The sequence below is a fragment of the Papaver somniferum genome, chromosome 5, assembly GCF_003573695.1.
Source record: "Papaver somniferum cultivar HN1 chromosome 5, ASM357369v1, whole genome shotgun sequence".
In the NCBI taxonomy this organism is placed as follows: Eukaryota; Viridiplantae; Streptophyta; class Magnoliopsida; order Ranunculales; family Papaveraceae; genus Papaver; species Papaver somniferum.
Window position 1 is genome coordinate 128,416,788 of NC_039362.1, and position 72,089 is coordinate 128,488,876.

Genomic DNA, 72,089 nt, shown 5'->3' on the forward strand with positions numbered 1-72,089 from the left:
GACTTTAATCAAAGGATGACTTGATGTAAAAAAGAACAAAAAAAGAACAAAAAAAAGCCTCCAAGTCTACACTTTTCCGTGCATACAGCAGAGGGCACCATTATGATTGTCTTCATCTGGGTTGTTGTGTAAGTAAACAATACACTTGATTTGATCTAGATGAATGTTGTGCGGTTGTTTTGATGAAACAGTTTACTTAGCCATGTGTGTTTGTTTTGATGAAACATGATAAATTCTTTTTTTGGTGGTCTATTGATGCTGTGGGCAACAATCTCTGAAAGCCTTCACCACATGAACAATGTGCATTACTCAATGCAATGCTGTTTTGGTTAATTTGCCAAATGTTGACACACAATGCTAGAGAGGACTACCTCGAAGTGGATAACAAGGGTGATTATGGACAGGTTCTTCCTACCACCTATTATGAAGCCAAGGTATAGAGAGTGATGATGAAGTTATGAAAAAAACAAGCAAAACCATTCATTAGCTATATTATTACATCTTCTTAGTTGCTGTATATATAAACTTCTAATAAGAAAAGAGTCTAGCAAAGTGAAACCGAGTGTTTTTTTTTTCCTTTCGTAAATTGCAACACTATTTGCAAGCATGTTAAAAGATGGATGCTTTGTCTTCTTATTTTTTCTTTCGTACACCTTTAAAGTTATGGGCGTCTGTTAATTATTTGTTTAAAAGTCAGTTCAGTTTTCTGTAATTTATATGAAAGTTAGAATCTTGATGCATTGTAACTAAAGTTACACAGTCGAGATTGTGATGTCCAACGAGAAGTTGCTACTGGCATTATCGATTACGAGGTTCATCAAGTACATTGGGACAATGTGAGGCGAAGCCGAGCCACACCAAATCAAATTGGAGCAGGGCGAGGTGAAGCTGAGCCTTACCAAATCAAATTGGGACGGGACGAGACGAGGCGAAGCTGAAGCCGACTTTACCAAATCGGGACGGGGCAAGGCGAAACCGAGTTTTATCAAATCAAATCGGGACGGGGCAAGGCGAGGCGAAACCACTCCTAATCAAAAAGGATCGCTACGGACGGGACAAAACCGTGCAACACCAAATCAAAAATGTATCGGGATGGGACGAGGCGAAGCCGAGCCGCACCTAATAAAAAATATGACTAAAAGAACAAAAATGCCCGAACGTAGCACGGGCACAAAATCTAGTCCCTTTGATAGATGCGAAAAATGAACGAGGTTCATACCTTATGACCAACTATTTGCTACTACCCGTTTTCCTCACGACCCCTTGTGGAGTTGTATATTCAAGATTTAAATGAGAGGCATAATGTGATGCAACAATCCACATCCCCTGGTAGTGCTTGATTTGAATAAAAGGAGATGGGTCCGTGTACTACGGTCCAACGCATGATGCATGTGCCATATAGTGCGGCTCCTCCTATGTCCTACCGACTTTCAACCCCCATATATATACATTATTGCCAACTCCATGGAGCTGCTGGTTATTAAAATATCTTAAATGGGATTAAAAATGAGTGCACCAAGTCACCAATATTATTGGTGTATGACTTAAACTCCCCCACGCCTTGCATAAAGTCAAATTCGAGAAATGCTATCGCCAAGCCATATATACCGATATCATCAATCCGATTCATTTGCCGCACCATAATTTACGGATCAAGAGAATTTTGGTGGTAGATGAAAATCGGCACTGTCGACATAGTACCGTCATCCTTTTTGTACTATGTTTCCACGCGTCACTTTCAAAAACAACAGGCTCTTTAATACATTGGCTCGTTACCAAGAAAAGAAAAAAAAATATCTCACAAACTTGCCATTAGATGAGACTGTCAGTTGCTTATTATTATCTCAGAAACGTTATCTTTATGTGATGTCGGCAATGTCTGTTTACATGAACAAGACCTCACTAACCTTGAGGGGTTTCTGGCTTTAATTTTTTTTAATCGGTAAAGATTTTGGTGTTGGCAAGTTTCAAACCCAGATGATTGATATCAAGAATTTGGTGGCGAGTTTCGAAAATTAGTTCTTCGGTTCTTCAGTTTAGTTTGTTCCCACGATAAATTAATTACTTAGATCTAAAATGTTGATTGATCCATATTAAGATATAAAAATAAATAAATATACACATATAATTGGTTCAATTCAAACATAATATTTATTGATGATCAAGTTAAATTTAAGAACAACAACACATCACACTGCAAAGTGAAAATTAAAAATTAAAATCAATAAAATTACGCAGACCAGACCAAATGGGATCACGAAGAAAGATTTAGAAGAAACTATGCATCATTGATAGGGCGGTGAAGTTCACCACCAAGTTCACTGCGATCTTGAATGGCAATGACGTAAATAGCGTACACGATTCCAGGGATGTAACCCAAAATTGTTAGCAGTAAGCAGATGATGAATTCCATCTGAAAACCGACAAATCAATCAAAATTAATTAAAATTTTAAAATCAAGAAACAAAATTTAGAAGGAAAAAAATTAAAAATTAAATGGTTAAATTCTTACACTGCAACAACCAGTCTTGAAGCAAACTCCCAAAGGAGGAAGCAAGATTGCTATCAGGATATCACAACAAGTTGCTACACCCATTTTTAATGAAGAAGAAGAAAAGGATTGATTTGATGAAATTGAAGAAGAAGAAGAAGATGTAGAATGGAGTGTTAATTATTGAAATGTAATGAGGTATAACCACCTGCTTATATAGAGAGAGTAATGTAAAGGTTGGAAAATTTCTACATCCAACACCTGTAGCAAATTAAAATAAAGTAAGAAAATAAAAAATGCCAGCAAATTCTTGATTTTTTTTTTGGTGGGCCAGTGATGGATCTCATTTCCTGGATAGGATATCCGTGGTGGCCTGCTTGTTTGAAGTTTTGAAAATGAGCAACCACAAGGTCTGGAGGACTTTCTCCGAAAGAAAATATTTTGCTCGCCCATTTCAGCATTTGTTTTTTTGAACCAGTAAAAAGTTTAATGTCGACAAGTTTCAAATTCATCACAGATATTACCACAATAATTTATTACTGTATAACAATGATACCCGTGTATTTCAGTATTTTTGATCCAATAACATCATTTCACATATTTCACATATATGGCTCTCCCTTCTCTCCTCTCTCTCCCTTCACCTGAACTTTCTTCCCTCTCGGTAACGGCTACTTCCTACCGTTTTTTTTTCTGTCCCATTCTTCCAACGGCTCTCTCTAGCCGCCGATCCCAATTTTTTTTTGCCGGAAATCTCCAATCTTTCTCTGCAAATGATACTTCTCATCTAATCTCAAGCCCAAACCATGAACACTACTCACAAGTCTCACATTTGCAACTGCAATTGCATCAATTACACAACACAAATCACAAATTCCACTCAAATCACAAAAAGCTCAAAAATCACTTGCAACACACAAATCACTGAATTCATAACTTACAATCAAAAGAATCACACAGGGATGAATGCCCAAACCATCAAAGGCCATTATGACATATCTCATGATTATTATGGCACAAAAGCTTTGATTTCATTTTAATATGTAACAAAATCTCAACTCTTCTGGGTTCTTTTACAAAAACTCATACCCAATCTAGCCTATCTCAGCATCTTTCAGTCTTACTGGAAAATTCTTATCAAAAACAACTTGCCACTAAACTCCCATTGCCTAGATTTAGATTACCCTGTTCAAGCTCTCAAAGCCAGATTTTTATCCTAGAAAAGGAAGGAGTTTTTTTGAGACAGAAATCTCAACCAGTTAGTATGAGGTTCTCTAGTTGCAAAGATCATTGGGGAATCAACTGGATTTCTACACATCCTTCCCCCGGTATGTATCAGTGTTCTATCTTGGCTATTTTGGCTAAACTACCTGGAGGTGAGTACTTGACTCTCTATCTGTTTGTTTCTCTATTCACTGCTCCTAATTTGATCTTTCTACAATTTACCAAAAGCATATGCTCTCTATTGCCTGCTAGTCCTACCAAGTTCCTTAAGCCTGACAATTTCTTAAACCTTGTTAGCACTCATGATCTTCTCTATTGGGAAAATTGCTTCTTTCTTAACATGCTTTTAACTAGGAATCAGCTACATTGCACTACTTTTTCTTTAAATAGAAATAAAAACTTAAAAATAGTACTACAAATTACCAAAGTATACATAAAACATCTCCATAAACAGGATAGCATCATTGTTTTTCGGCATCAAACTAAAAGAAAAGATTTCAGAATGTCTGGTACTACTAAATTCAGCATGTGCAGCTTGCCAAATCCTACCTGTTTAGTCTGCTTTTGGCCCCCCAGACTCAAGTGCAACATCTCTCACAGCTCTGGCCATCACTGCCTTATACACCCTCTCTACAACCCTTGCATCTGCTTCAGGAGGCAAAGTGTCATCAGCCTGCAACACAGGAAGCTGGGGCTCCTCACCTCGCATAGCACTAGCCTTTGTAGATCTGTAGATTTGACCCACAATCCTAGAATCAACTCCAGGAGTTACATGCTCATCTCGAGGAACTTCAAGCGGATGTGTGACTTCTCCAGCACCAGTCTGAGACACCTCGGCCACATCCTGAGCCATCTGCCTGAGAGTGGGAGCAAGAATGAACAAATTGGGAAATGTGATCTGACCTGGTTCAGGTGGCATTATAGCTTTGATCCGAATCTGATCCTTGGCAGGATCGGGTATATGAGCAGAAAAGAAGCCCTGCTGAGTCCCCCCACAGACAATCCGCTCATCATCTACCAATACAATGCCTTCCTTTATCACCAGGCGGCCCTTTGTGGGGTGCAGAGCAAAAACAACCCACCCATCTTTTACACCCACAAGTTCTCCATTCTGAATTCGGCCTTGATCGACCTGTTGCGGTGGTCTCCCTCGCCTGGCAGTTGCATACACAGCCCTTTCCCCATTGCCTGCTCTCCCACCTCTAAAACCAGACACCCTACCACCAGAACCTTCTCTCCCATACATTGCATCAGAAGTATTATGTAATTCATGCATGTTATAACCAGAAAAACCTTCACTTATCCTTGCAGTTTCAACCTACAAATTTCAATTATCAGGCCGCAAACATCACTCAAATTGATTAAATTCATGGAAGTTAAAACCTCACCCAAGAACTGCTTGAATTACAAAGAATTTTACCTGCTTTATCTGAAGGATTTCAACAGTCTGCTCTATCTGAGGATCGACTTGGGAAACTCTCTGCTTCTCATGCTCATCTCCCTGGGGTCGCATATCTGCATCCATCTTCCCTTTGCCTGGAGATTTCAACGCGGAGATTACTCTAGAAATGTTGTTCAACAGAAGGATTACACAGGAACACTTTTTTTCTCTCATCGAAAACTGATCAAGAAACTGATTGAAATTATCATCTCAGCGGTTTTAATCAACTTAAGAAGAGCAACAACCTCTCAATCACAACCGTCAAAAATCCTTGGGAGTTACCAGACTTGCAGCATTAACTTCCAGTCTTGCAACTTGAGGCGCATGATCAAGCCTACTGGCATCATTACTTGGCCTACTACAAGCATAAAACCACCATTGGCTCATGCAAAGCGGCAACAGACACCTGGCAAGAATTCTCTTTCCACGTCAAAGGGTCAGATTTTGAGTAAATGGATCTGCAACATTCCCACCCGACAAGCCCAGATACAAAAACTACCTCAAACTTTCGAAATGACTCAGACACTTTTAACCACTCCGATACAAGATTTTAGAAATGACTCAAACACTTTTAACCACTCAAATCCTTTCAGCCGCAAGTACAAGGACCACTTCAACTGCAATACCAAGGACCAATTCGAAGACAACCTCTTCATCAAAGACAAAGAACAAACCCAACTTGCGTCAACATTTCAAAATTCAGCTAGACAAGTCGTTCTCAGTCATTATAAAGACTACACAATTACCATCTACTACCCCCAATGGGAAGGACAAGGTAAGACTCTAAACACTTTAAATAACAAATTTATTGTCTTTGTATGCAGGTACATGAGCCAGAACCCATTAGTCACGAGAGCCAGCAACAACCATCACCAACTGAACTACAAAGTGATGTCCACACCAACAGATCAGTACTTATCAAAACCAGTTTGGACTAACTTTAGTACATCCCACATCTATGTTCCAAAGACCAACATTACTGACATTTGCAAGAATCATTTTCAAATTAAAGCTTGGGTGGATGCCCCACACTACCACAGCTGGCCCTGCCTTGTTAGAATACACTTTGGTAAATATACCTACTGGTTCTTATTCGTTTACTACCCACAAATGGCTTCCTCAACAAATCCCTCCAACCCAACCATTGAAAATCTTGTTGATCAGATAAACAAAACCCTCAATATGCCTGAAGTAGATCTTTATCCTAAGGTTTTTTTAAACCCTGACAACATTAGAGCCAAGCAACCTTTAGATTGGAAATGGTGTTTTATTGGAAAACTATGCGTCTGTTATGAAACATCCAGAAGCAGTACATTCATCAACAACAACTGGGAATTTAATGGTAGAGTTGAACTAGATATTTGGAATATAAGAAGGAATTTTTCATCCTCAGACTCACTCATGAAGATGATTACTCAACACTGAGGAATGGAGGCACCGGAGGAGTTTTTGACAAGCTTATGGTTCTTGTTGGTGTCCCCTTGGAAGCCCAGACTTAATTCATGAAGAACAATTTACTAAGGTAATGGTTTGGCTGCTCATCAAAAGAATCCCATCACACATCATACCAGATATCCAAAATATTTTTCAACCTGTTGGAGTTTGTCAAACTGCTAAGAAACCTTATGGAAGAGACAGATTTGAAAAAAATTTAGAAGTTAAACTTACCATTGATGTTACCAAACCTTTGAAGTTTGGTATTGGAGCTTTTGAAACCCCAACTATCTCTCATTGGCTGGAGTTTGCTTATGCTCTCAGTGGAATCAAATTCTGCAAAGTTTGTAGAATATTAGATCATCCATCCCCACCCTGCCCCATCCCACCCACACGTTCAAAATCCCACTACTCAAATCACAAAAGCCTGCAAACACCTCAACCTCTCCCACCACCCCAATCTGCCTACCAAAAATCCGTTCAAGAAGGAAAAAATGCCATTAATAGAGGATACTCTGATGCTGATGCTGCTCAAGTCTTTAAAATCAAGATGAGGAATGCAAAACAGAAATAATTAGAAAAAACAATTGCTAAATTTGCTCCCTCATCTTCAAAACACCTCACTTTTGGAGCCTCTGCTAGAGCTGATCCCAACTCCCCACATCCGGATGTCATTGCCAGCCAAATAAGGCACATAAAACTTGAGCTCTCAAAGAAAATCTCCACCAACTACAGGAATCACCAAGCTAAAACAAAGATCAAGGAAGCAGCTAGAGCTAAAAATCCTTCAAACACTAATGCCAACCAAACTCTGGACACCACTGGTATCTTTCCAATCATTCCTTCCCAAACCATCATAACTCTAGCTCAAATCAAGGAAAGAATTGATGCTGAAACTGTCTAGTTCAAAAAGAAGGCTTGGAAAGCTAGAAAGACAATTCACGTCTTCACTGAAGAAGATTCACCCTCTGATAATGACAGTATTAAGGATTTGGACAAGCAGAAAGTCATTCCAAAAAGGAAGCAATCAACTCAGGTTGAGAGCCTATGGAAATCAATGAAACTGACAACAACAAAAGATTCAAGGACTACCCAGAAAACTATGCTGAACCTTTGGAATCAAGCATTCCCCTTATGACTAATGGTGCTTCTGGCTCATCAACACCAACCCCTGAGGTAATTTCCTTCTCTATCTTCTATCTTGGATTAAACTGCAACCAACATTTTCTTTCCTCATAATGTTACATCATAAGCTATGATTCTGTAGCTAGGAGACCAACCTCTAAATACCCCCCTGTATCCTATTTTTGGAAATTCTTTACTTCAATAGCCTGGAACTGCCAAGGTCTAGGGCAAAAATATACTAATAAATATCTTAATGATATGCTGACCAAATTTAATCCTGATATCTGCTTCATATATGAAACTAAACAGAAACATGGTAAACTTTTAAATTCTATGAATCAGCTTAATATCAAAAAAATTTGGCATGTTAATCCTGGAGGGGTTAGTGGTACAACTGGTGGATTAGTAATGATATGGAAGAACAATCTTGATGTTGAAATTCTAGACTGTTCAATTAACCATATCAATGTTAAAATACATCCTACTAGTGGCCCTCCCTGGCTCTTCACTGGTTACTATGGTAATTCTAATAATACTCAGTGTAAACTAAATTCTTGGAAAGTTTAGTATACTGCTTCCAAGAACTCCCTCCCTTGATTGGTTATTGGTGATTTCAACTTTATCTTACATGACTTTGAAAAATACAGTACCCAACCACTGGACAATGCTGAAGCTAATATTTTTAGTAACAAGATTATTGATCTGGATCTAAATGATTTAAGCAGCACTGGCTTCCCTTTCACTTGGACAAATAAGAGAAGTGGGCCTGCTCTCACTGAGCAGAGATTGGATAGAGGATTAGCCACTGAGTCCTGGCTCCTCCTATATCCAAACTCTACTATCACTAATCTTTTATCTATTGGCTCTGATCACCATCCCATTTTGATTAACACTAATCCTCACTGGAGTACTGGTAAAATCCCTTTCAAGTTGTTTGGTCGTTGGATAGACCATAAGGATTGTAAGGATATCATCTTTGAATGTTGGCAGAGGAACTTGTCTGGTTCTAGCGCTTTTCTAATTGATAGAAAACTCAAAGAGGTCAAGCTGAAACTCAAAATCTGGAACAAATAAGTTTATGGCAACATAAAGACAAACATTGAAGAATGTAAGCAACATCTGCATTGGCTACAATAAAACTACTTCAATCAGGACAGAAGTAAAGCCTTACAAACTGCAATGAAAGTTCCAAAGAATGGCAAGACATTGAAGAAAATTTTTGGAAAATCAAAAGCAGAGACCAATATATCAAATTGGGAGATAAGAATACAAGTTATTTCCACAGAACTACAAAAAGCAGATTAAGAAGGAACAAGATAGATACCATCCAAGATAGTTCTGGAAACTGGATAGAAAACTACCAAGACATAAAACAATGCTTCACCAACCACTTCTCAAAAATGGCTACTTCAGAATCCCCTTCTATGAATACTGAAATCCTTAACCTCATTCTTACAATCATAACCACTGAAGATAACAAAAATCTCAATAGAATTCCTGAAGATAGTGAGGTCAAAGATATTCTCTTCAGCATGGCCAAAGATAAAGCTCCAGGACCAGATGGCTTCCCAACTAACTTCTTCCAAGCAAATTGTGACATTATAGGAGAGGACCTAGTTAAAATGGTCCAACATTTCTTCAAGTCAGGATACCTTTTCAAAGAAATGAACTCAACCTTCATATCCTTGATACCCAAAATTGATAACTCTACTAGTCCCAGCCATTTCAGACCCATTAGCCTCTGCAACACCACTTACAAAATCATATCCAAACTGCTAGCCCAAAGAGTGAAACCATATCTCAACAAAACCATATCTCCCTACCAATCTGCCTTCATAACTGGAAGACAAATAGCTGATAATATAGCCATTTCCCATGAAATTATTCATCACATGAGAACCAGAAGAGGGCTTAAAGGCAACAAAGGAAGTATGGGGATCGAGATTGATATGGCTAAAGCCTTTGACATAGTGGACTGGAAGTTTCTTCATACAATTATGGTCAAAATTGGCTTCAACTCTGAATGGTGCAACAAGATTATGCAATGCATATCCACTACTTCTATTGGTGTCCTTCTAAATAGCTCCCCTGACAAATTCTTTAACCCTACTAGAGGACTCAGGCAAGGAGACCCCCTGTCTCCTTACCTGTTTCTTTTCTGCATGGAGGAACTATCCAGAATCTTATCTCATGCTGAAGATTTGGGTCTCATCTCTGGAGTAAAAATTTGTAGGAATGCCCCATCCATAAATCATCTCCTCTTTGCTGATGATTGTATGGTTTCTGTAAGTCAAATACTATTGAAACACAGAATCTCAAGGATATCCTCAACATTTTTGGAGATACTTCTGGCCAACTCATCAACTTCAGCAAATCAAGAGTCTTCTTCAGCAAGGACACTGATCCAGCTCTTATGCCTATTATCTGCAAGCTGCTTGGAGTTCAAATTCTTCCTGCAAATGACAAGTATCTAGGCTCTCCTTTATTTACCCATAGAAGCAAGATCCAATCTTTTAAACCAGGAGTGGATAAGATGAAGAGAAACCTGTCTAGCTGGAAGAATTCCCCACTGAACCCAACTGGAAGAGAAGTTATAATAAAATCTGTCACCTCTACAGCGAGCTTCTATCAAATGAATTGTTTCAGAATCCCAAAGCAAACATGTCAAGATATGAACAAACTACAAAGAGATTTCTTCTGGGGAAAGAACCTGGAAAACCCCACAGGCTACTAGCCAAAAGCCTGGACAGCCATTTGCAAACCTAAGGAGCTTGGTGGATTAGGTTTTATGAATATGGAGCTTTTCAACAGTGCCATGATAACAAAAATAGGATGGAGATTGGAGCAGGACAAGGATTCTCTCTGGTACCAACTGATGGATGCCAAATATTTATTGGGAAGAAATGTTCTCAGCATGAACACCAAAGCTAAAGATGGAGACTCCTGGATATGGAAAGGGGTTTTAGAAGGTATTCAGAACATTAAGCAACACTGTGAATGGAGAATAGGAAATGGAAACACAATAAAAATTTGGGAGGACTTCTGGATACCTACTTCAACTGACAAACTCATCAAACCTGCAAACTGCCCCAATGATATCCAACTTCTAGCTCACCTAATGACAGATCAAAGGGAATGGAATATTCAGCTCATACAACAAATCTTTAGTTCTGATACTGCTCAAGTCATTAATCTTGATATTCACCCCAGAGAAAAAGACAATATTCACTGGAATCTCAACAGCACAGGAAAATTTTCTGTTAAAGCTCTATACAAAGCTAAAATAGAGAATCTCTATAGAAATGATCAAACAACAAGAGACTGGAGAGCTATATGGAATTTGGAAGTGGCACCAGCTGTCAAAACTTTTCTATGGAAATGTGCTCATGAAATTCTGCCAACAAATGCCAAAACTGCAAGCATTCTCCACTATATTGATCTCATATGCAAATTATGCAACTGTGGGGAGGAAACTATGACACACATGTTCCTCAACTGCCCTGCAGCCACTGAAGTCTGGCAGCAAATGTTAGGTGGGAATCATGGCTTATTTGATCACCATACTGTTTTCATGGACTGGTTTCACAATGCAAACATCAGTCATAATGTCTGCATCTATGCAACCACTTGTTGGTTCATTTGGAAGGCTAGATGTGATCTAGTTTTCCAAAACATCTCTCCAAATGCTAAGAATACTACTCTCAGCATTCAACAACATCTCTGTGATTATAACAGATTTCACAAGTTACATTGCCATGCCTTGAATACTCAGGGGCATATCATTGAGAATGAATCCCATATAGCTACTCCTGGAACTCATGTTGGGATCCAACAACACAAGCAGAGCTTTGGTTTCTTAATCAAAATCTGTACTATTCAGGATCCCAACACTTATCAGTTTTTCTCTGCCCTAACTATTATTGATTTTGCAGGCAACTATGTTGATAGCAGAGGACACATAGGCCAGTGGGAGCAGAAGGAGCCACAGGAGGAGCAGACTTAGCCTTTCAATGGGCAGAGGAAAAGCAGCACATGAACATAGAAATACATGCTGAAACAAGTGAAATCCTGGAGCACTTCAACACTCTCTACGTCCAAGCAATCAAAGGAAGATTCAGTAGAAACTACCACAAGGAAAAACAGACATCGAATGAAGAATCCCTATTACATATCAAACCTGTAACTTTTGTTTTACTGGGTCTTAACCTGTTACATAGAACCCAAAATCTCCAAGCTTTGAATTTGGCTATAACTTGTAAGAACCTTAGCAGTGGGTCTAATGTTTGTCTAAACAATGACCACACTTGCATTATTAGCAATACAAATCCTTAGGCTCTGCCTAAGTTTTCTTTAAAAAAAAAAAATCCAATAACATCACATTCGTCATTGTGTTCAAATTATTGGTGTTTTTTTCTCTTATTCATATGGTCTCCTGCTCTCTTTAGAACCCAAGGATATAGAAGTAGCCAAGTAAGAGCTACAGAACAGATCTAGGATTACATTTGGATTTTGGTGTAGACTTGCATAATTTCAAGCGTTTCCTACTCATATTTAAATCAGTAATTCTGGTTTCTATAATGATATACCTTCTACTTTGTTGATTCTTATCCTATCTTTCAAATTTCTTTTTCTAATTTTTATGGCAAAATATTGTATTTGAAGCTTTTGGGTACACCAACCAAAGAGATGATGTCTAGTTCATGTCTCATCGTGGAAAACGTGCTGTAGGGTCTGTTGAAAATATACGTGCAATATAGAACTTTAATTATACTGAAGAATATCTCTAATATTCCAATACTCTGTCAAATCAAAATGAATTAGTAAACCTTCTGCATTTTCAATCCCGATTCACTGAGCAGAATGTTGGTAGACTTGGGAGTTGGCAACGGCGATGATGTCAACTGTCAACAATGTTGGGGTTAGTGTGCTGACTAGTCCGAGGCCTGGTTTGGTACTATTGTTGTTTCTGCCAAAAGTACAGGAGAGGAGTAACAACATTTCTGTAATTTTTCATTTCACCCATCGTTACGTAACTATCTATATACACGTACAATGTGAGAAAGCTTCAGTAGTTTTTTTACATACATACTGCTGCAAAAATGAAAGCTGAGATATGGTGTGAGAAGGAACTAGACATATAAGAAAGTTTCTGGCAGAAGAGACCTCCCCATTCTTCTGCGCTCAAATCGTATACTTCAGCACAGCTGCATTTCTTTGGCTCCGAATGCTCCAGTTAGTTTCAGCAAGATGTTTCACAAACAGAAAAGAAAGAAGAAATAATGACATTTCTTTCTTATGGACCTACAATTAAACATGAGAAGGGTAACCTGTATAGCTTAGGCATAAAATTTGTCTGTGAAGGGTTCACATCGAAAAACATCAGCTTCATTAAATGTGCAGATCATCGACTGAAAGTTCCTTAGTGAGCATCTTCATTTTCTGCAACACAAGGAAACTCCAATGTATCAGTATCAAAAGAAAAAAATCGACTCATGTTTTTACAGAATATGGCCATTCTTCAATTTTATGTTTTTATACTTAAAAAAGTAGATTATGTTTTTATACTTAGAAAAGTAGACCATTCTCAGTAAAACCTGCCTATTTCGGATCAAAGGTAAAAGGTGCACCATAAAACATATGTAGTCAAATATGATTTCAGTGACAAAGTTTAAAAGAGTGTGATTCAATGAGAATGTTTTCATAACCATGGAATTGCAACTGTTAACAGTATATCCGATTTTTTATTTTGAATTGATTAAACATTTCTGATGTTTCTGTGTCAGTAACCATAAGGAACATGGTTTCATTATGACAGGACGTCCAGAAATTCTCTTTTTACCCAAAGCTACTCTTAAGGACACAAACCAACTGGATTATGACATGAGCAGTTATAAAAGCTATATTTTCAAATTCAGCAGCCTCCATTTATGATATAGAAAAGCAGCAAAAACATAAACAGTAGTTACCGTGATAAATTCTGGAGGATCATCAAGACTAGATGAACCAAGAACAACTTCCCTCTTCAATTTTGCGGTGAGCTTATGGCAAACCCGTAGCTGAAAAAGAACCACCATCTAATAAAAACCAGAAGTATGCCCATACACCATCTAAAGCATATGACAGAACTTTCTCTTACCTCTGATCGAGTAGCTCCACCAATGATAAAGACGAAAATACGTTGACCCATCCTTTTAAAATCGCTAGATGCATGCCGTAACACTGAGTCACTAAAAATACAACAGCAGAGCAAATGTTAAGTACAACATGAGATCGAAGGCAATCATATAACAACCAAAGAAGATTACAATATTATGCATGTGGTTTCTAGGAAAAGGTCTAATCTTGCAGGCTCCAGCTACTCAAAGGTGGAAAACGATGACAAATTTCCTTCCCTTCTTACAGATACAAAGATATAACTTTTCCTTTTCTAAGAGGTTTTGCTTCCGTCACCATCTTTTCTATATTTTATTATTGATCTTCTAACAAAATATGGCTTAGGCGCTTAGGACAAGTCCATTTATTGAACACCAATTTATGCCTTGCACCAACTATATAACCATAAAAACACCCAGGTTTCATACCTGCGTACACATTATGGTTTACAAATGTGCATACAAATTACAAAGGATTAACAATACCACCATATCCTAGAAACCACGGAAATACACTTACAAACCATGGAAATACCAGTGTTGAAGGGAACCACTTACTATAATATCTATTAACTGTTCTCCTATCTATTATATCCTGAAAATTTCCTTCTTAGTGTTATGATCAACAAATTATACAGCTATGGATTCAAAATCCTATTTATTTTCTTTAAATGCATGATTTTTATCTTCAACCTGTAAAAAATCTAATTACTCCTACTAGAAAATGAAAAAACATTTAAATCGAGACACATACAAAATTGAAACTGTGAAACTGATTTCAGGAATCATGTTCTTAAACTTGGAGGTCAAGCCGTGATGTAGAACATCAATAGTAGACCTGTGGCATTCATCCAGGACAGTATCTGAACAAATGTAAATAATGCATGATGATAACAGATTATTTGAAGGGTAGAAAGATCATGAGTACCTCGAATATCCATCATCAGAACCCCGAGGTCGAGCCCATGTGGCAGTCCGCCTTGATCTCATAGAATGAGCTGCTGCAACAGGAGCTTGACTTGTCCTTGCTGATGCACTTGGGAGGGACCTATTTGATGTTATTGTTGTAGAAGGATTAGGTTCGTTCATACATGCATACTCATTCTTTGGTAGTTCGCCTTTGCTAACCTTCTCAATCAGCTCCTGAAAATTGGCAAAATGACGGAACCATAAGAATTACTACTGCTTCATACATAGTGTTCACATGTCTTTCCTAGGAGAAACTTACTACACAACATCAAGTTTTACCAACTTCTACTCGATATACCTCTATCACAGGGTAAAATCGTGAGAGTGCCCAAGTTTCTTCTTCCTCCCCCGTTCGGTCTTTTCTAGCTGCATGTTTCCTCTATAAATAAAAAAAGAAAGTGAATAAAGTTACTAGAAACAGGGTATTGAACTGACCAAACAGGAAGAAAACCAATTTCTACATAACTTTATAGTTTCTCAGTACATCAAAGTTTTACCTTCTGAGCATCAAACTTCAGCGAGAATCCAGCAAGTGAATTTTTTTTGTTATCAGAAGCTCCCTCAAATAATTTCAAATTGTTTACAGCGTTCATGTCGTCAGGGGATATCTTTGCCAACTGTGAGAGGATAAATAGTAAGCATTTCAAATTTATAATTGCGGAATCAGATTTAGTTTCGCCAAGGAGAAAGAGTACTCTGCCTACTTCTGAAAAAGTAAAAAAGAAATAAAGGAATGGAAGCATGTTTTGCGCAACACGAGTGAAAATTACAAGAATAAATTCTTGAAAAAGGGGGAGTGTGTACACACTAAAAAAAGGTATAAAAGTTTCTACACTAACAATCAAATACATGGGGAACGGGTTGTACCGCCATTGTCCCCAAGTGTCAAGGGCTTCGAGGAGCAATGTTGGATATGATGTATGACGGGATAACTCTGATCAAAACTTAGGAAGGCAATGTTATAGCCAAATCTTGCATATAAAGAGACTGACCCTAAACCTAAAAGTTGTGGAGAGTAAATGTGGGCTAGGGCGTATGATGGGATAACCTTAATCAAAATTAAATTAGGAAGGGAATGATGTAGCATATAAAGAGACTGAACCTAAAATCTAAAAGTTGCAAGGAGTAACAAGGAATGACTCCATACACAACAATTTGAGAGCCAGATAAGGACGAATCAAGACTTAAATTTTTTACACTGATTATTTTGAAGGTCGAGCTATTATTTAAGAGGGCCATATAGGCAGGATAAAATACAGATCTAAACAACCTAGTGTCAAAAAAAAATGTAACAAACTTATCGATACGCCAGAGCTATATCATTGAAATATCAAAAATTATTACTAACCATGCATGATGCAAGTAATATTTTTAGATAAGATGATCATAAGTAAAAAATGAAAAACAACTAGATAAACTACCAACAATCATGAAATGAACTACTGTTTTTAATGACGTTCTTTGAGATGAACTAATTCAAAAGTGAGGAGAGGAACGCCTGTAAAACTGAGATTCTCAAGAATGAGATCAAATTAAAGATAGCATATTCGAGTAGCTTTCAATGATCAAATTTAAGGCAGCTTACTTATGGGATTGAGGCAAAGGCAAGTTAAAACTGTGAGAGTGAGAGTATATCTACCTTTAAACTTTTACATCCCAGTGGTGCATATATTGAAAAAAAAAACAGCTTCTAACCTCATCGTTATGATTCTGAAGTACTATAACTAATTTTCGAGTCATAGATTAGTAGTCATGTAAGCAGTTAAAAAACAACCTACCTGCATCAACTTGGTACCTTTATCACCCTCAAATTTCTCAGGATAGACACACGCATATATCATCATCAAACGCAACTTATTTTCAGGAGATGCATCCTGCATAAGATAGGGAAATTAACCTGATCAAAATGAAAAAGTATTCACTGGTCGGGCACATGATAATTACTTTTTCCTGAGTTTCAAACATATATCCAATTCCAAATTTCCAAGTTACCTGCTTTAACCGTAGAAAGTTGATAAGTTCCTTTGAGCCAGCATCTCCAAAAACAAGATCCTGCTCCAGTTGGCCAAGATCTCGCAGCCCCAACTCCCTAATAAGCCTATTAATTTTTCCCGCAATCTACAATAGAGTAGAATCATTACCCAGTGATTAGTTATCAAATCAGTATACATCCTGTATAACTGTACTACAGACTGCTTTATCAGATCAGATTAGTTAGTTTTACTTATGAACCTAGCCTATGACTGTCATCTACCATCCTCTAGGCTAAGCAGCTGTTACTGGAGAGCACTAAAACAATATACAGCGTAAGAGAATCAGTCATTTTTGACTCAGCCTTGACGAGCTAGCTGCTAGGCAAGCAAATGTGGCAGCTCTATCCCAAATTCTGAATCATTTAATTGCAATATAATTATATCACCAGATTATATGCACTGCAAGCAGCAGCAGCAGCAGGGACACATTACACTTCATTAGGAGTGCACTTGAAATTCTGAACCCAGCTAAAGATGCTGCATATGACCATAAAAAGATTTATTACTCAGGAAACTACCTCTACATGGAGGGAGAGCTTATCCACTTGTTCATTATACTGTGGTAGGGCTTGGACCATCTTTTGTAAATCTCGAGTTGACAGTTCACCGCCATCTCTGTAAAAAGAGACATGGAATTGGGATAATAAACACATGAACTGAAAAGCCATCATTCTAATACACATTCAGAAAAATTCTGGACTAAGGATCCCACATCTTTCCATGAAAGCCAATCAACTATAAACGCACCAACAGTAAGACTTAAATTTCAAATACTATTCTTTTTACACATGTTTTATTGAAGTTAGAGTGACCCTATACCAACTTATGATCATACAGTTAATACAACTATGTTAGATACATCCAGAAAAGATATAAGGAACACATTATGTATATTTCCAAACATTGCCATCATCTTAATTTACTACATTCATAAAATTGAAATGACTCAATGCTCATTGAATAACAGAAACCGCATAGAACAAACCTTGATTGAAATTGCGCAGCTTTATTTTTTGAAACAAAATTTGTCATCTTCTCATGCAATCTTTCGCTAGCCTGTAATACATGTACAAGGATCAAAATATAATCTCCCCAACTTCCTACAGACATACAAAATCTAAGAGATCAGACATACATCTGCAATATGTGCATGGCGTAGCTCCAGCCACACAGGATCGTGGTCCTCCAAAAGAACTTCCTTCTTCTCAGGTTCACCACCTGACTTGCTTGGAACCTAACAGCATATTAGTAATGTATCAGAATATGAAATGTAAATCTCAAATTACACGTAACAATAATAGCGGTATTACAGGAGTAAGAATTAATTGGGACATACCTCGTGAACATATTTATTTCCATCCAAGTTTAATAAGTCATGGCACATGGCATCATACGTCCATTCATGAATTACTGGGGCAATCTGAAGGTGTCGAGCCATATATTAGTAAAAAAACTCAAATGAGCATAAGCATTCTCTTTCAAAACAAGAAATATCACTTACATGGTCTACAGATCTGTCCAAGAGTAGCAGCTCGCACGTTTCTGACTGGGGAAAGTGAGGTATGCTGCTTTTGTATTTTGTAATACAGTTCCACACAGAGGCGGCAAGCTTTGTAGGAATTAAGTCTCGAAATGTCGTCTCTGTGGATTCGTCAACCTTCGCAGCACGATAGCGAACATATGGAAGCTCCTGAAGAACATCAACGAACAACAAATTGAAGCTAATTAAGTTTTAGATCCGTAGGATAGTTAGCTATGACAGTCATAAACATTGCTCAACATTTGTTTCTGGTATATAAAACGATTGTGGATGTTACAGAAGTCTAACATGAAGACTTATTCGAGGTAATCAATGTACAAAACTTTTAAATCCGTACTCTTAGTGAAGCAAATACTGTAGCAATCCGAGTTGCCATCACATCCAAACAAGCCTCATGTTGGCGAGTGTTCTGCATGTTTTCCCCATACAACTCCTCAAGTGCTCTCTCATTATCAGTGACAAATCCCTACAAGATTAATCACAAAACAAGAACAGTTACAAAAAATGAATAACCATTAGCAGCTCCTGCCCAATATATATTACATGTGACAATCTTTTGTATAGGTCCTTGGGTAAGTTAAGTTCATATTACTTCTATCTGCCCTGCACTGTGGAACAACCGAAACCGGCATGCAGATGTCAAACATATTCATGCTTTAAATTCCAATCAAATCCTAGAATCTCCCAATACTAATATACGTGAAAGAAGTAGGATTGGAGGCATTCCATCCATTTTTTTAAATCTATTCCTCTCAATGCTTCACCATTATTGGATCGAAGAAGTTATGAACTTTGTAGTCTGTATCTCACTTGGATATAGCATATAGGATCGTCCACCCACGAGATATGGTATGCCAATAAACTTTACATCCAAAAGGCATATCTAACATCATCTAAGGTTTTTATTGACGGTATAACACCGATTCTGTTCTCCAAAAAAATATTAATGCTAAGAAGTGGAAATCTATCACCCTCAAGTAACTCACTCTCGCACAGGATGTTCAGTATTAAATTTTGTCTGTCAATAAATACCTGGCTATCCATTGCGAAGTACTCCAGATTCATCTGCAAGGTAAACCAAAATGGAAATAAATCAGTGCATAATATAAATATCTAAACAACAGGTGGACATCCAAGATCCATGTCTCCAAAAGCATAAGAAGATGAGCATAATAAGAAACTTGACCTCTCTCAATGCACCAATACGAGGCAAAACACTGGTATCGTTCTTGATAAGATTAACCAATTCCTTTGGAATTGGCGAACTGAAGAAGACAAACGCCCTGAAACAAATCACTACAATATTAATTACTAACACCAAAACAAAACAAAAAATGAGTTTCTGGAGATGTCTTTCACGTACTTCTTGTACAATGGCACCCTTCCTGACATGTCAGACAAAAACATGACAACACTGCATGATGCAAGAAACAAGAGTCAGAATCAAACTTGCCAACACCTAAAGATCATTTAGGCAATCCAAATGCATCGACGAGGAAATAGAAGAGTGAGGGAAACAAACTTACTTCTCCCTTAAAGGCTGTATGAAATATATCGCATCCATGGAGGGTAATGGCTGCCTTCGCCTGTATAGATCTTCCACCACTGCAATAAACATTGAAGAGTAGTTAACACTAGGTAACTCAAAGCAGTAAAATTCTTAAATCGCTACTACACCCAATAGGGATCCACTCGGCAGACAGAATTAAGACCACTAACCATTTCCTAAGAATTTGACTACTAGATAACAAGTTTGACTACTAGAATATATATGCATATCAGAACTACCAAGCGAAACTCAAATCACAAAGATGCCAAGTTCGTTTAGTCGTTTACAAATCAAACAAGTTCGTTCACAGCTGTCTAGCTTTAGACGGTAAAATATTCTTTTCTTTGCTAAGTTTAAATTATAAAATAAGCTCAAGACAAAGAGGCTTATAAATATTGACATCCACAGCGTTTCAAAAACACATACGTAAAAAATGACATCCAACGACAAATGCCATGATCACACAAAACATAGCATATAGCATGAGAGAAACATCAAACTACATCAGGATTTGGTAAATGCATCTGTGTTGCTTACATGACACTCCTTCGTCTGTAATATCTGCCATCTTGCAAGAGCAAGACATGACTTTGACTGTAACTTTGTCCATGATGAGAACCTGCATAATCAGTTAAATTGACAAAATGAGCCCCGCTGAATAGAGTGGGCAAAAGTCTATGAAAATCACAAAGTAAAGAACCAAACCAAATTTCACAGTAAAGATGTATTTCAAGAAGGAGCTAAGGTATCAAATCTTATTATCTACTAGTGTACAAGAGTTACAACAAGAAGAAAGCAATAAATGTAACACAACTATCAGGAATTCGAAAATCACTAGTTTCAACATCAAAATGTTTATCAGTGTTACTTCCAACATACATTTCAGTACAGCTCAAATGATAGACAGTATGTCAAAAAATTTGATTGACTTCAAATATAGTGGATTAAGGTTTGCATGCCAGACTAATACAGAACCTTAGGTACCAAATGAATCAAGTCAATTACCCAATTAATATCCAGTTTAAAGTTCAACACACAAGGAAAAATGTAATATCAACTTTGTAAGATGGTAAAACCATATCTCCTAAATGCTATAGGCAGGCCATGTCTCTCATTTTACAACCAGAAAAACTATTATGTAGCAGAAATTCACATCTTCAAATAAACCTTGGAGTTACCATACAACTGCAAATGGTGCGGGACTATTATTTGCATTCCTGAAAATTTCCGTGATACAAAACATGGCGAATTTGAATGTTATAGACAGCATGCTAATAATTGGTGAGAACACAAAGGAGATACAGGCACAGCACATAAAAGCAGCAATTAGAATGTCGAAAGCATGTTAAAAAAGAATACCTTCCATGTTGATTTTGAATCACCTGTTTGGGCCGAACGAAGCATTTCCTGCAGCAAACCTGTAAATAAAGAGACCACATGATCATCATAGATTCATGATAAGAAATGTCCTATATTTCAAAAGAAAAAAAAATCACAAAAATGAAATGTTGCCTATTGTCGTGAAATTCAAGGTAAACAAAAATTCACCAAAAATGAAATGAGATGACGAAGAAAAGTACTTACGATCACGGCTAATTTGCCGGAAGGTTTTATATTCAGAGGAGGAGGCATGAGAAGACGAATCAGAATCCGACATAGACATTGTTTGAAAAACTCTTTTTTTTTTATCAAAGTTGTGTCACACTACTCAATGATTGATTTTGAAGCGGAAAAGATGAAAGAAACCGTGAAAATGAAGATTCAGAAGGTCGGAGAAATGATTTCAGAGATGGAGAGCCGTGGTTTTGATGAAATTTCGGAATGGAGAAGAACGAGTCTCTTTGCTCTATTTTTCTCTCTTTTCTCTCATTTTTTCTGTGTAATTTCCAGAATTTATTATGTGTTGAATTGAATTTCCAAATTTGAATCCCGTAATTTCATTTCATTTTTGTTTATTTAGATATTGGTCCTTCCGAGTCTTTGACCGAGATCCTTGTAGTGGGAATCAAGTCATGGCTCGTGATAATCCAAAGATGCTACCCCAAATATGACAAATTTAGGTGCCAAGGCCGGCCGGGCCTCTTGTTGCTGGTTACCTTTTAAAATTGAATTGATGGGAACTGGTGATAAAAGACCGGCCAAATGCTACCCAGTGGTGTGCATTTTAATGTGTGTACATGTTTTGCAAAATACAAATGATATTTTTAGTCTTGTATTATTTCATCAAATATTGTTATCCTTTATGCATTAACTTGTGTATGGATGCATAGATTGAGAATGGGATCACTTTTTTTTTTTTTTTTTTGATAAGAAGAGATGATATACTAAAGAGAAAGAATTTACAAAGAAATATCAGAGGTAGAAAAAAAGAAACGTTAAACAGAAAGCTACAAACTGATATTACACAAATAGAGCTTCCCAATTATTAAGAACAGAACTGGTTAAGTTCAGGTGCACTCTTTTCCCGGCTGCAGTAGCCCATGCTAAGACTAGAGACTTCACCTCAACACCCATATCTGTCTCAGTCTTGAAATTATAGTTTTGCTCAAAGATATGTCTATTCCTTTCAGTCCAAATCGTGTAAACCACAACTGTATGTATGAGATTCCATAAAAAGTTACCTGCAATGGAGAAGTGAGCATGATTTCAGGTGATAGCCAACATTCCCATGCTTCTCGATACAACCCAGGACCAGTTGTTGCTTGGAATAACAGTAGACCAAATCTTGTGTGCTATTTTACAGTGCAAAAAGATGTGATCTTGCGATTCTGCGTCATCGCCACAAAGCATACATGAATTATATATATATCGATACCTTTTATCTGCATTATGTCTATTGTATTTAGCTTCTCATGAAGTAAGCACCAGACGAGGAAATTTATTTTTGGAGGAACTGCCTTCTTCCAGACAAAATTGTAAGGAAAATCTAGAATACCAAAGTTAGCTACTAAATGCGAATAAAGTGATTTTACGGAGAATATACCAGAGCTGTGCAGAAAAAACATTCTAGTGTCAGGTTGATTATCCAGGATCGGAGGATAGTTACCAATCCTCAGCATAAAATCAATAAACTCATTTGCTTCTAAACCCGTAAAATTCCTTTTAAAAGAAAATTGCCAATTTTCCGTCAGTAGAGACCATATCTGTAATCTTCGCAACCTTGTTACGAGCTAGCTTGTATAATGACGGGAATGCAGAAGCAAGAGATGTATTACCTCTCCAGATGTCGTTCCAAAAAGAAATTCTGCCACCAGAATGGATAAACAAGTTTGAGTTGCAACTTACAAGATGTGCAGTATCTGCAATTGTTTTCCAGCAAGACACTCCATGAGAGGTGTTTACTTTTTCCGGTACCCAGCAGGAGAAGCCATCACCATGTGATGTAGGACATCTCGGCCTTAGTCTACAAGTTATCTTATTTCCTTTTTAGTATTTCTCTTTATTTAGAACTCTAGTTATTTTCGGTAATGGGTAGCCTATATAAACAGGCATATGTTTCTCTTAGGGTGATGATCTTATTATTATCAATCAATATTATTATCGTTTAATACGATTCTCTTTTATTTCTTTTATCTTTTCTTTGATTTCTTGATTAATATCGTCAATTCTCATCCTTTTCGTCTCTTCGCATCCCTAGCAATCTCCGCATTACATTCTTCATTTATCGTGCTACATTAGTTGGTAACACAACCAAAGTTTTTAGATTCTTATCTAGAAATCGATCCATTAAACCGCTTCCGCAAACTCAAACCCTATTACAAAGAAAGAAAAAAAGTTTTCTTCTTTTACGTTTTTGATCATGAAGGAAATAACTATGGAAGATCTTCTGCAGCTTAGATCAGAATTAATAACTAGTCTTGCATAATATAGCAAGGAATTACAGGAGATTATTTATAGACCTTATCCGTACTACAGAGATAGAATAAGAAAAATAGAACTACGTATTGCTAGAGAAGAGAAAAAGCAAACATTGGAGAAGCTTGAATATATGATTATCGCTAAACGTGAAAGGGCTGAAGCTAAACGAGAATATAAACGTAGAATTGCCAAAACCTTCAGTAAGAATTCACATGATGATAAAGGAGTTTTGTTATCAACTCCAGAAGACTCATCGTCTTCTAATGGTGCTATAGCTGTTTCGGCAACATCAGTTAGTGAAGAAGAGAGGGAAGTTATTGTTCCCAAAGTTTCGTCTTTAACTCAGGAAGTTTTGTTATCGTCTGTAGGTGTTAAAGATGTTTCAACTACATCTGTTCCTGAAGAATGAGAAGAAGAAAATCAGGTAGACAAAGCTTCTCATGTTTCCCAACAGAGTAATGACAAACCAATTACAAAAGCACAGTTTTAAGATTTTGTGGAATGTTTTAGACAGTTCCATGAGGTCCCGTTTGAACAAGTTATTATAGTTTCTTCTCTAACAGATAAAGAAAATCATGTTCTTATGCAAAAAGAAAATCTGGTCGACGAAGGTGAAGAAGAAAATAAGGTTAATGAAGTTTCTTTTTCAACTCATGAAGTTTCAGCGTCATCTAAAGGCAATGGAATTATCCCTGTTACTTCTGTTGAGCAGAACATTATTGAATCAACTTATGAGAAGGTCGAAGTTTCGCATGTTTCACAAGACCTTAATGGTAAGCCTTTGGATCTTAGTTTATTAACTTCTAATATTGATATGCCTGTTCATTCTTTTGTTGATAATAATCAAGTTATTGTTCAACTGGATACACAAATAGTATTGCATACGAGTCCTAGTAAGGCTCAACTCGTTGGGATAAACGATAAGAATTCTTTGGTGTCGTTTGATATATTTGTTGGTGTACATAAACATATGTTTCTGAAATAAACATATATTGAAGATTATATTGGTAGACAAGTTTAAACTGAAAGGTTATTGTCGGATTTGAAAAGCCTCATGTGCACTGTACAATCCGGTGATAAGATTTGCATTGAAGAGACGTTTGTGCAATGGTCTACGCCGAAGGGTATCGGGTGGAAAATGACATATCTGTCACCTACGGTTGATAATTTAGGAAGCTGAGGTCTTTCAGGTTCTTATCTACATCCTAATACCTTTGTAAATAATTTACCTATCGTCAGCCAAATCAATAACAAGGACACCGTCATAAAAGAAACAAAACTATATCAATTTACCGGTCGACAATTGCCTCTTTACGACCCTAGTAATGGATGTCTCGCAAATGATAATTGCATAATTGAAGCCGAGATTTCTGCAGAGAAAGTAAGATCCTTTGACAATCTGATTTATGGAGCTGCACATGGATTTCTGTTGGGTGCCAATTAAGATGTTTGGATTCCTCTTCAATCTTTGTTTGATGCAGTCATGCCAATGGGATATTCTTTATTTTATAAAACCTATTTTCTATGGCATTCCAGACAAAAAATACTTGGATTTGTAGTTGCTACAAAGCTAATTGAAGAGACTTCGAATGTGTTTTTGCTTGCTCGAATTTACTTTCCAGATTTTATCTACTCAACTACCATTGGAAGAATAATATTAGGATTGTCAGCAAAACACGTTTTTAAGCAAGCTACATGGGAGCGTGGAGGGGAATCTCAATTTATTGTGTTCGATGATGATGGTGTCGATGAAGAGATTATCATCTCATCGTCACAAAAGTTGGTGATTTTTTCGAATTTTATACTAAAAGATCATTGCTCTTTTGGTTATACTCCAATTACGAGAACTGGAATCATTTGGTTCAATGGAGTACGGAAAATTATCACCATGGCAGAAAAATTCTTTTATGCTGTTGCTGCACGTTGGTTAGTCAATTCAGCAAACAGAGAAACTATTTCACATTTCTTGACACATGGAACAAATATTAAGGAGATTATCCAGCAACTGAATTCTGCCATGTAGAAGACAACTGGGAGTGACGTTGGTTATATTTTACTGGAATTCTCGTCAATTGTATATGATCGACACATTTTGGAAGGTGAAACAAGTAAATAGAAATCTTTAATGAATAAGTCTCTTATTGAGTGTAAGGACTTAGATGCTCCGCTTGCTGAAACATTCTTTAGTACAATTCACAACAACTTTATAGATATTCGACTAACGTCATTACACAAATGGGTGCATGAGTTTTTGTCCATATATGGTGATAAGCTGAAGGATTTTCTATTGACAATTGCAAACAATACAACACTTCTATTTTCTTTTCCGGATGATTTGGAAAATTACTATGAGAGGGGAAAACAACATTAACGATCTTCAGTCAGTGTACTTTGTTTGTGATGTACATCATCTCAACAACAGGTGCACTACACATGGAAGGTGCGGCGGAAAAGTTTGGAACTAATCCATTTTATTTGTTGTCAGCAGCAAAGATATATTACTTTCTACTACAACTTTGGATAGATGCGGTTGAGAACTCGTTGGTGAATATTTTTCCAAATATAATACATGAGAAAGAATTGTTGGTGGCTACCGCAACTAACAAGCTAAGACATGTTGAAGTTAAAGAAATCTTGGAACAGTGGGAGGAAGAATTAATTAAATGTGCATCCGAAGGTGAGGTTCAAAATTTCGGCGCCATTAATTTTGTTGGATATTCATGGTTAGAAAGGTTAGTTGAGCACATCGGTTTCATGGAGCCAAAAGAAGAACTTCGCAATAATGGATACAATATGAGTGAGTTTGGACCAGTTAACGGTAAACGGTTCAATGACATTATTGATTCCACGTTCTTTTCTCCATCTATTTGTGCATCATCGTTTGCGACAATTTTAGACAACAGTGTGCAGGCCAGACAGTACGTAGAAAATAAAAGACTTGGTTAGGGAATGATATTTCTAAACAAAAATTTAATACAAAAGTCAAGGAGCTATTCAAACACGCTTTCAAAGGTATAGCTCAGAACTTGAAAGATACACTTGATGTACTTGTGGTGGTCGCTGCTTGCATGGTTTTCATTGCCAACACTAGTGATGTGACTTTTGTCTTTAATCGTGGGAAATTTAAGCACAACTTTTATCATGCTTTGGGATACATTTCTTGGATACTTCAGTTTATGATCTCTAGAGATACGAGTTTTGTGTTCGATCGTGGTAAGACGGTAAACGTGGATTCTACAATTTCTATGGATGAAAAGAACTCATATTCTGTGATGATAACTCGAAGTCTAGAAATATATGGAGAGAATGAAGTTCTTTTTACTATTTAACTCAAGGGCGAGTTTCTTTCAAGAAGGAGGGACTGATGTAGGACATCTCGGCCTTAGTCTACAAGTTATTTTATTTCCTTTCTAGTATTTCTCTTTATTTAGAACTCTAGTTATTTTCGGTAATGAGTATCCTATATAAACAGGCATATGTTTGTCTTAGGGTGATGATCTTATTATTATCAATATTATTATCAATTAATACTATTCTCTTTTATCTCTTTTATCTTTTCTTTGATCTCTTGATTAATATCGTCAATTCTCATCCTTTTTGTCTCTTCGCATCCCTAGCAATATCCGTATTGCATTCTTCCTTTATCGTTCTACATTACCATGCTTATCCACAATGATTCTATACCAAAGTCTGTTTTTTTCTTGACCAAATCTCCAGCACTATTTAGCAAGCATGGAAAGATTCATCATTTTTCATGTTACAAACACCTAAACCACCTTTTTCTTTGTCAGCACAAACCAAACCCCAATTCACAAGATGAGATACAGTTGAGCCAGCGCTATGTTCCCAAAGAAAGTTTCTCATCTTCCTCTCTAAGATTTTTAAGACTGAAGCAGGAGCTTTATAAAGAGATAAATAATAAATAGGTAAAGAGCTTAGAATGCAATTTAGAAGAGCAAGTTTACCTCTTTTGAGAGTGAAATTTGTCTCCAAACTGAATGTCTTTCCTCAAACTTTTCAATTATGGGATTCCATATGTGATTAGATGTTTCCTTAGTGCCAAGAGGCATTCCAAGATATATGAAAGGAAGGTTGTCAGTGGACAACCAAATTCAGAAGCCCAAACAGATATATCTTGAACATCACCAATAGTTATGGGTCTTGTCTTTGAGGTGTTAACCTTTAGACCAGCAATATACTCAAAGCACTTGAGAGCATAGAAAAGATTATGCAATTCCTCCTTGCTGTGTTCGACAAGAAAATGGTGTCATCAGCATAGTGTAGGTGATTTATAATGATACTGGATGGAGACACGGAGAAGCCACTGAAAAGACCAAGTAGAGAAGCTCCGTACATATATCTAGAAAAACCCTCCATAGCAATATTAAAAAGAAGAGGAGAAACTGGACATCCTTGTCTAACACCCCTTGAGATTGTGAAATAACCAAAAGACGAACCATTAATTAACACAGAGAATGATGAAGTTGAATAACAAAACCTTAACCAGTTGCACAACTTACTTCCAAAACCCATTTGATTAAGAACAAACTCCAGATATCTCCAATTAATACTGTCAAAAGCCTTTTCAAGGTCTATTTTGCAAATGATACCAGCCTTACCAGATCTAAGTGTTGAGTCCACAAGCTCATTGGCAATCAGTGTACCATCAATAATTTGTCTACCTTCAATGTATGCACATTGCACAAGGGATATTAGCTTGTCCATGGCCAACTTGAGTCTAGTAGCCAATACCTTAGCAACTATTTTGTACATACTGGTTAGGAGACAGATTGATCTGCAATCCTTAATGGTTTCAATATAATCCTTCTTGGGTACCAATGTGATGAATGTGGAATTGTGCTTGCTGTATATTTGACCTGTAGAACAAAACTCATTCACAGTATCCATAACGTCAGATTTTAGAAAAGTCCAGCATTTACTAAAGAAAACGATTGGGAAACCATCCGGACCCGGTGCTTTGTCACTTCCCAAATCTTGTATCGCATGTATACCTTCCTCTTTAGTAAAGGTTGCTTCTAGGATTTCACTTACTTGAGTGTTTATCTTATCAAAAGCAATGTTTTCAAGTTCAGGTCTGGTTACCTCTTCTTCTGTGAATAAAGTGTTGTAGTAATCCACAATGTGCTCTTGAAGGGTTTTTCTATCATCTACCAGTTCCCCATTTATGTAGAGTTGTTTAATTTTGTTGTGTCTCCTTCACACTCTTAGGGTTTTTCTATCATCTACCAGCATGTACTCTTGTTATCCTTTATGCATTAACTTGTGTATGGATGCATAGATTGAGAACGGGAACACGCTTTGATCAATGTTTAGTTATTTATATAAAATTTAACAATTAAAACATACAAGGAAAAGAAAAGACTTTTATGGAGGCGGATCCCTTCACACTCTTAGATTCACACTATCTCACACTTTGGAAGATCTTTTTCCCGATAAAACTTAAATGGTAGAGTGTTTGAAGATAATATTTTGGGAATATGTTTTTCTAAGAACGCTCTATATACCCACAAAAAATGAGCACATTCCGAAATACTAAACCTCATAATATACCGATCTTAATTTTAACCGTTGAAAATTCGTTGATTTTCGACGGCTGGTTTTCAAAGTAGTAATTGGTGGAGCTATATTTTTCGGAATGTGCTCATTTTTTGTGGGTATTTAAAGTTTTATAAGACGAACATATCCACAAAAATATTAACTTCAAATAGGCTACTGTTTGGTTTTTGTACAAAAAATAGCATCCAAAGTGTGAGATAGTGTGAAGAACGGAAGATAGAAGTGTGAGGGGATCCTCTCTCTGTATGTATACCATTGCAGTTTTTGCTGAAATGTCTTTGCTAACTTGTCATCTTTGACAGGCGCAAGTAAGCCAGGAGGTCTATTTTGGAAGCTGTTTCGGAAACTAAAGGGACTGCAAGTTTAATCTACAACTACACAAGGACTAGATAAATATTACTCCAAGTATATAGTGGTCAAGTAATTAGACCGTTGTACTACTTTTCTAAATCAGGTCCTCCGTTGACCATTCCTTGCCTAATTTTCCCAAAAGATATCAAAGATTATGGCCGTTGTTTTTTCTAGAAAAAAAAGAGTACTTTGTGGATGTCAAACCAACCTAGAGTCTAAATCCTCTGCAACCACTGCTGGTTCTGATGGATCGGATTCGGTCACCTACCATCCGAATAAAGAAACAAGTTTGAGGGATGCCATGAACATAATTAAAGAATCTCAACAAAAAGATGCCATGCTACATAAACAAAAAAGTAAACAAAAGTCAGCTTCAAAAATAAAATAAAAAAATTACAGCACTGGATTAACATTCGGTAACTCTCAAGCTTCTACAAGATCTTGGGGATTCTCATTTTCTTAGATTTTACATTTCTGATTCATGACATTCAGACTCTCTTAGAAGTGTTCATATTATAAATGTTTATTATATATCTATCCGAATTTTAAAAGAAAATATATCATTAACAGCGAATACGAAGATTATTACACAGCAGTAGAAATATAGACCTGCCCATCTACAGTGGTAAAGAGTGTAAAAAGCAGTTGAGCATACAAGCAGTAGTAGTATATGTTTTTACAAATGCAGTTGAGCATACAATCAATCACTCAAAGATAAACCAGCAAAAAAAATATGAGAAGATGCAGATGCATTTCATATTAACTACTCGGCTGATATCTGACCAATATTTGCAATGTTGTTGAAACCCTTGGGCCTCCACTTGGTTCTGCCCCTCATAACCTCATGTCCATTGTTTTCAAGTTGAAGCATATGGTCGCATTCAATAATACTACCTGCTTCAATGGAGGAGCTACCACCAACTACTGCAGTCAAGGACTTGAGCACATTTCCTACCCCACATTCCCTCCTAAACGCCAGATCCATGTCGTACAGCTCGTGGCTCTCTAAGATGGACGGAGGAGCATTCTGCAGCAAAGCGTTCGTTCATGCAAGCAAAATTAGCTTAATTACTAAGAGTGTGTAGTTTGGGGATCACATTGATTTATATGAGTATGCAACGAGTTTTAAGAAAATATAAGAGAAAAGTTGCTTTAATTGTGTACCTCAAGAATCCATCCAATGTATCTGGAAAAGTTGACATGTTGGTGCACATCTAAGTCACTCAAACGTGTCTGCAAATTTTGTTTGATATTAGTCGATCTTATTTAGTAAAATGGACCATTCTCATAATCAAACTAAGAGCAAACTTACAGTTAAACCAGCTTGGACAAAATCAGCTGTATCGTCATGAAGCTTTGACAGCTTCCTGCCCTCCGGGAAACGGTGATTTGCAAAGTAAGATCCCAATTCACCCATGACTTGAAAAGGTTCCAGTTCACCTCTAACTTCCTCTGGGATTTTAGACAATTTTCTTGTTTTTTTATTCATCAAAATCCACACGCTGCATAATTATGGTAACTCAGAAAACTATTGAATATTGATTTTGAGGCATGCCAATTAAGAACAACAAAAATATGTCAGGAAATGCTTTGTATTGTAACCTGGTAGCTTTCGCAAGAATTTGGCCCGTATTGGCATCACGAAGAAGCCAATGGTTTGCAAGACCATTCTTTTCAGATGCACTAGTAAACCAAGTATCTATTTGAACTACATCTCCCCTGCAGCCAGATACCAAAACTGATCATCCTCGAACGGTATTTGTCAACAGACTTGATATGGTGAATAACAAATGTGTAAGAACTCTCTTACCAAGAAGGATATTGATCCACAATAACTTGCATCTTTGCAACAACCCATATTAGATTTCTTCTAGTCATTTCTGGTGTTGAAGCAAATCCATCACCCAGCAGACCGGCACCCCTAACATGGTTAGCAACTGTTTCCTGCAAATGACCAAACCAACGACATTAAAACCATACATTAACTTGCATATATAACTAGTATTCATTTGAGGGAAAATTAGACACGAGACACACATATATACCTGCAAGTGATTTATCAATGTTCCTATAGTTGCCGTCCGATGAGGGCCTATCTCATACGATCTAATCGAGAAGTTTTGTCGAAACACATAACCACCCTGAACTAATTTCCCTTGGCTAAATGAATTAACAAGCATATCATGCTGGCTTCTTAGCTTTGAAAGTGGCCATTGTATATCTGTTGCTAAAAAAAGACCCATAATGGCTTTCAGAAGCATGTTCCATTCGGGCAAATCACTATTAATGTATGTCTCCTCCTCCTCCTCCTTGGTAGTTTCAGTTGTTGTAGTACCGTAGTTGTTGAGTATGCTTCCATTGATGTTCTTTTCAGGTGCTTGGGCCTTCACTTTAACCCTCAACCCTCTACAACACAGCTTCGTATTTGATTTCATGACAAGAGAAGTGACACTGTCTGATCCTCCGCTGATCTTTGTCACCGATGTTGCTGTTGTTGTTTGTGAACAATTCGCAGGAGCCGCAATGGTGCTGGTGGCAGCCATGATTTACAAAAGAGTTTAGCAACAGCACTCAATCCCAGTCACATAAAAAACATATGCACGTATGGATGATGGAGAAACTTCAAACCACAACTGTCAACAATGAGAATCATACAAGATGAATGAAAATAACATAGACCAAACTTAAGGAAAATGAAACTTTAGTTACTTAAAAAGATCAAACAGCTCGTATAAGTTCATTTCTATTGATTTGTAAACACTTGTTTAAGCAACGTTTCTTATAATGGCACTGAAAAAGTCATTTGGGCACTGAAAAGGTCATTTGTCAGTGCATTTAGGTCTATCTAGCGGTTTTGGATTATTGATGGCACAAACCTACTTTCAATACCGCGTATTTTGACTTTTTTTCCCTCTCTATATTCAAAGTTTCACCCATCTTAAATACTTGTCATTCCAGTTAGCATGTATCCTCTGAATATATTGAGATCAGATATTCGAATTCCCGCTGCTTAAATAATCATCTCCTTTAGAGTTTAGTGTATGCATTATTATCAGCATGCATGCAAGTGATGCAGATGATGGCTTGTAATTTTTCATTTACATTTGCACTTCGAATGTAGAGAGAAATTCACCGAGTACTTGATCCATTAACAGCAAATAACAGTTAAAATAAATTTAAGGATCCACCAACTATAAACTTGACAGATTGTTTTGTGATGTCTTTAATTTATGCTAGGTACGGGTAAGATATGGTTAGCATTATTTTTGGTGGTTGAATTTAAGGATCCACCAACTTTACGAAGAACACCTTATCCCCCGCGATAAAATATGAATATGCAAATCATTGATCGAACCCGTAGGGTTTGTTAACCAAGAAGTGGTTGTGAGGAATTAACCACGTCCAGATTGAATTGAATCAGTTAGTTGAGATAATTAAAAGCAGTGATCGAGTAGTTAACTAATTAATTCGACTCATTTTGGCCGGCTGCACGAAACTGCATGGGGTAGTGAGCAGGCCAGCTAGGGATATCATAAACACTTTGAGGAGTCTAGGAGTAAGATGGATAAAATTAGAAGACAAATATATATTTTGGTTTTGGGTATGCCCTTGATCACCCATAGGTCCAAAGTGGCTAGTTTGTTCCTGCAAGGTGTTTGGATATATTCTGGGGAATTACTTTTCAAGTTAACCAAGTCGAACAACTAGAAATTAGTGTAGCGATAATGATTTTTAAAAGTGAAAAATTCATCTTGTTTATAAAATTGACTTTTGCTTTTGGTATCCAGACATACTTGTTTTTTTTTTGGTATCCAGACAAACTGCTCTCCCAATTCCCAAGCCAGAGTTCTCAGCTTACCGAATGCATGGCTTGTTTTGTGGTTCCCAAGAAAATAAAAGAAACACTAAATGCTCTGACTGAACCTTTTTTGGTGGGATGGACAAGACTAATGAGTTGGTCCGAAATATCGGAATCCTTGTGCCTACCCATAGAGAGAGGGGGTTTGGGCATTAAAGGCTACTATAAATAGTAAATTCAATGAAAATGATATCTATAGTAGGACGGATGGAAGTTAATTCATAATTCAAATCACTGTCGGGGTGCAGTGCTTCACGTAAAATGCTACCCAAAATCCTTTCCATAAAAATCCACTACCTTACTCTTAACTCGGAACTAGCGAGGTGTTTTTTTTGTTGACTCGACGTCTGAATCTGATTCCGCCGTTGACTCGGCACCAATCAGATGTTTAGTTTGAGCCAGATTTGACCCGTAACCCATTTGAGTCAGAGAATAAAATATCCCTGACCCATGGACTATAGGATCAGATATAATTCAAAAAACAAAAATATTGAGTCGCATGATTTCAGTCTGATCCAAAAAAAATAAAAAATAAATATAAAACATGATGTAAGACTGGTAGCTTTTGGTTACGGAACAGTAACGGAAAGATTCATCTAAAGGGATGGATCTAATAAAAGATATTGCCTCTTGGCTGATAGGATCAACAACTAAAAGTAATAATACCTAGAAGACCAGATCTCCTCCAATCCTAAACTGCAATCCAAATTATCCTAGAATCAAATATTTCAGGCCCTCCAACTGCAAATGAAGGAATCAAAACATTTTCTTGCCAAGTCTCCAATTGGTGGTATCCACATAATAGTGAATGATCTAATTTCGGGCTTTGTCAGTACTGATTATAGTTGTGTCTCAAGGAGTCAAATTCTTGGATTTGAGATGCCACTTGTCCCTTTCTTTGTTCCATTTCTCTGTATTTTTGACCAAGTTGGAGAGGCATGTATAGGTTGTAGTTAATCGAGTTTCACCTACTTTATGAAATCAAAATTTATGTTATTATGTACGCACTTGTTTCCCAGTATGACCTGCAAATAAATTAATAACTGTGCCAGGAAGCAGTTGCAGATTCAGTGTATGTAATGCAGCTGATCAAATGTGTTGGATGATGAAGTTTCAGGCACAAGTATTATGTATCAGGATCCATTACACTGCTCACAAAATGTACCATTTGGAAAGAAAAATAGCAAAGATACCAAATTGTAAAAACCTAAAGGATTGCCTAATCTTTAGTGCCTATGCTGTTAAGATTCGTATTTAATTTTATTGAAAGACATCCTATCTTGAATTAGACTACATATAGTACGTAATACCAAATATATTATATGTTGACCACATTGTTCACTTCAGCCTCCATTTGGTTCTTCCCCTCATAACCTCAATGCCATTCTCAAGTTGAAGCATGTGTTGACATTCAGCGTTACCATCAGTTTCAACAATAACTGTTGTCAAAGACTTAAGCTCGTCACCTTCTCCACATTCCCTCCTAAACTCCATAGCGAGATCGAAAAGCTCGTGATTTTTCAAGATTAGCATAGGAGCATTCTGCAAAAAGCAACAATCTGCATTATAAGCAAGGTAGTACAACAGACTCTATTAAGATACCAATGAGAAAAGAAGAACAAGATATGCAAATATCTGCCTGTAAGTTGTTTTGCTACCTCAAGAATCCATCCAATGTATTTGGCGAAATTGACGTGGTTGTTTAAATCTAAGTCACTCCACCGTGCCTGCATATTTTAACTGCTATTAATATTAGTCGATCTCAGTAAAAAGGTGCCAGTGTGATTGAAGTCAGGAGATGTGATAAAAGAGAAATCTTAATTAACTAAAATTGAGCTATCTTACAGTTAATCCAGTCTGGACAAAATCAGCTGTGCTGTCGCGAAGCTTTGAGAGTTTAATGTCCTCGGAGATGCAATAATCCATAGTAATAGGCGCCATTTCACCTCTAACTTCCTCTGGAAATTTAGACACTTTTCTTGTTTCTTTATTCATCATAATCCACACACTGCATCATAATCCATAGTAATTGGTGCCTTTTAAGATTGATTTTAAAGCAGGCCAAGAACAATGGGGTGAACAGTAGTTATAAAACCAGAATCATGTCATAATCACCTGTTAGCTTGAGCTAGAGTTTCACCAGTATTTGCATCACGAAGAAGCCAGTGGTTTGCGATACCATTCTTTACAGATGCACCACCAAACCAACTTTCTATTTGAACTACATCACCCCTGCAATCAAATACAATTAACTTTCTATCCGAAAATGCATCTTAATGAAACTGATAATACGGAGGAAAATGACACGAACTGGCTTACCAAGAAGGATATCGATCCACGAGAACATGCATTTTAGCAACAACCCATATTAGATTTCTTCTGGTCATCTCTGGAGTCGAACCAAATCCATCATCCAGCAGCCCAGCATCCTTAATATGGTCAACAGTTGTATCCTGCATCCAAATGAATGATATTTAACATCTTAACTTGCATAACTAGTAATATATATATTCATATTAAGAAAACATCAAGACAAGAGATATATTTATGCATTTAAGTGTGCAGTATCTATTCTTGCCTGTAAATGATTTAACAATGCTCCCATAGTTGCCATCCGATTAGCGCCAATCTCATACGATTTAACTGTGAAGTTTTGCCGATAAACATAGCCATTCATATTCTTTTCAGGTGCTTGAACCTTCACTTTAACCCTCAACCCTCTAGAACACGGTTTTGTATTCGGTTTCATGCCAAGGAAAATCACATTGTCCGATCCTCCACTAATCTTTGTCAAGAATGTTGTTGTCGATAATAGACAACTCGCATGAGAGGATGCTGATGAGGCCGCAATGGTACTAGCGGCAAGCATGGTTCGAGCCACAACTGTCAACAATGATAATCATACATTTATAAGAACAGATGAAGGAAAATGAAATGCAGAAAATTAAAGAGAGTTAAGGAAAATGGAATCGTACGTACGTTGATCAAACAGCTCGTATGAGTTCAGTTCTAGAGATCATCATTCATGCATACTTGCTTAGATTAGGCTTCTTATAATGACACTGAAAAGTTCATTTGTCGGTGTATTTACGTCTATCCAGCGGTTTTGGTCTATTGATGGCACAAACCTACTTTTCTTATTTCCTCCTCCCTGCATCCAAATTTTTTCGCTTCCACATAATCACTTCAAAATGCTTCCGGATTATATATACTGAGATCAGTGATTCGGTCTAAATTTAATTAGTTAAGGATCAATCCATAAACCAAGTTTAATTGTCTTGTCTTGTTTTTAATTTATACTAGGTATTCGGGTACAATATGGGTAGACAACTTTTTTGGTGATGCAAATATGTCAAGGACAGATACTTGTACGAGACGCAAGAAACAGGAAAAATTCTGACAGAAGCAGACAAGACGAATGAATAAGGGGCACGCGGAGCAATATAATCAGCTAAGGACTAGCCCCTCAAGGTGCGATGAGACTGCCAAGCAGAACTCTCACCTAGTCCTTTAAAGAACTTGAATTCCCCCTGGGTGAGTGAATATGCAAGCCACTTGATCCAGAGTGTGAGATGTGGGCTACGCGTCAAATTTTGTTTTGAACTAGCTAGACTGCATAAGCACAAAATGATAAAAGCGCTTCATCTTACTATGAAAGTACTAGATCACTATTATTATTATTATTATTATTATTATTATTATTATTTTTTTTTAATTTTTTTTTATATAAGGGAGCCACTAAGGCATTTATTAATCAAAATCAATATTACAAGAGATGGTGGGTAGCCTAACAATAAGTTGGGCACCAACACCTTTCTAAATAACAATTCCTAGCCTATGAAAAAGAGAATTGCCTATCTTAAAGTTGGCATCATGTCCTACCATGCAATTCCTTAATCTCTTCAGGAAAGTTAATAAATCCGTACTAAGCTCGCCAAAAGTGGAGAAAGCCAAAACACCGAATCCATATCCGAGAGAAGTGCAAACATCTAAGTATTTAGTGTTCTTGCGAGTAATTGCTGCAGAAATGGCGTGACCTGGTACGAAGTGGCGTGACTTAGCACTGGTAAACGGAGAGACCCCAGTGACATCGAAACAAACATCCTTGCCATCTATCCAATTATAAACCATGATGTCCGCTGGCCGAAAATCCTTATTATTGATGACGCCCAAAGAAACCTCTTTTCTAGCCACAACCCCAGCTCTGTAACACATGTCTGCCAGAATATCTTTTACTAAATCATGTCTGAATTTTTAGGCCCGACCTCGCTAGCACAATGGATAGCGTGGTCTCCAAAGATATCCATGAGTTTGCCACAACAGGTACATTTATTACCTTCCTCAAAAAGGGGTATAGCTAAACGATATTGTAAGACCGAGCTAAACTGCCTGGAACCAACTGCCTGGTTGAGCCCAGGAATAGGTATTGCCTTAAGGAAATCCATAGCATGATCAGATCTATTACATTGCCAAACAGTGGCTTCACGTGTAGAAAAAGAAAAGCGAGTAAGTACCTTTTCCCTGATAGCTCCAAAGTAGATAGCAGCCAATGACTTCATGTAATGAGGGGCGGCATCATTAATGTTGAAATCAGAGAGGGGGATCTCACAAGCTTGTGTGAAACTCTGTAAAGTAGTATGGAAACCAAGGCATAAGTCGGTTGTAGCAGGCAGCCTCAAAATAGAATTCTGTAAATGCTGGGTCTTTGCCTGAGATGCAAGGTAACAGTACTGCATAGTATCTGTCATAGTAAGAATACTCAGACCACCATCTTTGATGGGGAGAGTGGCTAGTCGCTGTTGGACTAAGCCAAAACCAGCCCCATCTCCGACTATAAGACGACGAAGATATCGCATAAGATAATCATCAAAGCGCGTGGCAACATTCTGAATCGCCTTGGGGCAGGTAGTGCGTAAGGCAAAATATAACCTCGAAACTCCAGTACAGTTGCGCAAAAGCAAAAGTTCACACTGAGGATCATGCAGCTCTTGAATCTTGTCAATGAGCTGATAGGTTTTGTCAATCCTGTTCAACACCACATTACTACAGAAGTTCATATCTAGGCTGACTGGACCACCAAGCAATTTAACACCATCTTTTGGCTTACCAATATTCGCAGGAAAGGCAGTATCGGAATCCCTTCTCGGGTCATAAGAGGGCCAAAATAGTACAGTCTTCGAAATATTCAAATGTAACCCGTAGGCAGGACCGTCCTCTTGGAGAATCTTCAATGCCTTAGACACTTCCAAAGTGTCACCTGCGATGGTGCCATCGTCTAAATACCAGGCATGGAAATCCAAAATACAAGTGGATGCAATCTTCTCGATAAGAGGGTGCAAAGCTAAAGCAAAAAGAAGGGGACCAAGAGGGTCACCCTGCTGAACCCCTTGTGCCGAGGACAGTAAGTATTCCTGATAATATAGCCTGGCGGGTTGCATATAACAGAATTCAACCCAACGAGAGATGCTAGGGCAGTGTGTTCTTACCTCACAGATAATAGTAGATCGATCAACCATGTTGAAAGCGTTTGAAAAATCTATCAATAACATAGATTTGGTGTTATCAGATCCATGCATTTCAAGCAATCTATTCGCCGCATGTAGAATACTTTCTCCGCCGCAAGGGATGCCAACTCCATATTGGTGATTGCCAAGATAGTTGTTCAAGTTTTTGCAAACAGAAGTAGCTGCTAACTTAGAACACAGCCTGCGCCATATGGTGCCTACAACAATTGGTCTCAAACCACCACCAGGTTTAAGTAGTGGGGTTAAGGGGGCACTGGCTACAAATATACCAAGGGAAGGAGGGCATTTACCTGCAAGCCACAGGTTCACAACGCCAGTAATCGACAGCAGCAAATCATCAGAGATCACAGCACCAGCTCCACTCATGGCGTCCAACAAATGCTGAGCACGTAGACCGTCTCTTCCACAAGATGTCCCCTTGGGGAAGCTCTTAAGGGCTGCAAGCACAGCCTTGGAATCAACAGTCAGGGAAGGTGTTGAGACATCTTCAGTGGGTATAGTAGGGGGTGGAGCATATGGGTGTTTCTGCTGGAGTTCGAACAAAGTGTCTGCAGTAGGTTGAGCAACGCCACTAGAAGAAAGAATGCAAATTTCTGCTGTGTAGTGGCCATAACTCATCTTTTTACGACAGGCTTCTATATGTCTCGTCTTCTTTTTGATAGGATCACACTGTGTAGAAGCTCTTTTGGTCAGGCCAACCAATTGTTGTACCAAACTGATGCAGCCGGCAGGTTCCCTCCAAACCAACAAAGCTTTGTTAACAGCAGCAGTCTGCAACTTCTTTCTCGTACCGGAGCGTTCCTCACTGGAGCTCTGAGGTTCATACAGGTTTAGTGTACAGATTGGAAGCAATAACAGTCGTATCCAGGCCGCAATGTTCATGGGATTAACAAGAACAGAATCTAATGCAGACTTGAGAGCACGCGAAAAATGTAACATGCAGTGTGGAGGAATACTAACAGTTGTATGTATTTGTCGTTGCAGCATCAGGTTTAGTATCTCCACATTAAGTCCAGCAAACTCTTCATCACCTGCAAGCTCTTCACTCACTGAAGCACCTGCACCAGCATTATCCACTGCACCATGCGAAGCAGTTTGAGGTTTCGCAATACCATGAATCAGGAAATCTGCACCAATTCCATTGAACGGCCCTGGAACGACATCTGCAGCATGCAACCTGTTTTTTCATGCCATTTTCCATGTATGAGTAGTCATGCATTTGGTGCATAACCAAGATTCCAACATCAACAGGTTGCTTTCCCATGCAGTGAAGCAGCTCTCGTTAGTCCGAATCCTTTCAATGCAAACCAATCTGGCATCATCTGTTGGAAAGTGGTGGTCTTTCAGATGTCTTGATAATCCACTCTTGGAGTAACCCAAACCACCAGGACCTCCTTGATAACCATCAAAGTTGCGAAAGGACAAGGAAGCTTATCACTCTGTGAAGAAACCTGCCATGCATTCCTACGGACTGAAGAAGATGAGGCCGTGGAGGATTGGGAATCAGGGCTGTCATTCTTACGGACTGAAGAGGCTGAGAACGTGTTTTGGGCATAGAAAATCCTATGGGAAAGCTGTGTATGAACAGAAAAACCCTAGAAGAAACCTGCCATGCATCCCTATATGCAAACAAACAATAAACTCAGAGGAAACAGGGAGATTGTACGTTGAAATCACGGACAAAGGCAGGGGAGATTTCTGGTTTTCAATCGCCTGAAAATCCCCCACACAATCGCCGGAGATTCTCTTTCCTAGGGTTTATTGGAGAAGGCCATCCTGAAAATCCCTCCAAACCAGTTATTATTATTATTATTATTATTATTATTAATTTTTGGAGACGAAGGCCATCAGCAAGGCTATTGATTTCCCTCAACAACTGGCAAGAGCCAGATTGGAGACATAGACCAGTACATAATAGACTTATATTTTTTTGCCCATTGGACAAGCTCATGAGCCACATAATTACACAACCTAGGTTGAAAAAAAAAGATACAAGCTTCTAGCTTTGAAGAAAATAACTGAATGTCCTTAAAAAATAGCATATGTCTTAATATCAGCATCAAACTTCCCAGAGGAGAAAATATTGATGAGGTCTTGAGCATCACTTTCTACAATGATGTGAGTAAGTTTCTGCTCCATTGCTTTCTTTAACACATCCCAATTAGCTCTAGCTTCAGCTCCAACAGCAGATTGGACTTCAAAAATCACAGCAGCACAAAAATAAGCTTTCCTTGTAAAGTCTCTCATCACATAGGATGCTCCATTGTCCAAAGAAATTTCATCAAAATAACCATCAATATTGCATTTTATCCAACCAAAAGGAGGAGGCATCCATTCATCCAACAAACCAATAGGAACAGAGATGCTAATGTTGAGCTTTGGTTTTCTAGTCAGAAGCATGGCTTTGGCTCTATTCAGGACAGCTAAGTGGGATTCCTTGGTTTTTTGAAAGAATAAGTTGTTTCTGCTACTCCATAGGGAGCAAAGGATAGCAAAAAACAAACATTGAGATTCATCAGGCAACTTAGAACTAGGATCAATTAACCAGAACATCAACCAATCAATAAAAGTTTTGTTACTAAAAGCATAAGTGTTGACACACACAGAGGAGAGAAACCAAACATGACTAGCAAAGGGACATAATACCAAAGCATGCATAGCAGATTCATTAGGATGACAACATCTAGTACAATCAACAACATTCATAGGCATTCTAGTATTAAGAACAGTCCTAGTTGGTATAACATTCTTAGCAGCTTTCCAAACAAAAATCTGAATTCTATAAGGAACTCAAAGTTTCCAAATGTCCTTCCAAATATTTTTACAAGGGGAGGACCTAAATCCTCTGATTCCCAAGTAGCTAGGAAGATTTAGAGGAAAATTTGCCATTCTTTGAAAGATCTCAAGCCCTCCTATCTGGAGTGCAAAGCTGGCTTAAGGGAATAATGATAATCTTCTGAACATAAGCATCATCAAAATGGATATTGAGTCTACTAATATCCCAATACCTAGAGGTAGGATTAATAAAATAAGAAACTTTAATGCTAGGGTCAGGAGGGACAAGAGGGTTGGGTGTGGCAGATCCTAAAGATGGGGTCCATTTGTCACACCAAAGTTCTATAAACTTACCATCTCCAACAATCCAGGAAATAAAAGGTTTAATAATTTCTTTAATAGCATGTAAACATTTCCACGTCCAAGAACAGGTACGGGACATTTAGCATTCAAAAAATCAGTATTAAGGAAATACTTAGCTTTGAGAATCTGGGTTAAAAGGAAGTCAAGATTTTCAATAATTTTCCAGGCATTTCTAGCAAGCATATCTAAGTTTCCTAAAACCCTAAGCCTCCCTCAGACTTGGGGGAGAAGAGGATATCCCAACCTAGCAGATGTAATTTTATATCCTTCGGCTCTAAACTTAATTCCCCCCACCAAAATTTACAAAGATGAGAGTAATTTCCCTACACAGATATTTAGGAATTAAAAAAGCTCACATATGATAAAGAGGAATAGCTTGACCAACATGCTTAATCAAAATGGTTCTAGCATCCCAAGATAAAAGTTTATGAAACTATATAGAAATTCTAGCATCAACAACCTGTAAGATACTCATATGAGTTTGTATTTTAGAGGATTTAAAAATAGTAGGAGTCCCTAAATACTTTTCACCTAAATCCCTATTAAGAATGTCAAGAATGTTAGCCAAGCGACATTTAAAGGATTCGGGATTTTTTTTACTAAAAAGAATACCAGAATTATCAAAATTTATCTCATGTTCAGAGGCTAAGCAGTATTTTTGCAAGTAATCCTTAATAGTTGCAAAATCTTTTATGGTGGCTTTAGAGAAAACCAAAGAGTCATCATCAAACAAAAGATGGGTCATGGGGCGGGGGGTGGGGTGGATGGGGGCATCCTTATATACTTTAATACCTGCCACGATACCTTTCCTAGAAAGAGCAATATAAGCAGATAGAGCCCCAAAGAAGATAATATACAAGTAAGGAGAGAGAGGGCCTCCTTGTCTCGGACCTCTTTCAGGCTTAATGAGACCAGTGGGGCTACCATTCAACAAAACAGAGTAAGAAACAGAAAAAAAAAAAGCATTGATTAATAAGCTTATTATGCTCAGAAAGACCCATTTTTTCAAAAAACCTTTTCAAGAAAAGACCATTCAAGTTTATCATAAGCTTTAGACATGTCAAGTTTTATAGCTGCAATACCATCAATCTTCTTATGATGATTTACATTATATATAGCTTCATTAGAAAGAAGAATGTTATCAGAGATACTTCTCTTAGGAACAAAGTGATAGACGCATTTATGTGTATAATATAGCTCATTTGTATATATTGTTAGTACTCGATATTGTACTTATTTGGTTATTTTATGTATTTGTAGGTGTTTTTGGAAAATAATCTCTTGCGGCGAATTTGGCTAAAAATGTGGCAGTTGGACCTCCGTTGATAACGTACCGGAAGCTCCTCAGAAGTGTACCGGAAGTATCCCAGAAATACCCCGTAGGAACCCCGAAAAAAGTGCGGAAAATGCCCCAGAGGACACTTGCTATACGGACCCTTGATTTTGGATAAGGGGTAACCTAATTACTAAGGGGTGACCCATTTCCAGACAGCTGATAAAGGGACATCAGAACTGGATAGGGGGAGATCACATTTCTTCACGTTTTCAAATTAATGTTTTGGCGGGAAACTTCATGCATGTTTACTGGCAGAGTTGGATTCGATTAATGGACGGTTTCTAAAGAGATTCAACCCCCAAAATCAGTTGGGCTGGATGTGAATGGACTAAACAGAGCTGGTACATGTGTTTTGATCGATCACATTGGGCTGGAATAGCCGGGAGAAGAAATCAGAGTCCAAATAGGACACGTATGGTTCTGTTTACGTTTCAAAGATTTTTTGAGGAGATTCTGGGAGATTTTTACGCTAAAGAAAACTCTACTTGGTCCTGTTCAAGTCTTGGGAGAGTTTTGGGGCAATAGAATAGCTCATAAACGCGTACAGGGAGATCAGAGAGAGATATTCTCTCAACATCGCAGAGAAGAAAAAGAAAAGAAAAAGTCGGATTCAGTAGAGATTTTTGGGGGGATTTGAGGGCTATATAAGAGTGGGTTTACGTCATAGAAATGGTTAGAAAAGTTTAGGAAAAAGTTTGGAGTCCAGGAGAGCCGAAACAAAGAAGTTACAGAGAATTGGTGTTGCTGCTGCTGCTGCCATTGAAGAACCTGAAGAACACGAAGAACAGACTCGCAGAGTCCATCGTTCTTCAGCAGTCTTAATTTCAACACCCAACTGTCGTTGTTTTACAACATCAGAGGCTTGTATCGTTTATTTTCAGCCTTTTCAACTTTGTAACAGTGACGCTGTAACATTTATACAGCGTTGCAAACTTCTTTTTACACCATTTTCATCAATAAAAACACATTATTAAGCCATGGATACATCTTATGATTATGTTTTTGGGATGAGGAGCTAAACCCATTAGCCAAGGCGACGGAGGAAGCCATTGTTCCACATTAATTGGTATAATTCTAATTTTACTATTTATTTGTAATATTATTATTTGATTATTTGCATGGGATTGAATTGAAATATTAGTTCCTATTGAATAGTTGTGAATTAATTTGATGAACATGCTGGGTTTTAAATACTTTTGATGTTTTATACTCTTTGATTACAACTATTACTTCAAGAATATATTTGAGGCAAATATTAGAATTATTTTTAAAGATAAAATTGCATGAATATTATTTAGAGTTTACTATTTATTTGGTCAATGGTGGAATCCTAGTCTTGGTATTTTTCTCCAAAACTTTGAATTATTTTATTTAGTTGCCTGTTTAATTTAAATCTATAAAAATTGTTTTCTTCACAAGTCTGATATGAATCCGTTTTACCACTTCAACTACAATCACTTTTGGAATCACACCACAAAGGCAATCTGATTTTAGGAAATAAGATTGTTCATAAAAGGTTTAAGTCTATTGCTAAGGTTTTAGATAATATTCTGTAAATGAAGTTACAGAGGCCAATAGGACTGTACTGAGAAACAAACTCAATAAGAGGAATCTTAGGTATAGCTATGTTGGTATTGTTGAAAACTTTGGCAATATACCTAGTACGAAAAAAAAAAGTTTATGTCATATCAACAACAACCTCACCAACAATATCCCAATGCTTTTGGTAAAAAAGACATGTAAAACCATCAGGTCCAGGGGTTTTTTCCCCTCCCATTTGAAAGACAACATTTTTGATCTCCTCGGAAGTAAGGGGAGAATTTTTAGATGGAAGTTATCCTAATCAGAAAATTTTATAGGAAGATCTTGAAGGATTTCATCTTGAAATTGCTGAGGGTGGGAGGAGTACAAAGTTTTAAAATAATCAACAAAAAAAGTGGCAATACTTCCCCTATCAGTTAAAATAGTTCCCGAGTTATTCTTAATCCAGTTGATGGCATTTTTTCTGAAAAGAGTGACTCTATGGAAATAAGGAGAGTTTTTATCTCCTTCCATGAGTCAAAAGTACCTAGACTTGTCCTTCTAGTATAACTCTTCTAGGTTATACAAATACTAGTATGTTTCTAAGTTTAGAAATGGAATTAGAATCAGTCAGAAGTTTGAATAACGACTGAATCCTCCCTAGTAATTCTCATTTTGGTCTGGATGTTACCAAAAGAGGATTTGTTCCACTCACGAAGGTCTTTTTTAGTATTAAGGAGTTTAGATTTCAATTTGAAAGCAGGGGATTCCACCACATTAACTGACCAAGAATTAGCTATGATGTCTCCACAAGTGGGATATTCAATCCACATGGCCGTAAAATGGAAAGGTCTAGGCATGCTAAAATCATCATAATTAAAACCAATATGCATAGGACAATGATCAGAGTAGTCTCTAGGCAAGTTATTAACATAAAGTTTAGGAAATAATTGTTCAGCAATTTGATTATAAGACATCTATCCAATCTTTCAAGAATAAGGTCATCACTTTGTTGCATATTAGACCAAGTAAATCTAGGACCAGAAACTAGGATCATGTAAACTAAACACATTGCAAAAATTTCTAAGATTTAAAAAATCAAAATCTTCACTTCTAAGCCACCATTCTTGTCCTTGGTACCTAAGAGGGAATTAAGTCGCCTACAAAGTTCATCTAGAGGTGTAGATAGAATTTGGCACTGATTGTCCCAGAAGGCTTGTCTTAAGCTACTATTACCATAAATGAAGCGTATGTGACAAAGTTCTGAATGGATAATATCATTGGTTCTGACATAGATGCCTCTCGAGCTTGATGATAAACATTAAGAGTAATCTCTTTTTTCCAGGCCAGCACTAGCCCATCACTTCTTCCAATACTTGGAACATTGAAAGTACAAGGAAAACCCACATTTCTTAGTCTTCTAGCAGCCATATCTTTATTCATGTTAGTTTCAGAAAGGAAGATAATATAAGGGTTGATGTTTCTACAAAGAATGCTAAGATCCTTATTAGCAGTTTTTTTTTACCAAAGCCTCTAACATTCCAGTACAACATATTGACATTATTCACAGGGATAGAATCATAGACAATGCAGCATTGAGAGGATCATTCGGGGGGGGGGGGGGGGGGAATTGAGTTTACCTGATTAGTAGAACCAGATCCACCACCAAGTTGAGCACCAGTAGAACCACCAATTTGAGTAGAATCTTGGGTAGAATTGAGAATCAGAGTAGCAGCCTCATGAAGAGAAATATTGCGGAAACTATTGTTGCTCGGATAATCGTCATCAAGTACATTATAACTACCATAAGGGTCAACCAAGGAATGGGTATTGAGGGTAAAATTAGATAGGTTGATAGTAGGTAGGTCTCCCAATTTGGTAATAAGATGGCATAGATTTGCATAATCAGGTTCAAAAACATCACTTTGTTCAGGGATGACTACTATACTAGCTACAGTGGAAGAGCTAGCTCTGGTACGTTTTCTCAAATCAGCTCTGGGGTTGATCTTTTTTCTGAGATTTGATAGAGCATCATGTTCAACAACTTAAGAAATAACTTTTTCTCTAGTGATAGCAGGATTCTGAGTCGGAGAAGACGTTGTTTTGAACCCTTTAGACGAGTTAGTGGTTCGAATAGGACCCCGATTTGGAGACTTCAGGATATGAATTTATGCGTTAACTGTTACATTATGTGTAGTAATTTGTTTGAAGATGACTGGTAAACCATTATTTAATTCAGTTGAGCTTTATTGAACTGGACCAACATCAAAGATTTTTAGAGTTGTTGATCGATTAACAAAAGGACCCATTTGTGAATTACTTGCTAAACCCTTTTGAACAGTAATTCAACATTTCAGATATTACCTTTAGCTTTTATTTTGTCACTAAGAAGAGCATTAGGATAACTATCTTGAGTATCTAAAACAATATCCCTTGGAGTCATGATAGTATCATTCACCACTATGTTAGAAGTAGAAGTAGGACATTGAATAATTGGCTCTTGCGGTATCATGAGTTTAGAGACTGCTGGAAAAGAGTATTTGGTGCTCGATGAGGATGCTTCCTTAATAAATTTCTGCTTCATTTTCCAAGTAGGAAAATCGGCGTCTTTGTGATCAATAACACGACATGAGGTACAGAAGTAACGCGACACCTTATTAACGCATTTGCATTCGATGAGAAAAGGTTTAGTTCTTCCACTAGTAAAAAGTGGAATACCAGCCGGTCGAGCCTTTTGAACAAAAACGCTGACACAAACTTTAACATTCTTCTTCAATGGATGATTTCCATAAGGTTATTGAGCTTCGATTAATTCACCCATTTTGAAAGTAAGCTTTTGAAGATCCTCAAATTCCAATACATTCCTTTAGGATATTGCATAAGATCAACCACATATTTTCTTCTGCGAATGAAACTTGATAGTTTGTTGGCCATCCTGTTGGAGGGACAACTCTAAGAACAATTAAATACCCACGTGCAAACCAATGACGTTGCTTATTTACTCTATTGAAATCATTTTCTGCTAGAAACCTTATAAGAACTTTGTTACTTAGACCACTGAAAGTAGTGACAGTGGGTGTTTGTTCTAGTGGAAATTGATTAAAGATATAATATCGAATAAAAGATGTGGGTAAAATATCTTCACTGCATAAATGCCCAACCATGCACCATTTTCAGTTATTATCGGATTCATCTAGGATAACAGTCTTATCAATGAAAACTGGTTCAGAGAGGGTTGAAGGTAGGGTTAACTTTTTAGCCATTTGATAAGTTAGGTTTTGAATATCTAAGGTTATAGAGTGGGTATTGTCTTGTGAACTTGAAGACTCCATATAACTTATAAAAATTATGAGTATGAAAGAATATCTAGGAAGAGGAGAATATGGATTTTGAATTAAAATATGTATCTGGTGTTAGAGCACTGCTCGGTCGAACTCGCAAGCGTTTCTATCTCAAGCTTGTTGTCAAGTTTAGTTGCCAAAACTATAAGTCTTGATTTCTAGTCTACTTATAGCTAAGTCTCGGATTAGGATAGTAAGTGTAGTTGAGCATTAATCTTCACGGAGTTCATCGATTGAAGATGAAGAACTACTAAGGGGAGCTTGTGGAACTTCATCAAAAAAAGGCATGTGGAGACTTGAACTCATCTATCACTCAAAAGTCTATCTACTATATCTCCTATTTGAGACAAAAGTCGTATAGCTATATAGAATTCGATTATACATATTTGATATTTCGAGCTGAGTTTAACTCGCTTACATATTTCTCGAAATATGTGTTGGTAAGCTTTCGCTTTAACCAATTTCATCTTATATTCTTGACGAAAGTCAAAATATGATCATGTGAAAATCGCCTGGTAACATCTTACATGATTTGTGTGAGTCATTTGATATAGACTCGAAATATTTTATATTGATCATTCGATCACTTGAAAATTGCTTTGAAGCTAATAGTTTGTGTGAGACAGCTATTGTCGTCTTCTAAGAATGTTTCAATGATTGAAATGGGAGTTTAGAACACTTAACCATAATTGTATATAATACAATATGCGTACTTGTATGCCAACTGTTGGTAGTTATTCCAAGTCCGGGAACCATAGTATGCATACCCGTATGTGTACTGGTGGGTTAATGAAAGTCCGGGAACTTAGTATGCATGCCGGTATGCGTACTGGCGTAAAGTTCATGTCCGGAAATTCAACTGAGTTTGGATGTATGCGTACCCGTTCGCATACTGGCAAACCCAAACTAAGTCTGGCCACTTAGGTATGTGTACCCGTTTGCATACTTGAGTAGGTTATGTTCTAAAATCGGTTTGTTCATGAACTAATACATTTGTATTTTAAGAAATTCAATCTTTTGCAAACCGTGGCTATAATGTTCATGAATTGATTCGAGTGAAACAAAATCGATTTTGCTTCAATTATGTCTTGTATACTTCTATGAGAATATAAACAATTGAACAACTCTAGAACTAGTTTCATTTGAATCATTTGAACTGGTTATGGTTAAGATGAATGAGGTTGATATGAAAGTGTTCATATGGCTAACTTCGGTTAACTATTGTTGAGCCAACAAGGTGTACACGTTTAGGTACGGTTACTCATATCTAAATGAAGTCAATTTTTATTTATGTGTAACAAGCTAAGTTCGATCTAACGGTTGAAAGATATTAGATTGAGTCTAATCAGGTTTTCATCTAATGGTGAATATTAAATGCTTTGTTACCAAGGTAACATTGATTGCAAACCTTGATTTGAAGACTATATAAGGGATAACTCTAGTAACTGGGAAACTTAATCTCCACACCTCATGTGTGATACTAGTTATGACTAGAGTCAATTCTCCTTTAACCTTAGGTTTTTCCAAAACCTTGTAGGTTAACGACTTGAAGACTTCATTGGGATTTGTGAAGCCATATGCAACTATTTTCTCTGTAGTTCCGTGTTCTGATCTTGTTGTATTCTATCGCATTGACTACTATCTTCTCTAAGATTGGCTCGAGATTTAATCTCCGATAGGCAAGATAAAAAGTAGTCACAAACATCTTCGTCTCATCGTTTGTGATTCCACAATATCTTGTTTCGCTACCATACGGTTAAGATTATTGTGAGGTGATTGATATTACTAGGCCGTTTTTCGGGAATATAAGTCTGGTGTATCAATTGGTTCCTGTTCACCTTGATTTATCAAAAGACGGAAAAAAACTCATAGGTATTTCTGTGGGACACAGATTTACCTATTCAATAGACTTTTCTGTGTGCGGAAAATTGGTATATCAAGTCTTCGACTTTGGTACGTAGTAACTCTTAGTTGTGGGTGAAATCAACTAAGGAATCAAGTGTGTAGAGTCCTGCTAGGATTCATAGGCGTAAGGAACACGATTGTACCTTGATCAGTGTGAGATTGGTTAGGGCTCAACTATATTCTAGTCTGAAGTTAACTTGGAGTAGGCTAGTGTCTATAGCGGCTTAATACAATGTGGTGTTCAAATCTGGACTAGGTCCCGGGATTTTTCTGCATTTGCGGTTTCCTCATTAACAAAAATTCTGGTGTATGTGTTATTTATTTTTTGCATTATATTTGTTTATATAATTGAAATATCACAGATCGTGCATAAGTTCAATCAATTGTGAATCCAACCTTTGGTTGTTGATTGAATTGATTGACACTTGGATATTTGTTTTTGATACCGTCCAAGTTTTTTCTTATAATAATCAGGCTCACGGATTTCTATCTGTTTGATTTATTGATTACATTAAGAAACAGAGATATAACTCTTTGATATATTTCTTGATTGAGCTCGCTTTATTAGTTGGTGCTCTCAGAATTATATTGGAGTTAGTCCTTAAAAATTGCCTAAACGAAAATTTGGTGTGGTTGTTAGACCCCCGCTTTTTCAATTGGTATCAGAGCAAGCAAACACGTTTAAGACCTCATAAGTCTGTGTTTGTAGCGATCTGACTCTATGGACAGAAGTGTTATCTCAGTAAACGTACCACCAGTCTTCGATGGCTCAAATTACTTATGGTGGAAAATTGTTATGCGTGCCTTTCTTCAAGCGCGTGATTTTCAATCATGGGTTTATGTTGTTAATGGCTATGATCGTCCAATGGTTACAGTAGACGGTGTCTCTATTGCAAAGGATATTGGTATATATGAACCTAACGAGATTCTCGCTGCAAAGCAAAATTCTGACGGTTTAAATGTTATAATTCATGCCAATACCCCAGATCTTCAGCACCATGTGACTACGTGCACTCGGTCTAAAGATGCGTGGGATATCTTAGAAACTGTATTTGAATGGAATACTTCTGAAAAGGAAAACCTAAATTCTGATTGGGAAAACCTTCGTATGGATGATGAAGATTCATTTCATGAGTTTAATCACAAAGTGTTTGAAATTGTTAATGCATCTTTTGCATTGGGCATTCCTAAAAAGGACATTGTGATGAAAATACTCAGATCGTTGCCAGCCAAATATGATTATAAGAAACATGCCATCGTTGAAGGAAATAACCTTAATACGTTATCCAGAAATACGCTGGTTGGGAAGTTAAAGATCTTTGATCATGAGCATACATCCAAATCTGGGAAGGATATTTCTTTCAAAGCACAAAAGAACACTAAATTACTTGATAAAAGTAAAAGTGTTAGTAAATATGAAGTTGATCCTATTGAAACTGATTCATCAGATGGAGATCTTGACAACTCAGTTTCACTGATCACTGGACAGTTTAGAGATCTTCTGTTGAAGAGAAGTAAACGGTTCATCAGATATAAACCCAAGTCATCAGCCAAACCTCACGACCGTACCCCTCCTAAAAACAGAGACAATGTCGACACTGATGATGAGGATATGCCACAGTGCTTCAAGTGTAAAGATTTTGTTCATTTTGTTAATGAGTGTCCAAATCGTAGAACATACACTGGGAACAAAGGTCTAGCTGCAACTCTTAATGAGATGTTTGATCACTATGATTCAGATGAAGATGAAAAACCAAGTGTTTGCCTCCTGAGTGAAAATATTGATTTTGATAATTGTAGCAATACGTACATCAATCTTGATATTCTTCCTAGAGAAACTTCGGCAACCACTATGGAGGATAAAATGGATTTTTCCCTGTCTACTGAAAATTCTATTTCAAATGTTTCAGGTACCTCATTTTATTTAGCAGGTTGCTCAGCTATAGTTTCTGAACCTTCATCCACATTGGCATGTTCTTATTGTACTTTTACGGGTCATGAACTCTCTATGTGTTACAAGTACAAACATAAAATAAGATATGTCAATAAACTCCAACATAAAGCAAATCGATTAGCAAACAAGATCAAACTCGTTTAGAAGTCGTCTAAGGTGTATGTAAACTCATCTCTTTTCCGAAGAAATTAATTTCCAAAGAAAATATTAAACCATTAGAGAAAAAAAAATGTGGTGTAAACAGTCTGTGAAACAGGACTCTAAGAATTTCATTCAAGAAGGTTATGGTGGACAGATTATTGTTCACCCCAGCACAACGTAATTGTGTTATTGGTGTATCTTTTCTCAAGTTCTTGGTTAAAAAGAGACAAGAGATTGCACACTTCAGGTTTTTGGAAAGAAAAAAAAATTGTTTTCGTTTTTCGCCTGCTTGGAACTTTTCCATCTTTTCATATTTAATTGATATTGAAAGGGCCTTCCCTGTTTGATCAATAAAAGAGGGTTAAAATCGACAATTCTGCATTCTTTAGGGTTGCGTACGTCAATCTTCTTTTGTATAAAGGTTTCGTAACACTACATTCCTTTTTCCTTCTCTGAGAAAACTTTTTTTATCACAAGATTGCTTGTTGAGCCTGATTTGTGAATTCCTCTCACAATCACATACTTATATGGAGACTCCAAGCATTATGTCTTCTAATGGAAAAGATGTTAATATGATTGTTAATCCATCAATCATGGGGTAAAAATATAAATCTCCTACACCTTCAACCTTAAAAAGAAAAAGGAGGAATGTGATAAAACCAAGGGTTGTTCCTTCAAATCTTCAGAAGTTTTCTGGTGTTCTTGAAGAGTTGAAGGAAACGAGAAAGGAGATACATCAAATAAAGGCTATTGTTTTTAGGACACTTGAAATTCAGAAGGCCCTGGTTCGGCATTAGTCAAGAAGGTTTGTTGGAATTGACTCCTTTCTTCATGAACCTTATGTTCCAATGGTTATTGACGACAAGGAGTTCGGGGACGATAAAGAATTTTTCAAAGGTCTTAATGTCTAGGAAACTTCTTATGAGAATTTACTCTTGTGTTTTAAGAAGGATAACTAGGGTTTGGAATAGAAATTATTGTGAGTACACATAGCTATTGCCAACGATTGTCATCTTGCAATGTTTTTAGATTTATTTATTTAAATTCTAAAGTTTATTTAGAATATGATTTTGCAGTATTAATCTTTATTGGTTTCATATATTGCAAAAATTGTTATGGGATATGTGTGTATGCGTCCGTGAACTATGATTGTCCTATATATGTCAAAAGTTAAGCCTATTGTGTCATTATGCAAATATTGATGGAAGATAGGATGAACTTTTGATTACAAAGATTAAGTCTATGATATTATTATGAAAATTTCGATAAAAATAGAATGAATCTTTGAATATTCCGCAATATTGATCTTTCCCTGATCTACTTCTATGTGAAAGTATTGTGCGGCTCCATAAGTTCTCTTATGTTGAGTATTTCCGATTGAATTAATCATGGGTTCTCTTGTGGTTAATTTAATTGAGTTTCTGGATACAAATTCATGTTTCATGTAATTTGTTAATGTCCAAAGAAATCCTTCTTTTCTTGCAAAAGTAAGGTCGCTCTTGTTGTTCTTTCGGGAATGACATTTTATGGGGGAGAGTTCTTATTTGAACTTGTGCTTAATTGCCAAATCTTTGTGGGGAATGCGGTTGTGAAATATTGTAGGAGTTTTCTTGTATGTTTATAAACACCTTGAAGAATACACTAAGTTTCGACTATGTGAAATCATCGAAACAAAGTTGATATGTTTTCTTTTAGTCATGAAGAATCTCAATGAAAATTTAATTATGATCCCACTAGTCGTACCTTTGCCGATTTTTATTAACAAAAAGGGGGAGAATTAATGTGTAGTTCACACTACAAATACATATGGTTTATAGATCATTATGTAAGGGGAAGTGGTTTTCATATGAGATGAAGTATTGAATAAGGGGGAGTGATACATATCACCATAGTATTGTTGTCAAAGTTGTGATACAATTGTACTTTGATGCTGTGTAATAATACTATGACACTGTATAACAATACGAAAACATCTTGTTTTTATATATTGTTATAGCTACAGATCTTCAACAACTATGATGCTGAGTTGAACACGTTCAGAATCACTGGAGTACCTGGAAATGACGAAGATTTCGAGTAATGTTGAAGAACCAAGGAAATCAAGCATCTGGATGAGAAGCTACAAAGTTTATTTATTTTGTAATCCATATGTCCATATGTATTGATATTTTTGTCACTAAAATTGACAAAGGGGGGATTGTTAGAGCACTGCTCGGTCGAACTCGAAAGCGCTGCTATCTCAAGCTTGTTCTCAATTTTAGTTGCCAAAACTATAAGTATTGATTTCTAGTCTACTTATGGCTAAGTCTCGGATTAGGATAGTAAGTGTAGTTGAGCATTAGACTTCACGACGTTCATCAATTGAAGACGACGAACTACTAAGGGGAGATTGTGGAACTTCGTCAACAAAAGGTATGTGGAGACTTGAACTCATCTATCACTCAAAAGTCTATATACTCTATCTCCTATTTGAGACAAAAGTCATATAGCTATAGACTTCGATTATACACATTTGATATTTCGAGCTAAGTTTTACTCGCTTACATATTTCTCGAAATATTTGCTGGTAAGCTTTCGCATTAACCAAGTTCATCTTATATTCTTGACGAAAGTCAAAAGATGATCATGTGAAAATCTCCTGGTAACATCTTACATGATTTGTTTGAGACAGTCATTTGATATAGACTTGAAAATTGCTTTAAAGCTAATAGTTTGTGTGAGACAACTATTTTCTTCTTCTAAGAATATTTCAATGATTGAAATGGGAGTTTAGAACAATTAACCATGATTGGATATAGCACAGTATACATACTTGTATGCCAACTGTTGGAAGTTATTCCAAGTCCGGAACCATAGTATGCATACCCGTATGCGTCCTGGTTGGTTAATGAAAGTCCGGGAACTTAGTATGCCTACCCGTATGCGTACTGGCGTAAAGTTCATATCCGGAAATTCAACTGAGTTTGGAGGTATGCGTACCCGTTCGTATACTGGCGAACTCAAACTAAGTCCGACCACTTAGGTATGCGTGCCCGTTTGCATACTTGAGTAGATTATGTTCTAAAATCGGTTTGTTCATGAATTAATACATTTATATATTAAAGAATGCAATCTTTTTCAAACTGTGGCTATAATGTTCATGAATTGATTCGAGTGAATCAAAATCAATTTTGCTTTAATTGTGTCTTGTATACTTCTATGAAATATAAGCAATTGAACAACTCCATAACTAGTTTCATTTGAGTCATTTGAACTAGTTATGGTAAGATGAATAAGGTTGATATGAAAGTTCTCATATGGCTAACTTCTGTTAACTATTGTTGAGCCAACAAGGTGTACATGTTTAGGTACGGTTACTCAAATCTAAATGAAGTCACTTTTCATTTGTGTGTAACAAGCTAAATTTGATCTAACGGTTGAAAGATATTAGCTTGAGTCTAATCAGGTTTTCATCTAACAGTGAATATTAAATGCTTTGTTACCAAGGTAACATTGATTTCAAACCCTGATTTGAAGACTATATAAAGGAGAACTATAACAACTAGGAAACCTAATCCCCACACTTCATATGTATTACTAGTTGCGACTAGAGTCGATTCTCCTTTAACCTTAGGTTTTTTTCAAAACCTTGTAAGTTAACGACTTGAAGACTTCATAGGGATTGTGAAGCCATACCCAACTATTATCTCTGTAGTTGCGTGTTCGGATCTTGTTGTATTTTATCCTATTGAGTACTATCTTCTCTAAAATTTGCTCGAGATTTGATCTCCGACGGGAAAGATAAAAGTAGTCACAAACATCTTCGTATCATCGTTTGTGATTCCGCAATATCTTGTTTCGCTACCATACGATTAAGATTATTGTGAGGTGATTGATATTACTAGGTTGTTCTTAGGGAATATAAGTCCGGTGTATCAATTGGTTCATGTTCACCTTGATTTATCAAAAGACAGAACAAAACTCATAGGTATTTCTGTGGGAGACAGATTAATCTATTCAATAAACTTTTCTGTGTGAGACAGATTGGTTTATCAAATCTTCGACTTTGGGTCATAGAAACTCTTAGTTGTGGGTGAGATCAGCTAAAGGAATCAAGTGTATAGAGTCCTGCTGGGATTCAGAGGTGTAAGGAACGCGACTGTTGATCAGTGTGAGATTGGTTAGGTCTCAACTACATTCCAGTCTGAAGTTAACTTGGAGTAGTCTAGGGTCTGTAGTGGCTTAATACAATGTGGTGTTCAAATTTGAACTAGGTCCCGGGGTTTTTCTACATTTTCGGTTTCCTCGTCAACAAAATTTTTGGTATCTGTGTTATTTCATTTCCGCATTATATTTGTTTATATAATTGAAATATCACAGGTTGTGCGTAAGTTCAATCAATTGTGAATCCAACCTTTGGTTGTTGATTAAATTGATTGACACTTGGATATTAGTTTTTGATACCGTCCAAGTTGTTTCTTATAATAATCAGGCTCACGGATTTATATCTGTTTGATTTGTTGATTACATTAAGAAACATAGATACAACTCTTTGATATATTTCTTGATTGAGCTCGCTTTATTAGTTGGTGCTCTCGGAATTATATTGGAGTTAGTCCATGCTGAAAAGGTGAGGGTACCCAAATATACCTCAAGCTAAAACTTTTCCTACCTATAAGTCCTTTCTCCGAAAGTGATTGTATATGGAATGAGTCGAGACAATGCAACTAATCGGTTCACACTTCTTGTGATCGTCTATGGATACGAGATCGAGACAATACAACAACGAAGTATGTTTACTTGATAAAAAGATTCGGACTTAACCAAACACAATAGGATTGTTTATCAAGTAAATAGGAATTAACGTTTGTGTAATTTACTTTAATTATAATAAAACAATTATAATGCGGAAATATAAAGTAAATGACACAGCAAGATTTTGTTAACGAGGAAACCACAAATGCAGAAAAACCTCGGGACCTTGTCCAGAACTGAATACTCTCAGGATTAAGCCGCTACACAAAATTAAACCTAACTTCGTATAGTCGAGACCAAGTAACTAAACCTATAGTTCACCTAGTTCCGTCTTTATTCATACGCCTCCAACTTATGAATAAGTCACGTACTTGGAACAATTCCTTTGGTTCGTATTCCAAACAGTAAAGGAACAACAAATCTGTTTGGTATCAACTCTATTCAACCAAGTGATGTGAGTTGGACAAAGGCTCTTCTGTTTATCTTAACATAAACTCCTTCGTCAGGTTCTTAGATCTATCTTATGTTCAATCACCAAAGGTAATTGTTAAGATTTTTCAATCAATACTTTCAATCACAATGAATTGTATTGAAGCCGATCTACACAAGTAATCAATCCAATCTACCACAAGGATAAACTGATTGTAGTTGGATCCTCTTATACCGAAACAAGTATTGTGCACACCAAAGATTATGAACCCCAAATCAGAAATCTTCAATATATACTCTGTCTTCAAATCTTCTTAGATCTTCAATAAACACCTGCACACAACAACTTGAATCTCTTGTGATCAATCACGCACAGAATGGAGTATGTTAACAATGGATTATCACAAGATCGTCTTTAGCACTAACAACAGTCTAAAGATCCCTGTCGAAACTTCGATCTAGTTTGAGTGAATCTTATATCAGAAGAGAAGATTCTCAAGCATAAACAAACTAGGTGCAATGAAAGTTTAACTACCGTTAGTCAATCAAATCAATCGAAAACACAAGATAAACCGCAATTATCTAGTTTCCCACCAACAGTACTCGTAAAGCTTCTCTATCCCAAAGAAGACTTTAAACTGAGAGGCCGTAAGAGATTTCGCCTAATTAGGTTACTCTCCTCTCCGAATAGGCGGCTACACTAGTAACAACACAATCGAGGAAGTTTGCTGTCACGAAGGATTAGTTTGCTAGAAATGCAAACTTCAAGTATTTATAGACAAGGAAGTTTGTACACCAAGGAATTTCCAAAACCGAAAATATTCTCAAATATATTCAATATATTCCAAATTCGATTTTCATAATTTCTGAAAATGCTCTGTCCAAAATAATGGCCGAAAATCTCTTTGGAAATCTCAACTAGTAAATGCACATTACTAATTCTCATTTTCCTAAAATAAAATTAACAACCTTAATTAAAAGATTCTTAACTTATTTATATTTCGATCCTGGGATTTTCTTCCTTTAGCTATTAAGAAATAACTTTGAACAATAAAAGATAAACATTAATGTACATGTTCAAAGTATGCCGACATCCTTACTTTGTAATTCCTCTTTCATACTTACAACCTTGAAACCGATTTTCCACACTTCCAAACAAGTTTAGAATTGGTTCATATGACTTTCAAGAACTATGCGATTGATTAAGAAACACTCAATCACAAATCATGGGTTTAACGGTTCTACCAAAACAAATTTCGGTTCTACCTCCATGTGAGTACTGTGCATAGTCACACTAGCTTTCCAAAATTCGGTTGACTAGGTACTAGGATTGGTTCCCCACATATATATGGTATCTAACTTATATGTGTTGCACATGTCCATAGGATCGGTTTCCCTTTTCCTAAAAACATGTTGCACATGTCCATAGGATCTATTCCCCTTTCTGCTAAAAACTTGATGCGCCTCATACAAGGATCGATTCCCCTTTGTGATGTGTTGCACCTCTTCATAGGATCGGTTCCCCTTTACCCAGATTCGGTTCAACAAATCACAAACTTGATCATACCATCTCAGGTGATTACTTAAGATCGGTTTCACTAATAAAAGTCATACCAATACATAAGTCAGGCCTTTGTGAATAGTTTTACCAAGAACACAAACAAGTCGTGAGCGGTTATACTAAATCACACATATTGGATGTTCACAAGATATGCAATGAATAATAATCCCAAAAATGCCTGGCGATTTCCTTTTCGATTCATAAACAAGTTTATGAACTTACTTCCTTAAAACACATGTAAAACATTGTTTCCTAAGATGAAATCCTCACCTCATATCCATATATAATCACAATAACGTTTAAACGATTATGTCGATGTCTTATCTACAAAGTTTAATGGTTACGCAATAAACTTCATATTGTATTCCTTAATACTATGTCTATCTAGAGTGTTCATGCTTCACAGTTTCATTTTCAATATGCACGACTTGAAAGATACGTTAGGGAATGAAACAGTTCAACTCAAATGTCACTAACCTCAAGTGGAAGGATGATGTTGTCGTTGTAGCTTCTTACTTCTTCACTTCTTCAAGTCTTTGCAATACTTGTAATGTCTCATATCCTAATACTTTCAAGCTAACCTATACGAAGTTGACTCTAGTACATAATCAAGCGACTCTTAAATGAGTTTTGATTCACTAAAATATGACAACCAAACTTGACATACCAATGCCTTGGTGGGTTCAACCGAACTATGCTCTAACACATACAGATTGCCTAAACGAAATATTGGGTGTGGTTGTGAGACCCCAAATTTTTCATCTGGATATAAAAAGATTCTAGATTTGGTACTTCTCTATTGATAGTGATACACTATCAATATGTGGAGAGGAGGAAAATTTTTATCTTATGTTGAAGACTGAACCTTAAAATGAGAAGTATAAGATGGTTTAATATGGTTTGAAGAGTGCACAGGTGAGAAATGATGTATTTTGTGGGCTTTTCTGCTATTGTTTTTAAACAGAAAACTCTTATTATTCAATTTTTCCCCCTTCACATCGCTTTTTCAGAAACACTAGAAAGGATTGAAGCTTCAAATTCACGTAGGATTGGTAACAATAATACAAGGCAACAACTTACCCGATAATCCAAATTAACATTTTTCTTGTTACGCACATTCTATTCACAAGCATGATGAGAGGTGAAGTTTGTAAACCATTAAGAGGTTTGTCTTTTCTGAGTTTGATACGAGAATGTTGCACAACCTGCCAAATGTGATTAAAACATTGATTTATGGTAAAAAGTGATGATGGTAAATATATTTATGGTTTTGGGTAAGGTAATTTTTTGGTTTGGGCTTTGGATATAGTTAAAAAAATTTTGAAAGGTGTTCCACCAAGTTAACCTGGTTGGCTATAGAAATAACCCATCTGATTCACGGGCCCCAAGATGGTGCCTCTTAATAGGTGCTGCCTTCTCTGAATCTGCATAAAGCCAAACGTTTTAATTATAGGTGACCTAACAATGCACCTCTTAATTAATGGTAGCTTGAAATGGAGTAAAAGCTAATGAAGCACCTAGAATTAGACTTTGAAAATAGGGTTTGACAGAGTAATGATGGCTTTGAAGAAGGTGTGCATGGCATTGAAAAGGTGTGAATATCCAAGCGACATGACACTTAAGCAAGCTCCATAAAAGACTATTTGTGGCTAATCTACTACCATTATTTAAACGAAAAAGGAGGGTAAAACAGATTATTATCCCAAATTATACCAAAAGAAGAAAGCATATAATCAGAGATTAAGAAACAAAATAATGGCAGAGAATGCAAGGAGCTCAACAAAATGGAAACCAAACCGAATTACCACCCGATTCAGAGGCAATGCGACATGCAAAGAGGGAAATTGAGAGTTTATCAATCTCTGAGATAGAAAGATTAATTCCGTTTATAAATCAGGACATGACCATGAAGAAAGAGAAAAATGAGCGAGAAGAATTTGAAAGGTTAAGAATTGAGAATGATGAAGAGTTTCAGAATGGAAGAGGAAGTGTGATGCAATTGATGCTCGACGAACAATAGAGTCATTACATTGAATGGATGATTGGAGATGTCCATGGGGTAAAACCATAAGTGCAACAGAAAGTGAAAGTGAGGAAGAGGAGAATCAAAATGAGGAATAAAGAGGAGGAGGTCAGTGATGCTTCATATGATTATGAAGAGATGGAAAAGAAGGATGAGAAAAAAAGATTGAAGCAGCAGCAGTTTGAGGATGTGATGTACAAGTGCTATCTTGTAGAGAAGAAAAATCCTTGGAAATTTGCTCAGACCATGTCAGAACCTTTAAATGTGGATTCTGACGGAGAGGAGATCCAAGGTCTGGATGTTGATGGAGAACCTGAGTTTGAGGGTGAAGAAGAGATAGATAGTGAGGAAGAAAAGGAGGATTCAGATGAAGGTGTTGGTTATTGTTAGAGCATTGCTCGGTCGAACTCGCATACGTTGCTATCTCAAGCATGTTTGTCAATGTTAGTGATCAAAACTATAAGTCTTGATTTCTAGCCTACTTAGCTAAAGGTCTCGGACTAGGATAGAAAGTGTAGTTGAGCTTAAGAACTCCGTGGAAATCATCATACAAGACGAAGGACTACTCAAGGAACTGGTGGATCTTCATCGACTAAAAGGTATATGGAGACTTGAACTTATCTGTCACTCAAAAGTCTATCTATTCTATCTCTTACTCTTGAGACAAAAGTCGTTTTGATATATAGACTTTCATTATACACATTTGCTATTTCGAGCCGAGTTTATCTCGCATATCTATTTCTCGAAATATGTATTGGTAAGCTTTCGCTTTAGCCGAATTCATCTTTACCTAGTGACGAAAATCATGTTATGTTTCAATCACTTTGAAAATTGCTCTGACAAAAAATGGTCTGTGAATAACGGCTATATCCGTCCTCTGAGAATGTTTCAATGATTGAAATGAAAGTTTATATTACATAACCATTGGTAGGATATAATCATTGTTGTGGAAACACATATATGAATAAGTCCTTATTCCTTGAACCAAAGTTTGCGAACTTTGTTGATCAAGAGAAATGGAAGTGGCGCGAACCAAGTCCGCGAACTAAGTCCGTGAACTGGCGGAAGTTCTCGACCCGAGAATTTCTGCTGGAGTTTGTGAAATCCTTCCATGAGCTTAAGTCCGCGAACCCAGTCCGCGAACTTGAGTAGGTTATATCTAAAACCGGTTGTTCTTGAACTCATGTTTATTTAAACTAAGGAATGATTTTGCAAACCGTGGCTATAAAGTTCATGAACCGATTCGAGTGAATCAAACCGTTTTTGCTTCGATTATGTCTTGTGTAGTTACATAAGATCTAAGAAATTGAACAACTCTCTAACTAGTTCATTTGAGTCATTTGAACTAGTTATGGTGAAGAAGAATATGGTTGATATGAAAGTAATCACATGGCTAACCATTTGGTTAACTATTGTTGAACCAACAAATGTTAATGTTTAGGAACGGTTCGTAAACCCAAAATTGGACATTTCATTTGTGTATAACAAGCTAAGTTTTCGATCCAACGGTTGAGAAATATTAGTTTGAATCTAATCAGGTTTTCATCTAATGGTGAATATTGAATGCTTTGTTACCAAGCTAACATTGATTGCAAACCCTGAATTGAAAGTGTATATAAGGGAGAACTCTAGCAACTGGGAAACCTAATCCCACACATTCTGTGTGATACTAGTTGTGCTAAGCTAGAGTTGATTCTCTTTTAACCTTTGGTTTCTTCTTCTAAACCAGGTTAACGACTTAAAGACTTCATTGGGATTGTGAAGCCAGACCGATACTACTTTTCTTGTAGTTGTGTGATCTGATCTTGCATCTTCTATCGTTACGAGTACGATTGTAATAATTGGCTTGAGATTTTATATCTCCGATAGGAAAGATAGAAAAGAAGTCACAAACATCTTCGTCTCATCGTTTGTGATTCCACAATATATTTTTTCGCTGCGCCGATTAAGATTATTGTGAGGTGATTGATAATACTAAGATGTTCTTCGGGAATATAAGTCTGGTATTATTGATAGGTTCCTGTTCACCTTGATTTATCAAAAGACGGAATAAAACTCGTAGGTATATTCGTGGGAGACGGGTTTATCTATTACCATAGAATTTTCTATGTGATACACATTAGTTTATTAAAGTCTTCGACTTTGGGTCGTACCAACTCTTAGTTGTGGGTGAGATTAGCTAAGGGAATCAAGTGCGCAGTATCCTGCTGTGATCAGAGGCGTAGGAGCATAAATGTACCTTGGATCAGTGTGAGATTGATTGGGGTTCAACTATAGTCCATACCGAAGTTAATTTGGAGTAGGCTAGTGTCTGTAGCGGCTTAATACAGTGTGTTTTCAATCTGGACTAGGTCTCGGGGTTTTTCTGCATTTGTGATTTCCTCGTTAACAAAATTTCTGGTGTCTGTGTTATTTCAGTTTCCACATTATATTGTTTTATCTTTATAATTGAAATAATACAGGTTGTGAGTTAGTTCAATCAATTAGAATATCCGACCTTTTGGTTGTCGATTTAAATTGATTGACACTTGGATATTGGTCTTTGGTACCATCCAAGTTATCTCTATTTGATAAAGACTCGCAGATTTCTATTTGCTTGAGTAAAGATCAAATTGAGAGATTGAGATATAAAATCTTTGATATACTTTTCATTGATTGAGTCTAACTGTCTAGTTGATTCTCATAAAAGTATATTGGAGTTTGTCCATACATATTGCTAAGCGAGATATTGGGTGTGGTTGTTAGACCCCCGCTTTTTCAATTGGTATCAGAGCAGGCAAACACGTTTAAGACCTTACAAGTTTGTGTTTGTAGCGATCTGACTCTATGGACAGAGGTGTTATCTCTATTAACGTACCGCCAGTCTTCGATGACTCTAATTACTTATGGTGGAAAATTGTTATGCGAGCTTTTCTTCAAGCGCGTGATTTTCAATCATGGGTATATGTTGGTAATGGATATGATCCTCCCATTGTGGCAGTTGGAGATGTAAACGTTCCCAAACCTATTGATGAATACAGCCCTGCTGAGATACTTGCTGCAAAGAAAAACTCTGACAGTTTAAATGCGATCATACATGCCATTACCCCAAATGTCAGCACCATGTGACTAATTGCACTAAGTCGTAAGAAGCTTGGGATATCTTGGAAACCGTATTCGAAGGTAACTCCAGTGAAAAGGAAGTTAGGCTTCAAAACCTTAATTCCGATTGGGAAAACCTTCGTATGGCAGATGAGGAAACATTTGATGAGTTTAATCAGAAAGTGTCTGAAATTGTTAATGCATCTTTTGCATTGGGTAAGACTATTCCTGAAAAGGACATTATGATGAAAATTATCAGATCGCTGCCATCTAGATACGATCCTAAGAAGCATGCCATCGTTGAGGGAAATAACCTTGATATACTATCCAGAAATACTCTTGCTAGAAAGTTGAAAATTTTCGATCTTGAACTTGAACAAAGAGAGAAAAGCCATCAGTTTAGCAATCATGTTGCTGCATTTGACCGTAAGTCTCGACGTTCTAAATTGACTGATAAAAGTGATGAGAATTGCTCTAATTCGATTTTGTCACTGTTTATACAACAGCTTAAGAAATTCTTAGACTGAGGAAAAGAAAGTCTCAAAAGAAAGCTCAGTCAATTAAGAAAAAGGTACGGAAAAACTATGATAACAATTCCAGTTTCAAGTGTTATAGGAGTATTCACTCTACTTCTAAATGTCCTGATACGAATACGAGTGAGATAACTAAAGCATGGATGGCCACTATTGACTACTGTCCTGAGGACGATATCTATGATGGTTCTCTTAATCTTTTTGTTGATAATCACACATGTCCTCCCAACAGTTCTGAGTATCCTATGATAAACAATCTTACTTCCTCTGAAATTCTTCATCCTCTAAAGGAAGTCTTAAAAAGGATTGAAAGTCTGGAATACCAACTGACTAATTTAGAATTGGAGTTGATCAATCGTGATTCGTACAAAACATATCGAACCTTTTCGACTATGAAATGTCGGAAAATTCCTCCTGACTCTACCTCTTCTTTGAGTCACTGTGACAACAAGGAAAATTTAGAAAATCACAAGAATTTGTCTATTCCTGTGATTTCCTTACATGATAATCAGGTTCACCTTAAAACACGTGGCACCATGAAACAGGAAAAGCATTCCTCTGTCAAACGTTGTTTGCAGAAGAAAAAAAAGAAATCTCATACAAAACCCTCATCCTTTGTAAAAGAGATTTCCAATATAATGCATAGTTTACGAAAATCAGCAATCAAAGTATTCAAATATGTGCTAAAAGAAAGAAATAATGATGAAGATAACTCTTCTTTCTTAAAAGTAAAACGGAAACAAGGTACATCACATACTGCGTACCCTCAAAAGAAGCTAACCGATTCTTTGGAGAATTGGAACAACTACAGTTTGTAATATTGTATTGATGATTTTTGTTTATCCCTCGTAGACAAAAATCTTAATCTTCAAGAGGGTTGTGATGAAAGTTTTTTGTTACTTAGCCAAGGTTTTTTTGTTCAAACGTTTTCAGTTAAGGATCTCTTCTGAGGATTTTTTTAGGGTTTTGGTCAAAGGTCATTTTGGATATTTATATCCCATCCTCAGTTTCTTTTAAAATGAAGTTTATCTCCTTAGCATAAACATTTCTTCTACCTTATCTATCATGTCTTCTTCAAGTCTTTCTAGTAAAGAAGATGATGTTTGGACTGTTCTCTTTCCTTCTAAGAAGCTAAGATTCAACTCTTATGATAATGTGATGATCCCTGATACTCATGGTTCCTTTCTGGACGGAAACATCTCTGTCTCTCAGTTTGATAAGCTCTCTTTAACCATGAATCTAGTCTTAGAACAAGTTCGTGTCCTTAAAAGTGAACTTGAAGCATCTTCCAAGAAACTCGAAGAAAAGATGGATAATCTTGAATCAAGGATTGATTTGATTGAAAAAGAGCTTGATGAATACAGAGAGGTTGAGAAGAGTACTGAATGTAAGTGAAATGCTTTATAGGAGTGATAGGTGCCAAATATTACATTATTTCTTATCATTTTATTGGCACTTATCCCATTTTGCATACCATTAATTAGCCTTTTACAATGAATTCTGTATTTTACTCTCCTCAAGGATAAATACTTAATATTGCTTAATTTGCATTTTTAGGTACCAAATAAAGGCTAGATGAGTTGCGGAGCCAAAAGAGCAAAGACACGGGAAAAAAACCGGCAGAAACTCTAGCGGAAAAGAAGTGCAGAATGTGGTATGGAAGACTCAAGGATAGAAGTGGGCTTAAAAAGGAAGAAATTGTTCTTAAAGAATAAGTGGGCTCAAGATTGTCTAAGCCCAAACCCATTTCCTAAAGCCTAAAATCCAAACCCAAACCCGTTTTTCCCTTCAGCCGTCAGATTGGATCCACTCCGTCATCCAACGGTCGCTTCATCAGAGTGCATCGAGATTTGATGTTCCTGTCTAACATCATAGCACCTAACTCCATCTTGGACCGTCAGTTTTGATGTATTTTACATCCAACGGTCTCTCCACACCCATTTCTATCGCGCCGTTAGATCACTCCATCACCTTTTCATCCTACGGATTCCCCTCACCAATCATCAAAACTTGATGTCCCGTCGAACACCTAAGAACCTAATACATATACCCCAAAACAAACAACCCCTAGCCAAACCTAATCGAGTTCTTCTTCCACCTTTTCCCCTCTCCACTGCTACACCCATGTCCGCCACCAACTCCGTCGCTGCCACCACCATAACTCCCACCAAAAGCCATCATGGCTTCCAACAACCAAAACCCATCATGGATTCCAACAACCAAAACCCATCACCCATATCACGTTCTATATCTTTCTCAACGACTAATTTCGCCTATTTTCACGCCACTGAACCCTATGAGTGAAGTTGGTGAAATTGGTTGATGAGCTAGACAAATTGGAGGCATGGGTAGCATCAGGAGAAGAAATAGAGGCATGGGTCGAAGCTCTCAAGTGTTTTCAGAGATTAGGTATGAATTAATTTCAATTTTTATGAAACCCTAAATTCACTGTTTTGGGGATTTTTGGGGGAAACTCATGTAAACTATAAATAGATGCTTTGGGTGTTTGTACTGGGAAGGCTTGGACGAGTCAAGTACCAAATACTTGAGTTCTCAGTAAAAATTTCATCTTATTTTCTCGTCCTGTTTTTGGAGAATTTTCCATGTTGTTCACAACTGCTAGTAACATGCTAGGAGTTGTGTTCATGTTCTAAGCTTCATAGCTAGGGTTTAGATGAAACCCTTAACCTTAATTCTAGAATGTTTATGTTAATTGCTTTTGTTCCTGCTATGCTTTACTGTCTAGGACAAATTTAACCTAGTGTTCAACATATTACTTTCACCTTGAATGTCAAGCATCCTAGGTAGTTAGAATCATTCTATGTTGTATTTCACTTGTATTCAATTAAATGTTATTGATCTTTGATTAGTTGTTGTTTAAGCAGACAATTAATGCTATGACTTAATATATTAGTTGATGTTAAATTGTTCATCTAAGGAGCTAGAATAGTTGCAATAGCTAAACATTCTAGTATAGGTTAAGTGGTGAATTCAAAAACCCTAGTTCCCTTTTATCAAGTCTTTATACCCTCAGTTCAACCATCTTTATTGTTGTTTCAACCCAAAATACTCTTCTGTCACTGTTTAGAGTCATACTTTAGTAGAGAACAAAGAAATAACATATTTTGCATCCTCCAAGTCCCTGTGGACTTCCCCTTACTTGCACACTAGCTGCTCTTGGCCTTGTGCACTTGCAAGTATCATTTGAACATAGTTTAGGATCTCTTTCTATACCTATCAAGTTCTTGGCGCCTCTGCCGGGGACTCGGTAGCGGTGCTGTGTTCTTTCTTTGTTTTTTTCTTGCATTCTCATCCATCTTAGCTTCATTCTTGCATCTTACATGTTGTTCTTGCTGTCTTATTCTTGCTTCCTGTACATGTTTACATCTTGTTGTTATAATATTATACATTTGCATCTTTAGCTTAGTTTTGCTGTTAGCATTCTAGTAGCATACTCTTCCTTCTTAACTTGCATAAAGCATTGCATTTCCTCTTACTTGCTGTTACATCTTGCAACCTCAGCTTGCATCCATCTTAGATGTGCATCTCCTATCTTGTATTTGCACTCTTGATTTCTTGCAGTTGCACTGACCTGCAGCCCTTGCTGCTGCTGCATTCCCCTGGTTCTGCTCCTGGTGCAGCTTCTCCTTGCTGATGCTGCTAGGCCCTTCCTTATTGAGCTGCTGCTAGTAGTGTTGAGAAGCTGCTGGGCTAGAAGTCCCCTGCTGGGCTGTGCAAGCCTGTTGAGCTGTGGTCTTGTGATCTACTGAGCCTGTTGCTGAAGGGCTTGTGCTATTGAGCTGCTGCTGAGAACCATCAAAGCCCAACTGGGTTTCCCTCCAAAAAGGTAAGCCTAACCTTTTAGCTAAGCCCAACTGGGCCTCATTAAAATTTATTGGGTTTGTAATTAAGTGTTTATATTTGGGCTTGTAATAATTTTTATTTTTATTTTTATTTTTATTTTTTTCTGTGGGCTTGTAATTTAATTTAGACTGTGGGCTCCTAGCTAAAAAAAAAAAAAAAAACTCCTGTTAGGCTTCAAATTTTTGAGCCCAATCCAACTTCACCCAACTAGGCCCAGCTCTCAAACAACCCAACTGGGCCTCATTTAAACCAAATTTTGGGCTCCTCTCCTTTTCATTAAAACCAAAATTTTGCTCTCAATTCAAAACCAAATTTTGAAACCCAACAAAACCAAACTTTCTAAAAACCATTTTAAAACCAAATTGTGGGCTTTGTTTTCTCCATTATCTGTAGGCTTGTTATTTCATGATTAATTTGGGATATGATTGTAACCTTTAGAGACCAATCAAATAGACTAATTAGAGTCAATCCAGTAGACCCAATTGATATACCAAAAACTTTTGAGGAAAACACACCGGGCCAACCTGAGACAATGGGAGAACCCCGTACTCTCAAGGATTACATGTACCCCACAAGGGCAAGCCATCCCTCCTGTATTGTTTTGCCAGAAGTTAATGGTCATTATGAGCTAAAATCAAGCACAATACAAATGCTTCCTGTGTTTAGAGGAGTCGACAATGAAAACCCTTACCATCACGTGAGAGAATTTGAGGAGATATGTGGAACTATACGTTTCACTCAAATGTCCGACGAGACCCTAAAGTTAAGGCTATTTCCTTTCTCTTTGAAGGAAAAAGCCAAGGCCTGGCTGTATGCTTTACAACCACAATCCATCATGACATGGGACGACCTCACAAAGGAGTTTTTCAAAAAATTCTTCCCAAATCACAAGACTGCGACAATTCGTCAAAGTCTGAATAGCTTTGTGCAATTGGAGGGTGAAACCTTAGCTAGATACCTGGAGAGATTCAATGAATTATTGCTCCAATGTCCCCACCATGGTTTTGAAAAATGGAGACTTGTGCAAATTTTGTATGAGGGTCTAGATGTGTCCACCCGAACAACTGTAGAGTCAATGTGCAATGGGCTATTCGTAAACAAAACTGCTGATGCGTCTTGGGACTTCTTAATTGAAGTAGCTGAGAAGACTCAACAGTGGGAATCCATTCGTTAACCCAGGAAGACTACACATGTAGCTAAGGTTCATAGGATTGAGTCAGATTTTGAGGGAAGTGCAAAAATCGCATCATTAGTTAGGAGAATAGAAGAGTTAGAGATGCAGAAAAATATCAAACCTTCTAACACTACTCTCCGTGAACATGTCGAAATGTCTGTATGTGATGCTTGTCATGATCCGGACCATCAACTCAGTAACTGCCCAGATTTGCTTGCACTCCAGGAATCTAGGCTTGAGCAAGCACACGCTATGTTTCAAAAACAAGAGCATAACCTTCTCAGACCTACAATCCAGGATGGAGAAACCACCCAAATTTTTCATGGTCCAAAGGCCCTGCTCAAGGAGGACCATCTCAACCCAATCAATGCTATCAGAACAATCAAGGCTATCAATACCCTATAAATCCTCAGCAGCAGACGTACCCTCAATACACTGCTGAAAAGAAATTGTCTAGCATTGAAGAGAGTATCAATCAGTTGACCCAACATCCGCTGAAAAATGAGAAAGCGATTGATCAACGAGTCTCAGCTCTGGAACTACAGATAGGTCAAATTTGCGATACACTGAACACAAGATGAAACCTCACCCGATCAAGTCCATTCCATCACCACTCTCCGAAGTGGTAAGATTGTTGAGAACAATATAGGCATGCCACAAAGAAATGAATCTGAGACAAACTTAGCACTGCCTACACCACCAAAGGAACCCTCCAGTTAAGAAAAAGAGTCCGAGCACATTAGTGAAGCCGACAATCCCACTGCTGTGAATGTCCCTTTACCTCCTAATGCTCCTGTTGCTCCATATCCTCAGAGGTTAGTTCATCAACAGAAAAGCACCCACTACAATGAGATGTTAGAAATGTTCAAAAGAGTCAACATCAACATTCCTTTTCTTAAGGAAATTAAGCAAATCCCTGCATATGCAAAATTCCTCAAAGACTTGTGTACTCAAAAGCGCAAGCTTAATGTGCACAAACGTGCTTTCTTAGCTGAACAGGTGAGTTCCATCATTCTGAAAAAAACTCCACCCAAGTTTAAGGACCCAAGTTGTCCAATAATTTCTTGTACTATAGGAAAACACACGGTTAATAGAGCTTTATTAGATCTAGGTGCAAGTGTGAACCTTCTGCCATATTCTGTTTATGAGCAGTTAGGTCTTGGAGAGTTGAAACTAACACCCATAACTCTCCAATTGGCAGACCGATCCGTCAAAGTTCCTCGTGGGGTGGTAGAAGATGTTTTGATTAAGGTTGAAAAATTATACTTTCCTGTAGACTTCATTGTCTTAGACACTCAACCTGTACAAAACCCAGACTGTCACATTCCTGTCATTTTAGGACGTCCTTTCTTGGCAACGTCCAATGCGATCATCAATTGCCGTAATGGAGTGTTGAAACTGTCTTTTGGAAACATGACTGTAGAATTGAATGCGTTTAATGTTAGTCAACAGCATGTGAGTCTTGATGATGAATATGTACATGAGATTAATATGATGGAGAGTTTGATACAAGATTCACTGACTAGCATTTTATCAATAGATCCCTTGAAAGCATGTCTGGAAGAAGTTAACTTGGAGTTGTATGTTGATGAATACATTGGTGAAGTCCAATCTTTGCTTGAATTTGTACCTCATATGGACATCACTGAATGGCAGACTAAAATGGAACAATTCCCACTTTCTGAGAAGTCTGTTATATCTTCGGATGAGTCTCCTAAAGCCAAACAGGAATTGAAACCATTACCTGATACTTTGAAGTATGCATTTCTAGGTCCTTCTGATACCTTACCTGTTATCATTTCTTCACGATTAAACATAGAACAGGAAAACAAGCTTTTAGCAGTACTTAAGGAGCAGAAAGAAGCCTTAGGATGGACCATCTCAGATCTGAAAGGAATAAGTCCCACCATTTGCATGCACCACATTAATCTTGAAGAGAATGCCAAACCATCTAGGGAAATGCAAAGGAGACTTAATCCTAACATGAGAGATGTTGTTAAGAGTGATATATTGAAACTACTTGATGCGGGTATCATACATCCGATTTCAGATAGTAAATGGGTGAGTCCCATTCAAGTTGTGCCTAAGAAGTCAGGTATTACTGTAGTTCAGAACGAAAAGAATGAGTTAGTCCCTTCACGTACAACCACAGGATGGCGAGTATGTATCGACTACAGGAAGTTGAACACAGTAACAAGAAAAGATCACTTCCCCCTTCACTTCATA

At 37.1% G+C, this 72,089-nt stretch overlaps 4 protein-coding genes across 5 annotated transcripts; all 4 read right to left on the reverse strand.

The window, feature by feature from the left end:
* Positions 1–2,128: 2,128 nt before the first annotated feature.
* Positions 2,129–2,684, reverse strand: LOC113277793 (UPF0057 membrane protein At4g30660-like). Its single transcript, XM_026526785.1, has 2 exons — positions 2,513–2,684; positions 2,129–2,413 (listed from the first exon to the last, which is right to left on the reverse strand). The coding sequence occupies exons 1-2, from the start codon at positions 2,594–2,596 to the stop codon at positions 2,279–2,281; spliced, it is 219 nt and encodes a 72-aa protein (XP_026382570.1). The 5' UTR covers positions 2,597–2,684; the 3' UTR covers positions 2,129–2,278.
* Positions 2,685–12,701: 10,017 nt separating this feature from the next.
* On the reverse strand, positions 12,702–21,851 carry LOC113282665 (SNARE-interacting protein KEULE-like). Its single transcript, XM_026531713.1, has 21 exons — positions 21,543–21,851; positions 21,318–21,376; positions 20,496–20,577; positions 19,936–20,014; positions 19,773–19,823; positions 19,596–19,692; positions 19,442–19,474; positions 18,747–18,875; positions 18,371–18,559; positions 18,206–18,289; positions 18,005–18,103; positions 17,855–17,925; positions 17,388–17,484; positions 16,829–16,954; positions 16,615–16,710; positions 15,334–15,453; positions 15,135–15,215; positions 14,796–15,010; positions 13,852–13,942; positions 13,682–13,771; positions 12,702–13,154 (listed from the first exon to the last, which is right to left on the reverse strand). Exons 1-21 carry the CDS (start codon positions 21,619–21,621, stop codon positions 13,104–13,106), a joined length of 2,019 nt encoding a protein of 672 aa, XP_026387498.1. The 5' UTR covers positions 21,622–21,851; the 3' UTR covers positions 12,702–13,103.
* Positions 21,852–30,281: 8,430 nt separating this feature from the next.
* Positions 30,282–32,477, reverse strand: LOC113282666 (palmitoyl-acyl carrier protein thioesterase, chloroplastic-like). The gene is made up of 6 exons (XM_026531714.1): positions 31,790–32,477; positions 31,555–31,688; positions 31,347–31,463; positions 31,057–31,246; positions 30,909–30,977; positions 30,282–30,771 (listed from the first exon to the last, which is right to left on the reverse strand). The coding sequence occupies exons 1-6, from the start codon at positions 32,285–32,287 to the stop codon at positions 30,508–30,510; spliced, it is 1,272 nt and encodes a 423-aa protein (XP_026387499.1). The 5' UTR covers positions 32,288–32,477; the 3' UTR covers positions 30,282–30,507.
* Positions 32,478–34,701: 2,224 nt separating this feature from the next.
* LOC113277794 (palmitoyl-acyl carrier protein thioesterase, chloroplastic-like) lies at positions 34,702–36,800 on the reverse strand. Of its 2 annotated transcripts, none has more exons than XM_026526786.1 (7): positions 36,583–36,800; positions 36,182–36,486; positions 35,923–36,056; positions 35,719–35,835; positions 35,449–35,611; positions 35,262–35,330; positions 34,702–35,145 (listed from the first exon to the last, which is right to left on the reverse strand). In XM_026526786.1, exons 2-7 carry the CDS (start codon positions 36,470–36,472, stop codon positions 34,942–34,944), a joined length of 978 nt encoding a protein of 325 aa, XP_026382571.1. In that variant the 5' UTR covers positions 36,473–36,486; positions 36,583–36,800; the 3' UTR covers positions 34,702–34,941. The 2 variants fall into 2 exon arrangements, with proteins under 2 accessions (XP_026382571.1, XP_026382572.1); XM_026526787.1 differs by having other exon boundaries at positions 36,579–36,800.
* Between the last annotated feature and the right edge of the window lie 35,289 nt (positions 36,801–72,089).

What these genes read in the sequence shown, in the direction of transcription:
- LOC113282665 (XM_026531713.1), bottom strand. Translation starts at nt 21,621, where the DNA reads ATGTCTATGTCGGATTCTGATTCGTCTTCTCATGCCTCCTCCTCTGAA. An exon ending in ACTTCGCAATGGATAGCCAG is followed by an intron (nt 18,876 to 19,441) that starts GTATTTATTGAC and finishes TTAATCTTGTAG; the next exon opens with GGATTTGTCACTGATAATGA. An exon ending in TCTGATGATGGATATTCGAG is followed by an intron (nt 13,943 to 14,795) that starts GTACTCATGATC and finishes TTGTATTTTTAG; the next exon opens with TGACTCAGTGTTACGGCATG.
- LOC113277793 (XM_026526785.1), bottom strand. Translation starts at nt 2,596, where the DNA reads ATGGGTGTAGCAACTTGTTGTGATATCCTGATAGCAATCTTGCTTCCT. An exon ending in TCAAGACTGGTTGTTGCAGT is followed by an intron (nt 2,414 to 2,512) that starts GTAAGAATTTAA and finishes GTCGGTTTTCAG; the next exon opens with ATGGAATTCATCATCTGCTT.
- LOC113277794 (XM_026526786.1), bottom strand. Translation starts at nt 36,472, where the DNA reads ATGCTTGCCGCTAGTACCATTGCGGCCTCATCAGCATCCTCTCATGCG. An exon ending in GTGGATCGATATCCTTCTTG is followed by an intron (nt 35,836 to 35,922) that starts GTAAGCCAGTTC and finishes ATTTGATTGCAG; the next exon opens with GGGTGATGTAGTTCAAATAG. An exon ending in TTGTCCAGACTGGATTAACT is followed by an intron (nt 35,331 to 35,448) that starts GTAAGATAGCTC and finishes TAAAATATGCAG; the next exon opens with GCACGGTGGAGTGACTTAGA.
- LOC113282666 (XM_026531714.1), bottom strand. Translation starts at nt 32,287, where the DNA reads ATGGCTGCCACCAGCACCATTGCGGCTCCTGCGAATTGTTCACAAACA. An exon ending in CATTGATAAATCACTTGCAG is followed by an intron (nt 31,689 to 31,789) that starts GTATATATGTGT and finishes GGTCATTTGCAG; the next exon opens with GAAACAGTTGCTAACCATGT. An exon ending in ACATTGGATGGATTCTTGAG is followed by an intron (nt 30,772 to 30,908) that starts GTACACAATTAA and finishes GCTTTGCTGCAG; the next exon opens with AATGCTCCTCCGTCCATCTT.